The following is a 68,824-nucleotide window of genomic DNA, read 5'->3' as shown; positions in this document are numbered from 1 at the left end:
CCTCAACTCTTTTCCCTGTCTTTGTTGGAGAGGTGCACCAGTCCTCCGATCAACTTTGTGGATCTGCTCTGCACTTGCTCCAAGAGCTCTATGTCCTTTTTTGTTTTGTTTCTGTGTGGATTGATCTGCACAGAGCAGCATAGCTATTAAATGAGTCCCAGTTTTTCCATGTCCAGTACAAACCTGCTAATCCTTCATGTCCTACTTTATGGCAGGTAAAAGTACAAGAATTTGAAACTGCAGTGTGAGAGAATTTGCTGCATGCTATTCAAATGGATGCACTTTTTTTCAAGTGATTTTCCAAGAAAATTTGGGAAGCAATATGCAGAAGCCTCTGAAACATTATTTGATGGCAGTCTGTGATGCCCACAGCTTCTCTTCCTTTCTTCCTCTTCCCAGAGCAAGCTACAGAGCTGTGTGCACTGCAAGTGCACTGAAAACAGTCTCCCTTCATTGGGAAATGCCGAGTGTGATTTCAAGGCTGTTGCACAGAGCAGGGCAGTGTGGTGACATCTGCAAAGTATAGAGGAAATCAGCTTCCCTGAAAGCCTTCCACCTTGGATGTTACTGTAGGCCCACAGGACTGGGCTGGGGTCAGGTACAGGCAAAGCTGTGTCCTCGCTGGGGAAAGATGCTTGATCTCCCACTGCCCCAGCTGATGAGTCTCAGGTTTCTGGTGGCATGTTGGCTACAAAGCATTCATGGACTGAAGCTCATGCTGGCTTGCATAAAGAAAACTACATAGACTGCATGAACAGCCCTACTCCTTGCAGCCAGTTAAAACCAAAGTAAAAACAGATCAAAACCACCCAGACCTGTCCATTCCTCTTTTGCTGTATATTTTAAAACACAGGCAAATGAAAGAGGAACTGGACAGTAACTGTATTCCTCATTATCTGACTTTTCCTCCGGCACAGGGAATGGGTTTGGCTGTTGGCAGGCTGGCTGGTCTTACTGTGTCTGCACAGAGTCTCAAAGTAGCTCATGCATGCTCCCAGGGAGCTCAGTTACTTGGAGGCATAAATAAGTGCTTTCCAGATTAGGGGTTTGGTCAGAGCGGCAGAAACATAAAGTCTGTGGTTGCAGTCCTGGCACGCTGATAATGTAACTGAAAGCTGCTGGACTAGGGCAGGCCCCAGACACCAGCACTGGGGGGTGTCTGTGGGGTTTGGTTGAAGAGCCAGACAGCAGTGGGGAGGTAAAACTGGAAAAGAAGGGCTGCAGCTGAATGCTGGGGGTGGGGAAACCAATCCTACAGGAGGAATATCCCTCAATTGTCCATCACACCATCAGGCCTAGCTGATGGCAAACATGCCTGGGATGGTGCAGACATAGAACAATATATAATGTGTATCATACTGGCATAAAAAGATGAGGAATGCCTCTAAAATTCCTGGGTTTCCTTGAAGTCATTTTGGTCTTGTGTGGCCAGCCTGTGCTGCTGGTCTCTGTCCCCACAGCTGTGCTGGCCAGCTGGGGTCCTGGCCAGGCTGGATGACAACAGGGCTGATTCTAGGTGCCACCTGAGACTGCCTCATACTGAGGGTGGTACAGGGAGGGACAGGTGAGGAGAAACTCTGGGACTTGCTTTGGTTACAATCTGAACTATCCACTGGTGTTTAGTTTTCTGTGCAGGCATTGTGGATGCTCCAGAGACCGGGACAGGGACCTCAGTGGACACCGGAGGGTGTGGAGGGACCAGCAGGGGCACAGAGGCAGGGCCAGCTCCTTGGTCGGGTGCTGGAACTGAGAAAGCAAATCCTGTCTGCTCATGTGAGTGCAAGGGAACAGTAGAGCTGAGGCATGGCCATGAGTTCAAAAGCGAGGTGAGCCTTGCGGGGCAGCTTTTGGAATAAAACCTCCTGCAATGGCTGGAGCCCTGAGAACAAAACTCTGCTTCCCTGCACCTCACTCAGACTCCTCAGGGTAAGAGATGCACTCCTGGGCATGAGATGTGTCCCAAACCCTTCTGGCTGTTTGTGCCTTCACAGCCTCCTGCACGGCTCCTCAGCAGCCAGGGCAGCAGAGCCTGACCACTGTGAGATGGAGGTGGCCGGACTGGGGACAATCATTGTGACAGTCAGGTGTCCTTCCCTGTGCTGCCGGTGGCTGTGTCTGCAGGCCCTGTGTGCCCGGCCCCTGAGGGGTCACACAGGGCCTGCACTGGGCACAGGCCGAGGCACTCGCCCTCACCCCGCTCGTGAGCCTCGTGCAGGATGGGGAGAGCTGCTTTCACAACCTGGATGTGTTGTCACTCACATCCAGACATTTCCTGTTATCTAACCTCAGCCTTATCTTCCCCATTCGCGGCTTCCTCTTGAAGGAGGAGCAGCCCCTTCAAAACCGAGCTGTGTGCCCAGGCTGAGCCCCCACGGTGCTCCCACAAGACCCTCGCCATGCCACCGGCCCGGTGTGCCGCGGCTCCGGACGGCCCCACCATGGTAGGTGCCAGGTGCCCGTCCTGCCCGTGGAAGGGGGGCTGGGGATGGGGAGGATGTGTCCTTTGGGGTTCATCCCAAAGGCCTGTGGGTGTTGGGACACAGAAAGGTGTGGAGTGTCGCTGTTCCTGGCAGTGAAGAAAGCCGTCCTCCCACCCCGTGTTACACCTGGAACTTTGAGGGGTCTTAATCCTGCTTGGGTTTGGGCTGCTTCCCTTCGGTGCTGGGGCTGTGTCTGCCTAAGCCGGAGGGGCTTTTTGGTGGCTTCTTTCAGGGGTGAGGGAGCATTCGGCTGGGTGTGCTTGGGGAGGGCAGGCTCAGGGATGGAATGCCACTGCTCCCAGCCAGGGAGCACTGCACCCTGGCTCCTTGATGAAGATAAATTATGATTAGCAGTGATCTGTAGCCCTACTCAGCAGCAGCGTACACATATGTGTGCTCCCTCAGCTCACAGACACACACATGCTGCCTGTGAGCTGCTGGCAGTGGGAGATTTTGATCTAAATTAGTCATAGATGAGGCAGCTCACAATGAGCAGGGGAGGGTGTGGGATGGAGGAGGGTCTAACCAGGGAGAAGCCCTGTCCCAGCCATGTGCAAGTGTGCTCTTCAGCTCCATTTCTCACTGTCCCCATGGTTTCAGTAGAGCAGATGAAGGTTTACTGCACTTAGCTTCTTCCCCTCTTTGGCTGTCTGGGGATGGGGACAGAGTCCAATGTGCACAGACAGGGGCTGATGGGCTCAGGGCAGTGTGGGGGGCTGTGGGAGCATGTGAGGGTGACCTGAAGGTAATGGGGGCATTATCAAGCCCTTCCTGGGGGCTTTGAAGTGAACCAGCGTTTATCTGGCAAAGCTCCTTGCAGTTTCCACTGCAGGGCTGGGGGCATAGGAAGGTCATATATGGAGCAGGACAGCATCCAGTGGAAGACTGCTATGAGCAAAGCCTTATTTGTCTCTGTTAATGACAAAGGCTTCCAGCTCCTAGGAGAAGCACAAGCCAAGGTTTCAGCTGGCCAGGGATGCAGCAGACCCTCTTGCCGCAGATCTCTGGGGACTCTTGCTTTCAATTCAGGCTGTGATTTGTGTTTCACCAAGGGGAGAACAGAGGTGACCTTGATTCCAGTTCAAATCCTGCAAAATAAATGCATGCCTTGAAATGGCTGCAGCCTGCATCCCAGGGCTCTGCTACTCAGCATGTGAAAACCACACAGCCACACTTCCATGCATGCTGATATTAGGTTTAGGGTTGAATCTATCCAATAATCTTACTTTCCATTTATTTTCATGACAAGTTGCAGAACAGTCTGACAGCCCTGTAAAAATACCTGAGCGATGATGTGCAGCCCAGAGGGGACTTTTTGTGAATTTGGTAAGGGACTGACTTAAGAATGCAGGAAAAAAAATTCTTTCTGTTTGGCCTTCAGAGTATGCAGTAGATTACCCAGTTTTATAACACTGAGCTTTTACTTGGGAATACCCACTTCAGCTTGAAACCAGAAGCTCTGACAATGACAAATCCATTCACATCAGATATGATCTCTGCGGGTAGAGTTTCAAGTTCCATTCCCATCTGCTGATAGAATTATCTCCATTGTGTCCCCACCCCTTATCTGTCCCTCACAGCAACATTTTAAGTGGCTGTTTTTCCCCTCAGAAAGCCACAATGGGGGATTATTTTAAGCTTCAATTGCAGAAGCAGTGCTGCCTTGTTCTCTTCTTCCCCCTCCAGGGCCAGATCTGCCCCTGTTAGACATCAGCACTGAAGCTGAAGGCAATATGGTCACTGGTAACTGTGGAAGAGCCTGCTTAGTCTTTCTCTAGTGGCTTCCCCCATTTTGGTATAGCTTAGAGTCCTCTGGGGGATCACAGGTTCACATGTACTCCAGAAGGCTGATCTTAAATCAGCTCACTGACATAGTTTTCTTATCTTCATGAAGTGCATATGCTGATTTTATCCATTGCCACATAGTTTTATCTGCCATGGCTGAACTGCATTTGGAATGAGGAGGCAGAGCACAGAACTGGTCACTATCTACATTGCACCCAAGGCGAAGGTGGAGACAGGGGAATGCCAGAATTGCAAAGCCTGGTAGTGACTCAGTCTAGAAACAGATTTTACCTTTAAACTGTAGCTGTTTTCTTGCTCTTAATTCTTACTCCACTCTCTTCTCGTTTTAGAGAACATGTATTTGCTATGCTTTCACCTGAAAAAACCTTTTCCTTTCCAGGTGTTTCTGTATGTGATATTAGATGGAATCCTATGATCATCTGTGTAAAACAGTCACAGAAGTTAGAGGCAGAAATGGTTGATGAATTGCCCACTGTATGATATTGTTAATATACTTAATCTAATTCTACTTTAGTGTCTTTAATGGTCGACCTTAAAAATATAATTACAAACATTTCAGTCTTTATTTTGATACTAAAAATAGCATAACTACTTTCTCACAAACTGGTGATGCTGGTCATGTGAAATTAAAATCTGTGGACTGGTAAGGAAGCTAAAACACCATGCTAAAAACTCAGCTATATCTGGACATGTCCACAAAGAGAATGAATGACATAAACAGTGTTGTGCCAAATGGGTGTGTGGCTTAAGAGCCAGTATTATGGATTTTCCTGGCAGAGTTGTACAGTATCAGAATTTCAAATCTGTTTCTAGACTGATTTTCTAAACAGTCAACATCTGAGAAGGACACAGAACAGAGTAATACTGTGCAACATATTCTCTTGTGTATGTTTTGTTATTTAGTTTTCTTTAGGTGCATTTCTGCATTCCCTGCACACTCTTGTTAAAAGAACAAGGGAATAACAGTATATTTTGTATTTGTGCAAGAAGTGTGTGTGAATATGATGTTCACTCTTTAAGTCTGGATTATGCCAGCATTTGGAGGTGGAAAGCTCCACTTATTGCAGGAAAGGCTTTCTGTGTTTGATAGAAATTAAGCAGAAGGGGGTTAGTTTGTCAACGGAAGAGAAAGTTTCACTTCATTTCTGAAGAAATTAGTTGCTTCCCTATGTGGAGCTTGATTTTCTTTCAGCATCATAATCTTTACAGTAGTCTGCCCAAACAGAGGAGCCTCCAACAGAGTCAGTGATGAACCCCTATGTGTATGCCCAGAGTTGTACTTCTTTTTCTGACTTTTGAATTAATAGAGTGGATATTTTCCTCAGCAGAAGTCAGTGTCTGCTGGTGTGGTTCTCTCTCACCCAAAAAAGAATGCAGGAGGGGCAAATATTGGAGGATAGATGATTCTTTTTGCTAACTGGAAAAAGCCTGTGAAGTTAACAACAGCTGCTGTGCTTCTTTTCCCTCTGTGTGCCCAGGCTGGCATCCGGCGAGGCCGCTGTGACCCCGGGAGCTGCAGTGTGGCACTGCGTGTATTTGACAAGCTGAGTCCGACACTCAGTGTGCAGAGTGTCAGTTTGTCAAATACCCCAAGTGAGGCACTGCTGAGCAACGCGACGCTGAGGGTGCAGCCCTTTCCTCCTGCTCTGGCAGGAGCCTTCCTCCTCAGAAACCCACCGAGGTACTGAGCAGCCCATCCCATTGCTCCAGAACACCTGACGGATCCTGTGCTGCCAGGTTTCCCTTCCACCCCGGTTTTGGAAGTATCTGTTGGGGTACCCTCCCAGCAGTAAATCAGAGCAGAAGTGGTGCTGGTGCAACTTCTCTGCACTGTGAAGACAGGGAATTGTGCCCTAGGTCCTTGTTGTTTGCATCCAAATACAATGCTGTTCTCTTACACAGCATTAACTAGCCAGCTGTAAATGAAGCTCAGTTAACAAGGATCCCTGCAACTATAATCACAACATCATGGCTAAAGGCAGCATTATCCATAATAAAGAATCTTGCCTTTGCACATGTAATAATCTTTCTTATATGGAGTACAAACTAATGAGGCTGCTCATTAACTTCCCTCTGACCCATTGGCCTGTGAAAAATGCATGTTTGCTCAATCTGTTTTAAACCAGTCCATGGAGTCCACAGCCCCTCCTGGGAATCCTGCAGTTTGGAGAACACTTCTTGTCTTTGCGTGGTTATTCCCAGTCAGCACTTGAAGCAATGTTGCCTATTCTGCTATTTAATGAAAGTAATTCCCTCTAAATCATCCCACTTGAAGATGTAATGATTGCTAAGTGTTTTCAGTAACTGACTTGTAGCATCTCAGATATGTCAGGGTAGGGGAACAACAGGGGCACCGTCCAGCCCAATTTGACAAATCAAACTCTTTGAAAGCATTTGACATGGAAAACTCAAAAATAAAAAAAAATCCCAAGATTCTACTGACTAGTTTTAGGACAGTACCACCAGCAAATTTTGCAATATTTGAGAGTATTAATAAACTTGAATACTAAGTTTTTGGGCTTTTTGTTACAACTATTTCTTAGTAAATATTTCAAAGAAGCTGGAGTTTGTACTAAGCTGGAACCCATGAATATATGTAATTGCCTAAGCAAATTGTGTTCTGCTTTTTGACTAGCTTGTGCACTTCTGGACAAACATGGTCCACAAGTGGCCAGCAATGGCCCTACTCCTTATGGCTCACACTCCCATGGTTTCTCTCAAGCACCTCCTCATGACTCACAGACACGGCCCTGACCTTTATCACTGAGGTCAGCTTCAAAAGAGAGCAAGGTCTGTGATTTCAGGCTGTGCTTTGTCCCTGGTGGATCCTCCATGAAGCACACAGCCATGTCAGCCCCAAGCCCTGCTGTCACTCAAACCTCGAGGTTTCAACAGACCCAACCTCCTTTGCACCACAGATGGCCAAAGGTTTGTTTATGCCCTTCATTCTTGTTTTCTCATGCATTTCCAATTTTTGCTTCCAGTAGTTTGCTCTCTGCTTTTTAGATAACTCTCCCCTTCAGCTCCCATATCCTTCCAGATGACTGGGGTGAAGGGGAAGAAAGTAAACCCCTCCCTTTCTTACGAGAACATCAAATTACAGTGGTACAAATTTCTCTGGGACTTCATCTCCCACCTCCCTGCTCTGAAGTATGGTACAAACCCAGCAGCTGTAAAAGCCAACAGGTCCCCTCCATGGGACAGGCACTGCAAGGGGAACTGCGAGTCTCATGACACTGTGCTGGCCACTTGAGATAGTGTGTTTTTGGGAGGCAGTGTCCTTTCAGGGCAGAAGCTGAACTTTTCCTTCCGTTCTGGAGCAGAGCTCAGCAGAAGAGCACAGCGCAAGGAAAGGAGAAGTTTTCTGGTTTCAGAAGAAAAATGTTCTGTTGCCAACTGGTTTTACTAGAAACATGAAAAACATGCTAAAAGTAAAATAAAGAAATAATAACACACTTGTTACCCAGGGAAAAACAACTCAGCACTGGAGACAGGCTTCTAATGTTTGCACTCTTCTGCTACTTGTGACCAAAGTCCTGTTGCTGCCCTAACTAGAGGAGTGACAACATGGAGTACATGGGGGCTGGTCCATCTGCTCCCCCTTTCTTAACTCATGTTGCCTTCTTCCTCTTCAAGGCTTCATGTCTTCTGAGGAAGGTGTCCAGACCTTGTCAGAGCAGATCAGTGGTGGGAGGAATCACAAGATGGAAAAACCATGGTGTTACATAGTCAACGAGTGAACCTAGAGCTCAGAGCTTTTAACAGCAGGAAAATTTGCACAAAATACCAAGCTAATTGAAAATGAATGAGGATTATTTTGGGGTGGGGGGTGGGGAAGGAGAGTGCCATGTTACATGTTTTGGGCCTAGATTTGCTGGGGTAAGGATGGGGAAGCTGAGAAATTTTCAGTTCCCTTCCCACCCAGTACTGACCTTGCACCATATGCTACTGCCCTGTGTGAGCATGGCTGCAGCTCTCCATTCCCCTCAACTCCTTTGTTCTGCACCACCCCTGGAACTGCTGATGCCAGCAGCTTCTGCAGCATGGGGTCTCCAGGACTGGCTGCCATGGGTCCCACAGGGACAGACTGGATCCAGCCTTTGCCTCCCTGGAGCACAGCCTGACAGCCAGCACAGCCCTCCCTGCATGGCTGTCACTGTGCTTGTGAAGCCCTCACAATATAGGCAGGAGATTTTTTTTTTCTCTGATCTTTCCCACCTCACACCCTGCAATTCAGAGCTGTAAAGATAAAAATGTGGCTCTACACAGCACTTAGGCCACAAACAGCAAAGTGACCCTGCTGACTCAAAAAGAGGTGATTCATGGCAGCAGAGACGAGCCTTGTGGGCAAAGTCAGGGCCAAGCAGGAGGGTGTGTGTGACTTGAGGTCAGCTGCTTCCCCATGCTTTCGTTGCTGCACCCACTGATATAAAAAAGCCAGTAATTCTTACTAATTTGGTTTGCTAAAGCCAGGAGGCATTCCTCCTCCTTGCCAAGTCCCTGGGGGACGAAGGGATGCTGGCTGGAGGCACAGACAGAGAGGACAGAACTGACAGCAGCACTGCAGTACAGGCAAGATGCAAACAATTAACAGGGACAAGGCAAATCAGGCTGCTGAGTGACAGTGTACTGTAGGGAATGCACTGCAGCTGAAGGCAGGAATTGCATCCACATTGCACAACAGGTCAGCATTAGTGATCACACAGATTGGCTTACATCCCCCAGAGTAAATTGGTGTCAGCCTGTTGTATTCAGAGAGGTCCCTTAATCATTATCCAAATGCCTCATATTTCCCTCTATTTTATCATGCCTCTGGTCCCCAAACTGTAAAAAATGCCAGCATTTCCTTCAACATCTGTTCTTGTTTTCCATGAGAAAACCAGTGGGTGACAGTTCAGAGACTCATTCCCTCTATTTCTGAGCACTGAGCTCCAGTCTGATAGCAAAAATGGCATTCCTGGGACAGCAATCTCCCCTCTGTTGTCCCTTTACCATGCTGTAACAAAAAAAAAAAAAAAAAGAAGAAATACTCAAGCACAAGAAGGATGTACAACCAGTATTTGCTGAACTGCAAAAGCCATAGGATATCCATTGCCAGCACAATCCTGGTTCCTTGCAGCCTGGAATGTCTTAACAAGAACACACATTGGAGAGTATCCCTTGCTAGTGTTACTGACTGGCACATTGCACCAACTACTCCTGGATTTACAGGCTAAATAATTTCATGTTCTCACTCCTTCAGATCCTCTCTTCCTGCCCTGGGTCCTTCAGGTTGCTCAGAAACAACTTGCTCTATAGAATGGGTAGACAAACACTTGGCTGGGGTTTTTTGCTCCCGCAGGCAGGTCTGCCAAAGACCAAAAGGTTATGCAGCTCCTCTGGGTTAAAGCAAGCAGTGAGAGCAGAACAGAGGGACAACAGGAGGAAGAGTTTCCCTCTGCTGAGTTCACTATTCAGTACCTACAGCCCTGCATGGCTGCTGATGTGGAAAAGCTGGTACTAAATTCCTTCTGTTTCATACTGAGATTCCATTGCAGTCACAAGGTTCTCATACTCAGGGCTTTTCCTGTCTTTCACGGTGGTCTTTTCAGTGCTGGAGCACGTTTCCTCCTGCAGGCACTTAGCAGGGACTTCCACCTCAGGGTGCAGCAGGGCGACATCTGCAGTTCTGCGGCTGGGACAGAGAGACACGAGTGAGAGGGATGACTAAAGCAGATAGCACTTCATTTACATCTTAGAGACAAGATCTACCACATAATCTGTGACCAGCAAAATTCATACTATCCTAGTGAGGGCCTGGGGGGCTCTGAAAGACACTAGAACGTGATGTTAAAAGAATTACACAAAAAGAAGCACTGGTTAATACTGGTACTGTAAACTCTGATGGCATTATCATGTTATACTCTAAACTTACCAGCAGACAGTCCAGCCTTTGGAAAATAAATACCAGGAATAATTGGGAAAAATTGCTACAGATGGCTATGGTGTGTCTCTGAGTAGGAAAGCAATATGAAGGTGCTAAAGATTGAGATGAGGACAGGGCAGAAGATGAGTTTATATAATCATATGCTAATAGGAACTCTGCAAATTAATACTTGGCCAAGCACTAAGACATGTTTCTTATAGAGAAAGGCAAGTGTAGAGGGAACTTAAAGGAAGAGCTGAAAATTTCTGTCCTTTGCTTTGCTAAATAATGGCAAGAATTTCCCACAGAGAACAGGTTTCCCATGGCATATGACAGACACGGCATAGCACCCATAGTATCTTTCTGTTTTTCTACCATAGTAAAGAACAGTCTGGCTATCTCCTGTGACCACATGTTAAGTCCTCATGTTGCTAACTAAATTGCCAAGGTGTTCAGCTCCTGCCCATGTAAGGAAAATAAATCTTTGCTTTTCACTGAGCAAAGAGGCTTTTTAGCAGCAGATACCAGTACAGTGCCCTCAGTCTCAATGCCCCAAGGAGAAAATTGCACTCACAAAGCAACTTCATAGAGAGGTTCTGGGGAAAAAAAAAAAAAGAAAAAAAGAAAAATAAAAGAATGTAAGATAAGCGTCACAGAACAAAACCCAACTTCCAGGTGCTCCCACATTTAGGGAATAACCCTCCCACAGGCTTCTCTCTGGAAGGGATCAGCCGGGGATGGGAGCGATGGGGATGGGAGGGATGGGGATGGGAGCGTCCCTCCCGCCCGTCACCTCCGACCGGGCCCTTCACCGCCCACCCGTCCCCTCCTCCCGGGGCAGTCCCCGGCGCCCGGCCCGGCCGGGTTTGTCGCTGCTCACCGTCCTTCCTCCGCCGCCGCCAGCAGCCCAGCGCCGCCGCCAGCAGCGCGCCCAGCGCGGCGCCGCCCAGCGCGGCCGGCAGCCCGTAGAGCAGCGGGGAACCTGCGGGGGACAGCGCTGTCACCGCGGCCGGGGGACAGTCCGGAGCCACCAGTCCCCCGCTGCTTTGGACGGCCTTTAAATTCTAACCGAGAAGCGGCCGAGGCCACTTGGGGGTGCAGCCACTCGCCGGCAGTCACAGAGTGCCGGGATGGTTTAGTTGGGAAGGGATCTTAAAGGGATCATCTCGTTCCACGCCCTGCCGTGGGCAGGGACACCTTCCACCAACCAGCTTGCTCCAAGCGCCGTCTAACCTGGCCTTGGATACTTCCAGGGATGGGGCATCCCTGCGTGAAAACAAGCAGCAAACTTCAGGCTGCAAACACCCCCACTGCCAGCCGTGTGGGCAGGAGTCAGGAGAGCAGCTCCTGCCTGGATAACACCCCGTATTTGGCGTGCCAGGGTTTGTTCCCTGCAGCCCTATCTGCCACAAGCACAGCAGCCAGATGTGGAGCTGGTCTGGGATGATGTTTGCCACCCTCCCTTGCCAGTGCAAACCTGGTGTTTTCCAGCATGAGACTCCACTCACCTGTGCCTGTGAAAGGCCCCACTGGAGCAGTATCCATCCTGGAGACCCGTGTCGTTGGGACTGGATCTGTATCCATCCTGGACACTCGTGTCGTTGGGACTGGATCTGTCAGTGGAGAATGGTGGATGCACTGCAGCCCCACTGGGCATCAGGAAAATGGGGTCTGCTCTGCCAGCCTAGATCACCTAGATCTGCCACCTAGATCCACCTAGATCACCTGTTATCCTGTGTGTGTCTTGCCAGCAGGCCTGGGGCAGCATTTAGCACTCATGTCCCCCTCCCTGTCCTTTGCCCACAGGTTCCTGGCAGCCCTGGCTGTATAAGGCATCATGCCTGGCTACAGCATGGCCTGGGAATGCTTTGGCTTTGCCCTGCTGGCATTTCCCTAGATTTCCAGAGGACATCTTCACTCGGTCTCTCCCATGGTGACTCCCTGGCTTTGCCGTCACCTTCACCATAAACTTCCTGAGGTGTGCCAGGTCTCTTGCCCCAGGCGACCTCCTTCTGAAGCTCTGCAGCCTCTCAACAGTTCTGGTCCCAGAGGGAAACAGAAAACATTTTCTTGTCCCCTCCCATGATCAGGCACATTCCAAAGTAAGGGTGCCAGCCTTTGGTGTTGCCTCTCTGGGTAAGAATCAAGACACCATTCATACTCAGCCTAGGTGTCTGGTCTGGCTGTGGAAGAGCAAACTCCCTGTCTTGGTTTTCTCCTGCCACAAAGGTGAATGACCCTGGCCTGGGCACTCACCTGTCACTGTGTGCTCCATGTCACTACTGGCTTCCTGACCTGTGGTTGAGTGGTGTCCCCGAGCATCTCCTCCCTGCACAGGCTGAGCTCCGGTAACCTGTGTGTTAATCCAGGTTTCACCAGCTGTGCCACCATTGCCACTGCCCTTTCACAAACTCCTGCTCTCTGGGGTGCGTGGCCCCCTTGCAGAAAGAGTTTTTTCTAGCACACATTGAGGATGCTTAGGAAGGGGAGAAGGCAGACTTGGCTCACACTGCATCCACCTGCTACAAGAACCACAGAGATATTGGCTGCCTGCACAGAACCAGACCTGGATGTTATCTCAAACATCATGGGTTCAACTGGCCCACCAACAGATCCAGCTTGGGCTGTACTCTAACTGGCTCCCTTCCCCAGTTCATTCCTTCACCTCCATGTGTTGAGAAGGTTAACCAACACAGCAAGGGAAGAAGATGCTTCAACCCCCAACCTAGTGTGGTGTGAAAGACTATTCACACCAATGCTGGTCCCCTCTCCCTTCTTTTGGTTTAACCTGGCTGCACAAGAGCTGGACTTTACTGCTGGATTTACCTTTGACAACTTTAACTATAGTGGTCACTTCTCTTGTTGTCAAGCTGTTATCTCTAGACCTCCAGATGATTTGACAAGTGTAGTGTCCACTGTCAGGTATTTCAAGGTTCTGAATGTGGAGTGAGGCATCCCCTGGGCTGTGCTTTGGGACGCTGACTCGGCCTCGGAATTTGGACAGCAAGATGTGGTCACCAGAGTCGTCCCTCCGGAAGATGGTGGAGGTGCTGGAGTCCCGCTCCAGGCTCCAGCTGAGCGTTTGCTGTGTGAAATCTTCTGAAGGCACATAGGTACACGGTACAGTGGTGGATCCCATCCATGTGCCCGTGACCTGGTGGACACTGGACAGATCCAGGAAGGCTGCGGGGAACAGCAGTGGAAGGGAAGAAATCAGAATGCAGCAGAGGAGGAAAACATTCTCCGGAGAGACGGGACTCACACCTCAGGGCAGTAGGTGCCAGCATGTGGCCAGGTCTCAGATGTGCACCACAGCACTAAGGCAGCCCACGTCATCAAGCATGGGGAAGTGAACATCTGCCTTGACCTCATGGCTATTTTTATTGTTTCTCTCTGGGAACTTGCCAATTCTTAATTCTTTCTCGGCACAGACAGTCTCCTTGTGGGCAAGAACATTTAGGGGTATTCCCTGCAGTACTGAACCTGGAATAGGAATGGTGGACCAAAGCCTATCCTTTTACTTTGGCCTTGGAAAACCTCAGACCTGACACAGATCAGCACCCTGCCAAGCATTCAGGTAGGCACAGGAGAAGAGTGGACAGATTTTCTCCACACATTTTCCCAATTTCTCCAGCTGCCTGCCCATGGATCCCACATGCTCCTCTGGAACGTGCCTCTTGTAAGTAGCAAATCACCTGAATTTCATTTGACTTGGCTCATCTCCCCCCATACCATTTTATTCTTCTCCCTTTCCCCTCCCTGGAAAGACATTGGTTACATTCAGTAGCTTTAGCTCACAAGAAGTTGGTTGAGAGGCAGATCCCAGTAATCTGCAAAGCTGGGGGTTTTTATGAAGAAATGGGGAATGTATTTCAACCCAATTTTCTAAATGTCAGGAGCGATCCTGTGCTTTTATATACAATGTGTAAGAGCACTTTTCTCCTATTTCCAAAACTATCCTCTGCTGCTGCCAGTGTCATACATGCCCTGAGGAAAGGCTATATTCAGTCAGAGAAATAGGAACTGAAGCCAAGGTCCCAGTCCCAGCTTTCCTGATGCAACCAGAGAGTCACCAGGTAGGAGAGACCAAGGGGAATCAAATGTGCCAGCCCCTGGTCTCACAGCTCTTCTTCTTCCCAGGGCCATGCTAACAGAACAATGAGGATGAGTTATTAAATTTAGAATGTATGTTCCAGCTTCACCAAGATTGTTTTGAGAGCTGGACACTGCCAAGGGTCCCAAAAAACTGTATTCTGCTCTTGCCTTGGGGCAGGGAAGCTGACTTGCCCAATACTGCCCCATTTGCTGCACTTTTGAAAGCCCCTCGTTGTATCTGATGCCAAAGGAAACTTTCATGAATTCTCAGGCTCTGTGGTTAATGCAATAAGCTAAATACTTTCTAGATGACTTGTCAATTAAAAAAACCCCAAAAAGATGCTATAATTTGAAAGAATTTTGCTATCTTCTTAGTACTCTGATTTTTTTTCTTATGCATTGAAGCATTTACTCACCATTGCAGCTGATGAAAGTCATCACAAACAGCACTATCCGCCCAACTTCTCCCATTCTCCCAGAAGTGCAGGTCTGTCCTCCTTTCCCCAAGAGACTCCCACCCTCCTGGGACCAGACTGCAAGTGAAGAACACTTCCCTTTATTCTGTCCTTTGTCATCTAGGATCCTCTTTCTGAAACATCACGAGTCCATTTCACTGCTGAGTTAGGTGAAGGGTGAAGGAAGGGGAGAGGCTGTATGGATCTTTCCAGTCCCATTCCCTGTCCCCACCCACTTCTCTTGATGCATCCAGGACCCAGCTGCCTTTCTGAGCTGGAAGTGCCCTTTGCCAGGTCATGTTGAGCATCACAGACTCTCTCAGGTCACATTTCTGGTGCAATAGTCCAGTTCACGGGCAAAAGTCATGCTCTGAAAGCGCACGGAGCATGTCAAGGAGGTGTTCGTGTTTGTCAAGGAGGTGACTCTGACTGGCAGCCAAGGGACATTCTGAGTGTACTCTGTGGGGTATCTTTAAAAGTACTCCCAAGAATTATCTAGGTGTGATACACAGGATTGATCTGTGCTTACTAATTCTTACCAGAAGGAGAAGGACTTAGAGAAAGATAAGAAACATGTATAAAAGCAAATCTACTGACCTAGTGAATTCTGTTACAGGGGTTTAATAGTCACTAGAGGAGATTTTTGAGTATTATTCAATAGCCATGCTTTAGCACATGGTTCTAACAGCTGCACCAGGGAAACAGTATCTTTGAGCAGGAGGCAGATGTGTCTGAGGCACAGGGAGCTGTTTTCTGCTGGAGCTGGGAGAGAAAGGTAAATGGGATGGTTTTGCCACAGCCTCGTCCCATCACAACCAATACCTGTCTGCTGGGGCTGAAACATTCACTTGCAGCTGAACCCATCTCTGGAAGTGTTGCTCCATGTCAGTGACAGCTTATTCCCTCTCTGCTAGGGTAATGAGAGCTGGAGATTACCTTCATTTTCCCAGAGTCAGTAAGCTAATGAGAGCTGGGTGGATCTCATTTCAGTCCCAGGTAGAGGCATGCCCACCCGTGGGGCCCTTGCTGACTGTGATTCCCAGTTCCACCCTGCTGATCCCTGTGGTGGAATTTGTCTGGAGCAAAAAGCTAAACGTTGTGCTGCTAGATGTGGTGTAACAAATTCATCCAGGGCTCTGAGAGCCACCTCCAGCTGCCATCCTGCTGAGGAAGAGGATGGGGGAGCCACACCCCTTCTTGCAATGCATGTCTATGTCAGACATTGAAACTTCATTTTTGCCGACTTTTCATCTGGACATCTTTGCTGCAGCTGCCAGTGGGGTACCAGTGCATGTGGCCTGGATCCATCTGCCCATGCTGCCCCTGAGAAGATTTTAGCAATGTTTGAGTCCTCCCTAGAAGCAAACAAGCAAAAAACTACTTGTTAAAGTTGCTAGCTGTGTCACTCAAAGAGGGAAATGTGTGAACTTTCATAGAGATTATTAAAACCCAACCCTTTCCACACCCTGATCCATGACTGGCAGTAGAGCCTTGTCCCAAACAAACAATCTCCTACACAAAACAGTTTAAGAGAAGCTGAGTTTTGGGGAACACGCCCTGAAAGAAGTTGAGAACCCAAGCTAAAACTGCTGATAGGATTATTTTTTGGACCGGACATGCAAGACTTCCTGAGGCTCTAATTATGCAGGATTAAAAAAAAAAAAGGCTATTTAAGTAAAGCAGACATGAATAACTGTAGTTCCCCAAATGCGATGGACATGACATCTTTCTCTCCCTGGACACAGACATGGCTCCCTGACTCACACAGTCAGCCCATTTCTTCCTTACTGAAAGGACTCCTCACAGTTTTGTATCTGAACACGAGAAGAAAAAGCCTTCAGTGTCTCAGACATGTTGGCTAGATACCTGGCTTGTTAAAATGCAGTATTTTATTCCAGTGTCTCTGCTCTGGGTTGAAGTTGCTGCTCTCTCAGCAGTGCTGCAGGTGAGGCACTCTGCAGCCTGTGCCCCCAGGTACCCACCTTCCTCCCACACACAGGACAGGATGCTGTCTCAAGTGACATTTCTTCAAGTACCACAGCTCAGGCGCTCTTTGTTCTGCCATTTCTGCTACTCATCTTTTGGGCTAACTACAGGTGACACAGTAAAGTCCCCATGTCCCCAAACTTGAGCACAGATGGTCACTCAGACCCTGTTCATAGGGACCAGCTCTGCCAAGCCCACCTCTTATATTCATCTTCTGACAAAGTTTACCAGTGGCCAGAGAAGTTTGCTACCATTTTTTTTGGTGATAAATAAGATCCTTAGCATTCAAGGAGGTGAAATTCAGTACCCTACAATGAGCAAATGACCAAAAAGTAGATAACCTAAGAAGAAAGGTCTTAAAGTACTCCTTTTCAACCACGTGCATTCAAAAAACAAGCAATTTTTACTTGAGACTTTCTTGTTTGGTCCAGCCATAGCTAGCTCATGGATCTGACTCAGCAGGGTGTATTTTACTAAGTACTTTTTGGATGTCTCTCAGAAACTGGTAGTGTGGTCTATCCCAGCCATTCACACCACAGTTCTGTCACATCAGATAATCATACAGCCAGTCATCAAAACATAACCTTGTTCCACTTCAAGAAACAGAAATTAGTGTAAACTAGCATTTCCCCTTAAAGTTTGTGTGGCAGAAGAAACATGATGTACAAGTGCTCTCTCTGAAAAATTCACTTCCCTTCCCAGGAATTCCCAGGTCAATGACATTAGCTCTGGGTTGCTATTGGCTTGGCCAAATCCTTGTAAACAGCTCCTGATTCCAAGAAAGTGACCCATGTGTACGATGTCTTCCGAGTTCTGGTTTCTTTCCTGGTGCTGCAGGTGGGCTGCCACCCCCAGCCATCAGAGCAGTGCAGATGTCCCTTACCTGCAGCCACCACGCAGCACTGCTGCTGCTGCTCTCTGGAGTCTCAGCACCATCTGATGCTGGCTTTCTTCAGGCTGCCCAGCTCCTCCTCCCAGTGCTCTGCAGAGCCTGGCTGAGCTCTGGGTTTGGTCAACAAATCTGCTCTGGGCTGATCTGCTGTGATTTCAGCTCATCCTCTGCCACTGCACAGGGTGCACAGCAGCTGCTCCTCTGCCCAGGTACACCCCAGAGCAAGTCAGGACCTGGACCTTGTCCAGCTGTCCCCCAGTGCATGCAGACACAAAACACATGGAGGCCACAATTCATGGATTTATTTTCAGTTGAATGAGCTTGCCTTACAACAGCTGTATTTAATATCATCAGCTCCTGGTGCTGGCTGTCCAGCCAGGATAACACTGCTGTTTAACCACATTGGGAGGGCTGCATGGCCTGTGGCTTTGCAGTGCAGCTGGAATTGAGTGATCCTGGGGCAAGCTGTGGGATTCCTTGCAGCCATTTCCATGGGGTTTCAGCAGTGAGAGCTCAGACCCAGTGTGACTGACCACCCTGTCCCTCAGTGGGACACCCTTCATCTCTGCCTTCCCTCAGTGCTCCCTGCTCCTCTGGCTGGAGCTCTGGCCACATCAAACCCTTCAGATGAAGAGCCCTGCAGCTCATTCCAGGTGGCCACATCCCCCCCTTCAGTGGCCACAGCAGTCAGGCTGAGCTCAGATGGATGGGCTGTGCTCCAGCACCTGCAATATTTCCTTCCCACCCCCTCTGGCCTCACACATGCAGAACACACACTCACACCTATTTTCTCCACATCTGCAATAAGCTGCTTGTACATGTTGGCAGTTTTCTCCATGACAGCACCAGTAGCTGCCATGTATTCCCTTTTCATTCAGAAATCAAGATGTCCCAGCCCTTGGTTTTTAAGAACATTCTTAACAAAGAGAAATAAAACTTGTAGCACAGGAGAAAGTATAAGGTCACTGATAAGTGCCTGGAAAGTGTGCCTGGTAGTTTGTGCATTCTGATTAACTTTTCAATTATTAATTCCTCTAATTTCCCATTAGACCTCTGGCTCTCAGCCCTGGGTGAGCAGCACTGTGTTCTACATTTATTCCTGTGTTACATACAAAGAAGTACTTTTCCTTGCCCTTTGAAAGTGCTACCAGATAATGATCGCTAATTTCTGCATCCTTTTCAGAGAAGCTGTAAACAAGCTGTAACCCCTTCACCGTCTCAGCCCTGACCCCCTCAGGCACACTTTGCTCATTTGTTTCTTCTTCTCTTTTTTCTGAGACTGTTTGCACAGATGTGTTTTTGTACCAACAATTACTCTTTACAATCATTCTCAGTAACTTTCCTTGCTCTGCTAAACCCAAGATGAGGCCAACATGCACACATAAGGTAGTGACATTCTATGGGCTTCACAGTAGCACAGTCCTGGCTTTTGACTGGAATACCTTTCCATTAGCACCTCACACTCCCTTTGAATTCTGGTGAGTTTTGAACTGATGCTCAGAGGCCTGCAGATGCACAGCTGGTCCTGTTAATCCTGTGCCTGTGTAACCAATGTTTTGCTCATCCCTTGGGTCACTCCCTCTGTTTTACATCTGCCTGCATGGCCTTTAATGGGACACAGACGACTGCCCTGTTCATTATAAAAAGGTTCCTCCATAACTCTGCATAATAGATTTACTCAGAGCAGTAGAAATTATTCATAATTTACCCCTTCAGGGCTTCTACGCTGGGAGGAAAGTACGTCTTTAGTATCTAGTGAGGGGCTGCGAGTGGCTTGCTGGCATTCCAAAATGAGCCAGTTGTGCAGAAATGCACACAGTGAAATATGTGAGGCACGTGTAAGCAATCCTGCCCAAACTTATGGAAAAGTACCTAATTCCTTTCAAATATCCATCATGCATTTAAAGAGAGAGCAGAAAACACGAGCTCAGAAAGAAAGTGTCTGCTGGCAGTACCAGAAGCAGCCAGAGCTGTGGCCGTGTGCCCAGACCTCGCTGCAGGGCTGTGCAGGGGATCAAGGGCAGCACAAGGACAGCAGGGGACACTCCTGCTTCCTGCACTGCTGCTCCTGGTGCGGCAGTTCCTGAGCTCCTCTTGGCTTTAATCTGCCTTCCAGTGTTCCTATAAAATCTCTCTCCCATTAAATCTGTGCAGCATCAGGTGGGCAGGAGAAGAACCATCGATTCCCAAGCCAGCCACATCCTGCCCTGCTCACCCATGGGGAGGGGGATGCTGAGCAGCCCTCAGTGCTGGCTCTCCTCCCACCAAAGGCTGGAAACACTGGCTCTTTTGGCCAGATACAGCAGTAAGTTCAGTACAGTGCTCCTAGCCTGGGACCTGCCTGCTGCAGCATTCAAAGGGCTTTCTTGGATAGAGGTGATGAAAGGGAATCAAGAAAAACAAAATCAGAGATTCTATACAGCAGTCTGTAACTGAAGTTCTTGCATTTTCACTGCAGGGACTCTGAAGGGAGAGCAACCAGTGCTTGTGCAACCTATGTATCAGGGGAAAAAAGGGAGAATAAATATGTATTTTGTGTGGGTGAAGGTGCTCCTCAGGACTGGTATCTGCAGAGCATTGTTGGTTCTCAGGAAGTGTCCCCTACTTCATACTCAGATTCCTGGGGGTTTGCAACACAACCAGGCACATTCTTATTTACTTCTTCAGAGACTTTGTTTTCCCCAAGCTCCATCACATAGCTGTTTTCAGTGGCAGAGATGGGTTCCTCATAGTGACCTGTGCTTGAAGAAGCTGCTGCTTTCAAGTTGTGGCTGAAATCAAAAAGCAAAAAGAATAGCAACCAGAGTAAACAAAGCATCTCCAACCATCAGGATTTTGACATTATCATGGTCTGACTCAAGCCCATGTAAACTTGGGCCACTGGGCTATGGCAATATTCTGAAGGAGAGAATTTTGTCTTTTGCTTTCTCATGGCAGAAAAATCTTGGGTATTGTAGCAGCATTGCTTCCAACCCTGAGAAAGTTTCCAAGGAGAGGCAGCAAAGGGCGTGCAAGTAATAAAAGGATTACCACCATTTCTTGCACAATCTGATAATTGCTGAAGACAAATATTTATAAAACATATTGGAGGAAACAAATTGAGAACTGAAAACAGCCCACATCCACTGTCTGGCTTATGGTATCTAATATTTTTTACACGAAGAGAGATCCTCTGAAGAGAAATGTCATCACAGCATTTTTTCCATTGCTCAGGGTTCAAATGTTACTTAAACTGCTGCCTTACGCATTGCTGGGGAAGCCCAGCACTGGGATGCTGGCACATCCCACTAATCCTCAAGTCAGCAGCACTTTGTACCTAGAGAAGTGGTTCTTCTTGTATGTTTTGGCCAGATTGTTACTGAAAAGCCTGACACTTCCACAGGTTACAAGTAGATCAGGATGTGAAACCTGAGTGTAGAAATAGTTATAACTTCCTTCCTAGCTATGGTTAGAAGAAGCAAATTCAGCCAGGGATGTTTTCAGGATAAATAGAATATAACCAGTAGTTTTTAGAAGGGGAGTTCCTTTCCTTTACATTTGAAAAAGCACTGGGAATTCAGCCTTGGAAAAACAGAGAATTTAGCCTTGCCAATCATCTTCAGTAGCCCTCCCTGCGCTTAGGAGCCAATAAGCAGCTCTTGCTCACTTCTACAATTCTGATATTGCCACGAAAAAGATCTTTCTTCCCCCATTCTTTGTTGCTGTGGAAAGCCCACAAGCCATCCTACAATGTGCTGTTGAGCTAACTGTGAACCTCTTCACTCAGACTGCTTAAGGGGTTTTCATTATGACAGCTAACAACAGTGCTTTTTATTCTGCCCTGATACATCCCCCCAGGACTCATCAATGTGCCAGAAAAGGGTTATACTCACAGTTTTACATCATAGACTTGAGCTGGAAAAGAAAAATCAGAATTTGTGTCAATAATTTGCATTTACATTCCTTAAAAAAGAATTTCTTTTTCTTTATCTTCTTGGTTTAAGAAAATGACGTCTCAAGACAGAACAAAAATAACAGCCTTGGATATCATGTCAGGTAGGGGATGACTCAGTTTCCCAGGATTCAGTCCAAGAAAACAAAAACAACCCAGCTACTACACAACTGGGTTATTTTGACCCAATGTCAAAGATGAAGTTGAAGTTAGAAACTAGAAGTCCATAGTTTCCCCAGTTTCTCTAATCATTAGAAGTTCCATAAAGAACAGTTTTGAAAGTGGCTATTCTGGATTCCTTAAAAAAAAAAAAAGGGGGGAAGAAAAATGGCAAAAGAAATACCTGACAATTTTATTATTAATTGGTAGCATGGAGTCATAGGAAGATCATTAGCAAAACAAAGGAGAAAAAGTCTGTGGGATCTCAAACCCCAAAACACATCTGTGTGCTCCCTGCACGGCTGGTGGGGAGGGCCCCAAGGGTCAAGGGGATTTCTTGTGCAGTACAGGGGAGACAGAGCATTCAGTGAATGGATCCTGTGACTGAAGACCAGAGAGGAAACAAATTCACATGGAATAGGGAGAATTGACAGTGACCTCTTCCCTCTGGGTGCCAGCTACAGGAACTACTGAGCAGCAACTGCTGCCAAAGGCTCTTCCCAGCACCAGGACAGGATGAAACCTCTGCCAGAGGCTTTAAAGATTTGGAACAATGAGCCTGGCCAAGCAGGAGAGTCTGAGCCCTGGGATGTCTGTGAGCAGCAGTGAGAAACAACCGACCCAAGGCTCTGTGGCAGAGCAAGCCCCACACCTTGGGATGGGCTGGGCAGGGACTGAGCTGCCCCAGAGCCAGTGCAGGGATGGAGGGTGCAGCTCAGGAGCACCAGGGCCACTGCTGCTCCAACCCCACAGCTGGTGCCTGGAAGACCCTCCTGGCTGCAAGGACTTCTCTGCCTCTTGGGGTCTCCCACCACCTGTGGCATCTACTGCCTGCATGATGCCAGATGTGCCAGAGCTGCAGCTGGTGGCTGCAAGCTCTGCTCCAGACCCCAAACCCATCAAAGGTAAAGCCATGCTGTGCATGAGTAAAACATTCAGGTTTTCCAGAGCATTGTACTCACCATCTTTGGGCTTCCTCATGCACATGATAAGAGAGATGACAAGGAAAACCACAGCACCACACACCACAGCAATCAGGATGACCAGGTACAGGGACAAGCCAGTTCTCTGGGAATCTAAAGCAACACAACAGAGGAATTTCAGACAGCGGAGCCCTCCTGGGTGACAGCAGCAGGGACATGACATTTGCCATGTCCCCAAGGCCAGCAACAGCCAGCCCTGCCTGAGCACATGGGGCTGTGTCCTTAACCTTCTTCTGAGCTTGGTTTTGCTCTTACCACGAATTGTTTCATTCTTCCCTGGATATCCCACACCACTCTCAGAAGTTGTTGCTGTTATGGGCAGATCTGGAAAACAAACATGAGTTAAAGTCTGACAGTGCATTTCCACCCATCATTTTAGCACCAGGGGAGCTGGGATTCGAGCTGTAGGATCAGAAGAGAATGCCTGCAGCCCCTTTACAAGGCAGTGAAAACAGGCAAACTGCAGAAATGAGCACTATGTATACAGTGTACTGTAGAGAGAGTACCTGCAGCACCATATGGTCACTGGATGGATACTATATATAGTAAAAATACATTTTTATGTATAACCGAACTGCACAGACACATGCCAGGTACCTGTGTGCATTTGCATGTCTGTACACACACACCTGCAGTAGTGGTGGGGCCCCATGGAGTCCAGGAGGTTCCCGAGGTACCTCCAGGCACCAGCTCTGTCTGAGGTTTTTCTGCAAGAACAATCAACACCTATCAGCATCTTCCCTCAGCTTCCAGTGACTGACACCAGCTTCCACAATCCCCACGTGGTTGCTGGGGCACTATAAACCCAAATGAAACATAATCCAGCCATAGAAAGTTCCCACAAGCAAGTCTGCTCTAGTCCAGACAAAAATTCCTACATCCCACAAAATCAGACGTGAAACCACAAGCCCTCCCTCAAAACTGCTGTCCCTGGTCAAGTACATGTTTTCAGCTGGGTCTGAGGAAGCTTTTGCATCCCTTGTGTCTGCCACTGGAGACATCAGATCTGTCTCCCTTCAGCAGCTCTCATTCCAGATCAGAAAACATGCAACAAAATCCTTTAGAAAAGAACCAAACCCAGAACATCCTATCCCATATGATCTGCAGCTTAGGAAAAGCAGCGTCAGCCCCGGCCCCGCCGCTCTGATGATGGGCTTGGTGGCTGCCACTGCAACACAAAGCACAGGGACCCGGGTCACGGAGCCCTGGCTGTGGGACCGTCCCCCTGCCACAGCAGTTCTCACTCCTGCTGTCGGTGCTTTCCCGGAAAAAAGCAGCTCAGCTTTAGCATCTCCTCCCTGCACAGGATGAGCTCAGCTGTGCCACCCAGGTGTCCTGCAGTCTCTGTGCCTCTATAATCCCCCAACATGGGCAGAGGGAGGGCAAGCACATGCTGGTGAAATTTAGTCAAAGAACAGCAATACAGGATCCCTGGCATGCCAGTGGGAAACATTGAGCCACTGGCTACAGATAGAGCCAGGCCTGGACTGGTCCTGGAGGAGCCACAGTCCTCCCTGAGCTGCAGGGTGCTGTGTCCTGGGCAGAATTTCTCTCTGACCTATTTGCTGTTTCTTGCTGGATGCTGACACTGATCAGCAAAATGCTTCTGCATGCAAACACATGGTCACTGCCTACCTTCTCTAATTCCCAAAAGCCTTCCTGAGCCAAGCCTTTCCCTCCTCATCAGCCCCCTCCTTGGATTTACCTTTAACCACCTCCAAACTGGTGGTGATCTCCTTTGCTATCAGGCTGTTGTTGCTGTCTCTCCAGGTGACCTGGCAAGTGTAGGTTCCTCTGTCAGAGATCTCCAGGCTCAGGATGAGAAGAGACACATTTCCTGGGGCATTCTTTGGGATGCTGACTCTGTCCCTGTACTCAGCCAGGAGGATGTGGTCCCCGGAGTCATCCCTCCGGAAGATGGTGCCTGAGCCCTTGTCGTGTACCACGGTCCAGGTGAGGGTTTGCTGCACGAGCTCCTCCACAGGCACATAGGCACAAGGCAGAGTGACAGAATCCTTCCAGACCCCTTTGATCTCACTGGGGCCGCTCAGCTCCAGAAAAGCTGCAGGAAGAAAGGAAGATTAAAATTAAGCCACAGAGCAGCCAGGGTGAAGGCAGCTCCCAGGTGGCGAAGCCATGGCAAGAGCATTGGCAAAGAGAGCCCAGCAGATGAGAAACACAAGCAGGCAGTGGGGAGTGCGAGGGTTGGGCTGCTCAGGGGTGGGTTAATCAAAAATCAGTGTGGCTTGAGGATGGGAGGTGGCTGATGGCCGGGACACCAACTCCTGCCCTGGTGCAGCCTGGCTCTCCTGCCCTGCCTGGTGCTCTCCTGCCACCACCAGCACTGAGTAGAGCACAGGGTCAGAGTTATTGGATATCTTAGGCTTGAGGAAAGGAGTTGGTTTAAAGTCCAAGTTGCAGCTCCCTGGTCTCAGCCAATGTCTGCTCCAGACATCACCCCTGGGGCTTCTGAGGAACAGCAAAGACTTCCCTCCTCCACTGCCTATTTGTGTTTCTGAAACACACCATTCTCTCAGCCTAAGCCAAGCATGAGAAACTTAAACCACTGGCTCAAGGAACCTAAAACTCTTTCCTGTAAAAATTCAGACCATTGCCTTTGTCCCAGCACATTTCTCTCACTCTGAGGACTGAATGTAAGCTCTTCCCAAATCAGAGCTACCCTGCCAGGCACACCCAGGGCAGGCCCAGCCCAGACTCACCGCTGCAGTGGAGAAGGGAACTCAGGAGCACAGCTGCTCGCAGCATCATTCCCATCCTTCCTTCACAGCTGCTCCCTCTCCAGCCAGAGCAACCTGCTTGTCCCAGGCTGGGGTAAATCAGGAACACTTCCCTGCCCGGGCTCGCTCTGTCACCGAGCACCCGGGACAGCGGCCGGTGGCTCTTCCTTCCTCTTTATCAGAAAACAAGTGTGTCAGCGACCACCAGAGGCGTGGGCGCAGCGGAAACCCTAAGGAAGGGTGCAAAGAGGAAAGTGTAAAAGTTACTTCTACGTTATTTTGTTGTTTCTGCTGAGTATGTTTTTCCCCCTTCTGTTTTTTAATTTTTTTCCTTTATTTCTTTTGAGTCCTAGGCAACCATTTCTTCCTCTTTTCCTCCTTGTGTTGCTGGCTGACAAATAAGCTTTAACACAGAATTACACACAGGTCTGAGAGAGAACTCATCGGGAGCTGAACCATCTAGGTCCTCACAACTGACTTTCTCACCAGCTTCTGTGACACCCACTACTATGCTTTAAGTTAAGGTTCATGAAACCCCTTAAATCTTTACATTACCAGTGCAAGACAGATGATTATCATAGGCCTCTTCCAGATGGAATATTCTATATAAGAGAGGATGAATTCAGGTATACAAATCTAAACCCAAAAATTTCCCAAGAGCTGCAGATAGCCAGGTCACCAATCCCACTGCATCTCACAGATGGATCCTCCCTTCTCACAGAGCAATTTAGCTGCTTGGTTTAAATGGTTAATTGTTTTCAATTACAAGGCCTGATTGGGGCCATACATTCCTGCAGTGCCTTCAGACTACTTGGGAACAGGTGAACATGATGATGCCCAGAGAGAAAAAGAGGAACTTGTCACAGCAGAAAATCTTTGAGAACATGAAAGCATGGTTTCTTTACTGTAATGATATATTACTATTCATTAAATGTTATAGTTAATCTCTATAATTCAGTAATTGAGCACTAGCCCTAAGAGAAGTATCTGTTTTCTACTGAAATATCCCATTTGATGGATTTTACTGCCTTTTACTGTTTTCTACAGCTCTCAATTTTTCTTCTGCTCCAGTAAAAGAATATCTTCTGCTTCCTTGCATTCAGCTGAACCAAAATGAGCCTTTGCTGTTGTTACACCCAAATTCAACACCCTGTCCTCAAATACAAGTAATCAGACTAATTCAATGCAGCCATCCAAATCCCAGCCCCTGGTGTGCTAGTGAGACATGGTTTGGGTCTGCAGTGGCACCGTGGGATCCTCCCTTGTGGCCCTGTGCTCCTCCACCAGAATCTCCCCTGAGATGCCACTCCAGCCTGCAGCCCCTGGGACAGGGAGGAGCAGGAAAAGCTGCTGTGGGCTGCAGTGTTCACGTACTTCTTGGTTCAGGGAGGGAAAAGACCACGTTAAGGTCAAATCGTTGGAACTCCTTTGCAGGAGACAGAACTTGCTGGAGGAGGGTAGAAGCCTGCATTTTCTTGAGCTAAGTCAAAGACAGTGGTTTGGCTGGGGTAGAATCAATTGTCTTCACAGTGGCTGGCGTTATGTTTTGCATAGGCTGACAATACAGAGATGTTTTTGTTATTGCTGATCAGTGTTAGAGCCAAGGCCTTTTCTGCTTTTTGTACAGCTTCGCTGGTGAGGGGCTGGGGGTACAGGGGAGATGGGGAGGGGACACAGCCAGGACAGGTGACCCCAACTGACCCTGCCCATGACATCACACTCAGTACAAAAGCTGGGGGGAAGAGGAGGGGGGACATTTGGAGGGATGGTGTTTGTCTTCCCAAGTCACCACTACACGTGATGGGGCTCTGCTGTCCTGGAGGTGTCTGAACACCTGTCTGCCCTGGGAAGCAGTGAATAAATCCTTTGTTTTTCCTCACTTGTGTGCTAGCTTTCACTTTCACTATTAATCTGTCTTTATCTCAACCCAAATATTTTCCAGCTTTTACTTTTCCAATTCTCTCCACAGTCCTACTGGTGCAAGAGTGACTGAGTGGCTGTGTGGTGCTTGATTGCTGGCTGGGGTGAAAACACAACAGGAACGTATCACCAGCAGGATCTGGACCAACCAGGAAGTTGAAACTCAAACTGTGTGACTAAAAAAGATGTGTAGGTATTTTTTATTGTATTAACATTTACCCTGTAAACATGTAGGTGTTTTTTACTGTATTTACACTGTTGGGGGGAACAGTGGCAGGAAGAGTTTTATCATTTTTAAAATGCAGCACCAGGCTCCTGTGGCTAAGGTGACTGTGGCAGCAACCCCTTGCTTCTGCTTTGGGCATCTTTGATACCATGATGCTGCTTTTCAAACAAGAATCTTGTTTCAGGAGACAGCAAAACATTCTGAGCACGGATGGATGAGGTGGCATCACACAGCCCAGAAGAGACAGAGCAAAATCAGTTTTTCTTGTATTCTGGAAAGCTGTTAGCAAGCACACAGGAGATATGAACTGATGGCAAGGCTCCCACAGTCAGTGTGGGGAGGGCTGGGCTGGAACAGTGCAAAAGTAGATCTGAAAGGAGCATGCAAGAGGAACTTGGCACTTTCTCAGTCTGCACCCGCCACGCCTGGGAGTGTTCTGTGGATCCCCAGCACGTGAATGATAAGGGAGAGCAATCTTTCCTCCCCAGACACAGAGATAAAGGCCAGGAGCCAGGCAGCAGCCATGTGCACTGATGCTGGAGAAGGAAGGAAGCTGCTGCTACAGCGAGGCCCCTGCGGTCACGGTGACAAACGGGTGACCTCAGGCTGCAGTGGGCAGTGCCCCACCCAGGCTGGCACATGGGGCTGCTGACTCAGTGCCTGGCCACTGCCCTCGGGCACAGGCTGGGCAGCAGCTGCACTGGCAGAGGAGTCTGTCCATAGCTCCATATGCCCCGTCCTTGTCCTTATCCTGAAGAGCAGCATGTTCTGTATAAAGATCCCTTTTCTTGGCAGTGGAAATGATCAACAGTTCCTTACTTCAAGGAAAATCTCACAAAAACTGTAATGCCTGTGGTGCCAGTTACCCTGGGCAGTCTGCACAGGGGTGCCAGATCTGGGGTCTGCCTGATGCTACAGATGATCTGGGCTGTTCCATTTCTCCTGTTATCTCCAGTGATTATTTTAATCCATACCTTATGGAGCTGAGGGCCGTTCCTACTGGGGTCTGTGTAGAACACATGCAGGTGTGCCCTACATCTGGTGTATTTTTCAGCACACACGGTATTGTGAGCTTTCACATCAACCCTTTTGAAAAACCAGTCCCAGGTGCTGTTCTCCCACGCTCTGGAAACAGACACTAGGCTTTCCTCATCACCCTAGTCCTGAACCAGCAGCAGCTGCATCATGAGACCACGCCCCAGGAGCATGAAAGAAATCAGTAAACAGGTTTGGGAAACATTAGCACAGACAGGAACACACACAAAGAATGTACAAGAAACACAGTAATCTTTTTGCAATTCTTGAGTTTAATTACTTCAGCATGTGGGGTTGTTTTTGTTATTCAGTCTTCCCCTTTCCATTGCAATCTTTCTTAGGAAAGTTGCACAAATACTTTTCTCGGACCTGTACATAAACCAGACACACAAATTTACAAACGATTTTTTTCTTTTTGCAATTTTTGTAAGCCTTGGTTTCTTAGCTTCTTAAGAGAGAAAGTGTATTAAAAACCCATGATGCACTCAGACCCAATACCTGACAGTGAGCTGCGCTGAGGGGAGATGACTCTGAGACAGAGGAACGTGACACTAATCCATGACAGAAATTACAGTCCAACCAGTGCAGGGAGTCAGAGGCACAGATCAGCCTCCCAAAGAACTCTGTTGTCTGCATGGTGCTGTCAAACAGCACACCAGAAATGCCTGGATTTCACTGATTTCACTCTTGACAAAACTGTGGCCTTTGAGAAGGAATTAACAAACCAAACGTGACCTGGGACAGATGCAACATGCTCACCTTCCCCTCTCCCTTCAGCTCATGAAAACTTGAGACTACTCAGCCCTTGACCTCAACAAGTCAGCGAAAGAAAGACTCTGAAGGCTTGAGTAAGACTAACTTGACAAAAGGCAATTCAAAAGATGGAAATGAGAAGGGTCACAAGGTAAGAACAGGTACAGAACCACAGAAATAAAATGACACTGAAGGTGTTACACACTCAGGAGCAGGACCTTCCTCTGCAACTCAAGAGATTTGACAGTGAAGCACAAATCCAATGAAGACGGGCCAGCACAGGTAACATGCAGTATCTAGCAGGTCTCAGAATATCTGCCTTGGATTCTTGAATGTAAAAGAGCTCAGCACTTATAAGTTCAAGAATGTTAGAGAGAACAAAGCCTGCAGGTAGCCTGAATTCCTAAAACTGGAAAAAATTTCAAGTAACTGTGCTGGCAGGAAATATCAGGTGGTATTATCCAAGGGGGTTTCTACCTGCATCCAGGCCTCCTGCTGTCACTTCAGCACACAGCAGGTTTGTGTGGGCTGGTGAAGCTGTGACAGGCACGGTACTTGCACACAGCTTGCTGCTCCACTGACACTGGGGCTGGGCTCCACAGTGCAGCTGCTCAGAGAACTTGGGAAACAGTGCCAAAAGAAACTCTGGGGAAGGACTTTTTGGTGAAGCAGACACTAGTTTATGTAATTCATTGTCAAAAGACTCAGATGCATCTGGTTGATTTGATTTTAAGATTCCACAGACAGAGAGTGCAGCGTGAAACCTGATGTCCATACAGGGGCAGGGAACAAAAGCTGCAACCAGCACAGAGACACCTTAATGTGAGTCAGTGCAAGGCACCCCAGGGCTCCCCTTCTCATTTCAGGGACAGCTGCTGGCTTTGCTCAACATGAATCAGTCCTACTGACTACCTCCAAGGACACACAACCTGTGAACTGGGGGCAGGTCACCCCGGAGCTGCCATGCAATGTGCATGAGAAATCAGCACTACACAGGAGGGCAAGCACTTCCTACCACAACTCCTACAATCCAGGGCAATGGATGTGTGCTAGCATGTTACAAAATAATACTCCACAGTTAAATGTCATTTTCCATAGGAAAAATGTTCCCTAAACCTAGGAGCGAATCTAGGAGTATGAAAGTAATCTAAGCAGATGCAAACAACTGTAGCCAGTAACTATAAAAAAAAAAGAAATCTCAAATTAAAAACAAAATTTAAAAACAACTTAAATTCAAACAGTAGGCAAGCTACCTATTGAAGCAGGCTCTCCAAAGAGTAAAACCCAGGTTTAAAATATTACACACCACATTACTATCCAGCTAATAAAAACAAACACCACCCCCCAACAAAAAAACCCAGCCAAACTTTACAAACAGGATACAAACAGATTTCCTCTCGCAATAAGAATATTGGATAAAAAGTTATGGAATACACTGTGGTATGTTTACAGGGCTGTTGTTCTTCCCCTCTGTCTGGTGCCTTCACTCCACCAGCTCTTGTTGTTGTTGAGCTTGTGTTCAGTTGTCCCAGATGTGCTCCCTGCTTGCAGCAAGAGAACTTCCATTTGTCTGTGCAGAGCAGGGTCCCCAGGAAGCAGGTGAGGACCCAGCTCACACTTTTTGCTGCTCCACTCCTTTGGTGGTTATTCCATAGCACTAAGCTGGTTACAGATGTTCTATGAGTTCAAGAAATTTCTATCTCAGAGGCCTCATCTATGAAGTTAGCAACAGGACTGAGAAGCAGGAGTGGAAATAGTTTATACTCTCCATTCCCATCTTCTGGGAGGAGAGGTGGATCACCCATTCCCAGAGTGTCCAGAGGCTCGGCCTGGCTTGCTGGAGCTGCAAGTGGCACCACAGTCCCACTGGCTGATGGAGGCTGGAGAGCAGGTTTCTCCTCCAGGGGAGGCAGCAGAAAGTCTTTCGGATCATCTGCCTTCCCTGCAGCTTCACCTGAAGGCAGCTCTTCAAATAAGGAAAGCAGAGGGTTGGCCCTGTACTGGATCAGCTGCATATCTGAGGGAAAAACAAACAGTTCAAACTGTTTCACCAAATGAGGGCTCTTATTCAAGGCAAGAAAAGCTGGGGAGGTTGCTTCAAACTTGGTGCACTACAGGAAAGCCCCACAGCTGTCAGAGTGAAGCCAATGCCCCTGTGCCTGGAAACATCAGTGCCTGAAGCCCACTCCAAGCCCCTGACTCTCACAGCCTGTGTAGGAGATACTGCCACAAGGGGGTTTGCAGATCTGCTCCCCACTGTGGCACTCATGTCATGTTTCCATTGAAAAGGGACACAGGATGGGACCCATGCTTTCTGTGTGAAAAACCTCAGGGCACAGGATGGGCCTTTAAAGACTGAGGCACAGCTTCAAGACCAGTGAAACATCACAGTCTTCACAAAAAGCTTAAGCTCAGACCAAAGGAGATATTACAGGCTACAACAATTCAATTTCAATATACAGTTTTCAAAGAGAGTGGAGCTGCCACAGAGCTCAGTGCTCCTTCCTGCCCACCTTTGCTTCCTGCTGTTTCCCTCTCACTTGCTCCCAGACCTTCAGTGCTCTCTGCCAAGTTTGCCATCTGAAACAAAGCAGACAGAGAGTTAAGACAGAATGTTTAACAACAACAAAATGGAAAAATCTTTACTGACTGGTTAACAGAATTAGATGTGAAAGGAGGAGGAAAGAGAGATGGAGCAAGTGAGCCTGTCATTGCACATGAAGGCCTGCACACAGGAGCTCTCAGAAGGAGGCACAGTGAAATACAGACAAACTTAACTTACTAAACAATACAAGCTTCTAACTAGCAAATATTTGTTCTACCTTCCAAACCAACAGCTTCATTATAATTGGTCTTGTTGGGGTAACTGCTAAACATGATTTCATCATGTAACTGAATCCTGCAGGCACTGCTTAAACACAGCTGCATTTTATATCAGTTGTAGTCAAAGCTCTTCTTACTGCAAAATCCTAGTTTAAATATTATTTCAGGACTACAACAAAAATAACACTTCCAAGGGTATTTTTTTAATAGTATGAATCAATTTTAGGAACTGGACCAAGAGAAGTAAGTTTGTGCTGAACTTCTGTATATCTTCTGAGAAAATCCCACAGAGCCAAGTTCAGAACAACTACAGTATATTGCATTACAATTTTCATTTAGTACCTTTCCTTTAGTCTCCAGACAGGCATTCCAAGTTTGTGACTGCGCTAGGAATGCAGGACTGGAAATTATCTTGAGATCCCTCCTAAATTCCAACAAGCCAACCTTGGTAACTGAAACCCTGGAGTCAGCTGGATGAGATGAACCAGTAGTGTCACCCTGTGCCACTCACCCTGTGCCACCAACCCTGCTCCCACCCTTGAGCTGCATCAAGCAAGATTCAACTCCCAGCACCACATTCACCCTCCCCACCACAGAAGTCAATCTTACATTTTCAATACCAGGGGGAGTTTCCATCAGGTTCATATCCAGGGCTGGCAGCTCTGGATTAAATGTCTGAAAATAAAACCAGATCATATGTCAACCAATAAAGCTCTTGAAATAAAACTGCAGAGAGCTCCTGAAAGGACTGCAGGACCCAGTGAGCTGCTCCTTCCACTGAAGCATGGGGACAGTGGCACCTCCATGGGCCTTCAGCTGGGAGCCTCAACCTGTGGCAGTAAACTGAGGTCACAGGAGGAAAAAAGGTTACCCTATTTCCCAGTGATTCCAGGAACACAGCTAAGTTCCACTCCATATCATCCATATCATCCAAATGAATCCATTACAGGGATGTATGTCAGGATGTGAAGGTATGTGATTAGGCTTGAGAAGAAGTGAGGCAAATTTATTTCTTTTCCCTCCCCCCTTCAGTTCTGTAGAACAGGAATCCTGTATGACGTGGAAAGACTCCCTGTACACTGTGAATACCTACAAATCATTCTATTTGTAATTATTTGCCTTTCAAGATGTTCCTGACTCTTACCCATTACAACATGAAATAAACTAGCAGCATTTCATGACACCACCTGAGCAGCATTTCTCAGAAATCAGAAATCATGAGGAGACACTCACGTCGCTGAACGCTTCGGCACCGAAGTTGTACTGCTTCCCTGACAGCATTGCTTGCAGCTCTTCAAGGCTGGCATCGATGCAGTTCAGAAAATCCTGAATTTCCTCTCTAAAAAGACAGAATGACATAGCACTATAAGGCACAGCTGGCAGGCAGGGCCTTCTCTTGCCCCACAGGGCAGGTTGCCTACAATCCAGAGCAGCCAAATGGATGAAATCACATTCCCGTATCACCTTTCACTCCATTCTTTGAGGTACAGGCACAAGGGAAGACTAACTGAACAGCAAGCACAACTACAGTTACCAGGTCAAAAAGCAGTTCCTCCTTCCATACCTACTTCCTCCCTCATTTGAATACCTGGTGAATGTTCTCAGATCCCAGCCTGTATATCAGTATCTGTTTAAACAAAGGTTTCATGGCTTTGCCCCGGGACAATAAATGAGAAGCAAAGGGCTGGAAATAATCTGGGCCTGAAGGAACTTTACCTACTTTGAAAGACTGGCTTGTTGCCAAACTGGACATGGTTCCAGGGACAGTGGGAAGGACATGAGGGACAGTGAAGAACCTGAGAAGGCAGCTGCAGGCACAGTGCCCACACTGCATGTCTTGCTATGCCACAAGGTGCTCCTGTACTGAATTCCTTGCACTAAGGAACGGGCAGTTCCAAGGCAGTGCCTCACATCCTGCAGTGCAGGAGGGAAGATACAGCAGGGCCTTCAGACCATGAATGCTGGGACACCACCCCAGACCTCCTACCTGCTGCTGACCACAGCAGAAGAGCTGCAGGAACAAGGGTTAAAGCTTTGTCCTTGACAGAGCTCTCCTGCAGCCACAGTGGGGCAGGATCCCACAGCCTGCACCCCTGATCCAGGGCTGTGACCTGACAGGGCACAGGGGAAACAGCTTTGTACAAATGGGCCAGAGAAGGAAAGGAACAGTGAGAGGACCACCAGGACAATCCACATCCAGGTCCCAGGAGCAAAGGGCCCACAGTGCCAGCCTGAGATCAGTGCCCTGCACCAGCTGCTTGCAGCACCTGGCAGTGACAGCAGTGGGCTGAGGGGACACACTGATGAATGCACCAGCAGTCAGGCACACATGTTACCACAAAGGTGAAGGGACACTTGCCCTTTTTCAACGTGTGATACCAGCACTTTTTCAAGCCCTGGTAACAAAGGTGCAGAGAATTCACTTTGTCAATGACAATTCAAAAGCTAATTCCCCATGTTCTGCCAAACACACCCTCCAGAACTCTGACAGCATCCCACGAGATGACAACAGCATTACACTTTTCAGGAACAAGTTCGTACCTGTCCAGCAAAGGATCATTTTGGTTTCCAGAGCTGTTCTCATTCAAGATGGAGTCAATTACTGACACAGGGTCCTCTGGAGCATTTGGCTGTGCAGTGTGGAGCTCCACAGCAGCCGTGCCTATTTCACTGGATTTGCTGGCATCATTTACAGGAACTGATGGGACAGGTTCTGCACAACTTAACTCACTTGGCTGTGATACTTGACAAAGAGGTAAGCCAGGATCTAGAGCTGCCTGTGGCTCTCTAAAATGTGACCCAAAGAGAAACAACACACAGGAGAATTTATCAAATGCATTACTATTCATTTCAGGTTTAGTATCTCAGATCTTAATAAGATTAGGCCAGTCAAGGATTCAAGTAACAAACCCGTCATTAGAAAAAGCAGCAAAGTGGCAGATGAAGGATCTCTTACTACAGCTTATACAGAGACTATGTATCAGAGAAAAACACCTCTTTTTCCCCGGCAAAAAAGCAGCAATATAGTACATAGGAATTAGGCAGGAGGGAATCTCCTAACAGACAGACTCTGGAAAGAAAAATATTCCAAATCAGTCCATGTTTTACTTTAGGCATTAACAATTAAATGGGTTTTCAGTAAAATCTGTTGCCACACAGAGAATGCCTTCCCTAGGATATGATTAGTGAAAGCAGTATTGAAACTGGAAATACAACCATACATCCAGATTTGTTAGCAATCTATACACATTTTGGATTATTAGAAACCTATATATGCATTCAGGCCCCTGCTCAATTGAGAAGTCAAGTATGTGTTCATTTGTTGAACAGACAGAAAAGCCTCAGCAAATTAAACTTGCAATGCCCATCAGCCTGTCAGGCCTCCAGGGACTCCTGAAGAGACATGAGCTCTGACAATGAGCAATGCTACATGGTGTAGAAGGAAAGCCTACAACAGGCCTGTCATGCACAAATGGACATTCAGAGAGACATTCTCTTCCCCAGAATCCAGATGGATCACCAACATTAACAGAACTACCCAGCTATCAACCCAGGCATAAATACTTCATATACTTAGGACATACCTGGCTCTGCCACTTGTGTGTGCCACAGCAAGGAGGCCATTGGTGGCATTTTCCAGGGTGTCAGTGATATCTCGGATTATCAGACCTGTACCATTTCCATCCTCTTCAGCTGCACTATGTTCAGAAAAAGCCATCTGCATATATAGTACAGAATGAGTAAACCACAGGCTCTGACCTTCTCTTTTCTCATACTGAAGCCCCATTCTCCTTGCAGCTTCTCTTTCCTGTTCACATTATACCTGTGACCAGTTGCAATGATTTGCATGATTTTACAGCCAGCGTGTTGCTGTAAAGCTGCCCATTACAAAAGGGAGAGCATTTGATTACCAGGTTAGGGTACTTGTAGCTACAAGGAAGACTGATATCCCTGTGTATCATCCTGTCCAACCCCCTGCCTGTGTCCCTGGGGAGACTTACAGCTTGGCCACTCTCCACAGGGATGCGGACATACTGCCGACTGTACTTGGAGGGTGAAGCACCCGCAGCATCCGTGAGAGACCTGAGACAGAGCACAGCTTTAGTGAATCCTGCCTGCCTGAGGGAAGGGCTGCAGCAGTGCCAAAGACAGGCAGCAGTGGTCAGCACTCCTGCCCTCCCAAGAAGCCAGGCTTTTGGGGAAGAAGGTGTGTGTCAGGAAGGGTACCGCAGGCAGCCTGTCCTACACACACACACTGTGGTTTGGGAGAAGTCACTCACACATGCACATTTTGAGATTTACCATTTCTGATAACTGTGTCCTTTGCAACTGAAAATGTATAGAATATTCCCTTCCCACCCATTTTAGTGATAAGGAGGATACTTATTTTGTGCTTGACTGAAATTCCATCAGCTTTCTCAAGTTTGAATATACAAATGATAAAAATACCTGTCACACAACAGAAACTGATTTATCCCTACAATTCACATCTGACACTGGTCTGGGACCTATCAAGTAATTACCTTTTTCTTTTGACCCCAACAATATAATTTCCTCGCATCAAACTTAGTATAAATTGAAGAATCTAAAAAGGAAAAACAAAAGAAAACCAAAACCAGGTGGTCAGCATAGCAATCCTAACATAAATTCTTATTTCAGATTTTACCATAAAATGATATAGTTACATGACAGAAATTAACAGGTATTTTAAAAAAACATTTGCAATTGTATTTTAAGGAACAAAGCAAGAGTTGCAAACTGCATAGAAATATTAGCCCATTTGCACAGTTGGCTTTTTTTGAAATGCAATATAGCAGCACAAGTCACTAGAGAATTCCAGACCAGAAACAGCTGAGGAATAAACCAGAGAAAATTTTTTCCAGCGTGCAAAGTCCTACAGTTTCTGCATTCCAAGTTCACTTCTCAAGTGGTCTAAATGTATCCTGGTCCAAGATCTTTCACAGACTCCGTTCCATGTGCCTGCAATCTCTCAAGTTCTGGGCTCCTGTTACCATGCACTGTCTCCACACACTGATAGCCTACTATGACTTTTCCTTAGTGCTTTGCTCGTGGTTCTTTACTGTGCTACTTCTGGGACACTCAGGAACTGTGAACATTTTCTTTATGCTGTATTAATACAGCCTGTTCAGCTCTGTGTCATTTGTCATTCTACATAAGCAAAGAATGCCATGAAGTATCACAGAGGCAGGAATAAGGATGGTAGCACTGAAGATGCTGCAATGGTACCTTAGACAGCAGCTTCTGTTGTTGACTGTGCTTCTGCCTTAGAACTGCCACTTCTTTCCACAGGGCCTTATTTTCTCTGCAATGCAGAATAAATCAGAAGACAGAGGATGAACAGAGTTTACTTTATATGCTCTAGTTTTACAGCTTTCAAACTTTTAGAGTACCTTGCAGAACCAATGGCAACATTCCCTCTGTGGATAACTAACCCTCAGTTAATTTGATCCACTAACAAACTCTGGGTTAACTCAATTTTCCATCAGCAACATGAAACACTCATTTAAAAAGGACACCCTCATCCTCTGCTGCTCCACCAATAATCTTGGTCTGAGGTATTCCTTCAAAGCCTCAAAGCTGTTGAATAAGGACTTTGTGTTACACTCAGCCTGTTTCCAAACACTGATAGCCTTGGGACAGATCTAAAGATGGTGTTCAAAGGGCTTGGCTGTTTGTTTTTTTTTTAAGGAACAGAGAGAGAGAAAGGTATCTCCTGGACTCTGGTTGATATCTGCTGGCATACCAATGACCTGAACAAATTACCAGTGTCTGTATGAAGGGTATCTGAGAGAACAGAGATGAGGATGTGCAAAGTCCACTTCAAGTTAGAAAGAAAACAAAACACCAGTTGTCCCTCACTGCATCCAACCCTGTTTGTGTTCAAAAAATCAAATGCTTTTATTGACCTAAAAACTACTACAGGTGCTGGCAACCAGAGTGAAATCTCAAGGCAGCCAACAAACACCCAGTCTAAATCTCCAGTCTGTAACTGAATTACAAAACCAAACAAAATTCAGAATGTTGGGTGGGGTGAAATGGGCATTCTTAGGAAAAAATATAGCTTCACCTGTTTCCAGTTCAAATGAAACCCATATTTAGCCAGTCTCCATCAGGTATAAGCAACATTCAATGTGTAAGCACCCCGAAACAGCCGAGTCTACCTCTTCATGTTAGCCAGCCTGACATCCATGTTGTTCTGCTGCTCTCTCATCTCCTGCACCTCAGACAGGACTTTGTGCAAATCCTCTGTGCAGACCTTGAGATCCTCAGTCCTCACTGCAGACACCTGCAATAGGTACACACGCTTTACTGCAAACAGTGCATGCTCCTTGCTGCAGGAGAGTGCAGCCAGTCTGCAGGGCAGGACAAGCCCCATTACAAGAGCAGGTAAGACTGCAATTCTTACATGGCACAAAACATCACAACTGCTACAGGTGACAATCCTTAGGACAGGCTGCACTGTATGAACAAAACAAGATGCCAATAAAAAACATGAGATTAGCACTTTGTACCTGGACACAGTAGATTCATGACTGTAATTCACAATAAAAACCACTCTCTGCAAAGAGCATTCCCTGGGGGTTCCCTGCCAGGCCTGGTGACAGTTTGCCCCCTAGTGTCACAGAGCAAACACCAGCCAAAAAAACCCCACAGCTGACAGTGGAAGAACAAGATGACCATATTCCTTCTAGGTGTGGGTAAATCTGTCAGCAAAGGAGTAACAAATTTCCAGTAAGTTACCAGGAGATTAAGGTGTCTAGTTAGATGCATCCTACTCAATCTGAAAATTTATGCCACACCAGCTGAATTGCAGATTCCCCTATGGGTGTTTCCTCTGCTACCTCTCTGCTCAGTGACATTCCAAAGTTATGGAGACTTGTCTGCAGAAGGAAGAGACCAAACAGCTCTTCTGCTCACAGCACAATCTGTGAATGCTGCTGCTTTAAACAACGGTGGAAAAGCCATCAGAGAGCAAAAAGTTCACCATCACCTTCCTGCACTTCTATATTAAACATTTTCCAGTTTCTTCAGCAACTCTCTCTGCAGCAGAAGCATTGTTGACTGCAACACAATTCAGGACTTTGAAAAAGACAGGTCTATAATGCATCACAGGCACACATCTGAATGACACATCCAGGTTTTGTGGACATAATTTTGAACATTATTTTGCCAAATACTGACTATAATTGAGCCACATGGAGTCACACCCAAGCTGCAGGCTGCTGGGAGTTTTCTTGTTACTCTGCTAAATTCAAGGAGATCTGAAAGCATCTCATGTGGATTCCATGGGGAAGATGAAAGCACCAAAGTGGTATTGGCCTGCTGAGGTGTGAGGTAACTCCTGTGCAGGTGGGCTCACACATCTTGCCTTCCAAAGGGGAGTGGAATGGTCAGAAATGAACCAATGGTGTTATAAACCAACATCCCATCCCTTTGTGCTGGAACAGAACACAGCTGTTGTGCAATCACCTCTCAGACATGACTAACAACTTTCTTGACACGATCCCGTGGTGCAAAGGATGCACTGAAGGGTCTGACAGTTCTCCTCCCTGTCTGCAGTCTAGATGTTTTGCTGTTTGCTGCAGTTAATAAATTATGCTAATGTGCACAGGGTGCATCCCAGATGGAATTCAATGCTGTCTGATTCCCTTCAGCACATCACCCCTCTGTGGGAAGACAACCAAAACTTGTAGAAAGTGGGTGGAAATCCCAAATGCAGCCAGCTAGTTTCCAGAAACACAAGAGCCAATATAAATTTTGCCCAAGTACAAGGAACTGCTCTTCAGAGTCCCCAACTGGTTAATCAGGATATCCAGTCCTTGGGTGCTGAGGCACTGGCACAGGCTGCCCAGGGAAACTTGGCTGTCCCATTGCCATCCCTGGCTGGACGGGGCTTGGTCTCGTGAGAGGTGTCCCAGCCCATGGCAGTGGGTGGAAGGAGATGAGCTCTAAGGTGCCTTCCAACTCAAACCATTCTGGTGTTCTATGAAGACACACAGGGTATCTGCACACCAGCAGAGCTAAAAGTGAAAGGGAGGAAAGCAAGTCTCCTGCATTCAAACCTGTATTCCAGACACAGGCTTGAAATACAGTTTATAGCCAACACTGGAATATGGCTCCATTCCAGGCAGTAGAAGAGCAAGGAAATTAATGACTGCTTTTACAAAAAAAAATCACAAACATTTCCTGTGCAACAAAGAACATCTTTCACCAACCTATTCAACACTTCACACGAATATCCTTGGCACTGAGCAGAGCTTTTGTCTTTCCATCTAGAACACTCCACCCAGTGCACCACCCCTGGGACACATGGTGCCACACCTGACGTCAGCGTGCACCTGCCCTGCCAGGCGTGCAGGCTGGGACAGGCTGGTCACAGCAGAGGGGGGGACAGGCCCCAGCCAGCGCCACTCCATCGATCCTGGCTCCCAGCAGGGGCAGCTCAGGGAGGAATCAATCCAAACATCATTGTGGCTCTCCAGCCTACGCTGCGCTTTTATTGCCCCGGGCAATGCAGCCACACCTGACAACAGCCTGAAGAAAAGGTTCTGCTGTTCAAATGTCAACGTGATGTATCATGATACTCTCTTCCTCAGGATATTATGGGCTGTAACGTGCCAACAGAGGATAAGTATCTGTGCAGAAACAGGTCAGACAAGGCCTGAACGTACAAAAGAAAAGCAGAAAGTGCTCATAAGGATGTGGCTTAATGGCAGCACAGTTTTGGAGGAGCAATATACTTTAAGTAAACTCATTCAAATGAACTGGTTACTGATGTCCTTGCTAATTCTTAATGAGTGCCAAATGGGAATGTATTTTCTATTGCTTCTTCTACTTTGTGCCTTTCTTGGAGTTGGAGATGCTGACAGAGCTGCAGACCATGCTAAGCTGCAGTCAAGGATATGAACTCTGTGGAGAATGGCTGTGGTTTGATGATGATGAAGAACATGATCCTACCCCAGCTCACAACCAAGAGCAGAGCAGGTTCTGTCTAAGCACTGCACAAGGAGGCCCAGCCAAGCCAAGCCACCTTGGTTCCCGTCCCATGGCATTTGCTGGCTGTGTTTGGAACACCCACATGAACTCCTGATAAGCCACTTTTTGTAACTAAGTGAAGTAAACATGTGCTTGGACTATACCTTGCGCTTGATGTTTTCCAGTAAATGTGCCTTCCCTTGCTTGAAGAAAGGGTGCTGGAACTCAATGACTGAGCTTTTCTCTGCTGTAATGATACCATTCTCCAGAGCAATCACCTTCCTGAAACCATCTGTGGAGAGGAAATCAACAAAGCCATTTCTTGCAGTTGAAAGCTGACTCGGAATACATACAGCTTAAGAAAAGTCCAGTGCTACCAAAACACCCACTGCACTACAGTCACTGGGGGCAGAAACAATGAGAAACAGCCAAGGTAGCCTTTCTTGGTGCTCAATGATTTCACTGCTCTGATCTCCATAGCTAGAGGATATGTGCACAGTACCACTGCCTGCCCCTGGCAGGCTGCACATGCACACACAGCAGAGGCCAGCCAAACCATCACAGCCACCTACAAACCTTCACAAGTTAGTTAGAAATGAGATTTATTACGACATCCTGAGTAGATTCATGTCCCAGTGAATGCAGAGGAATGTACACCTTCCCTTTTATCCCTGACAACTACACATCAAAACAAATGCTGTCATGTACCACCATGGTCTACAGAATGAAGCAAGGCAAAGAAGTTGATTCCTTGCCTGCCTATGCAAACACCTGCAGTAGAGCACCTTCTACATACCAGACTGCCTGCACAAAGTAAGATATTGCCAGCTCTATTTCCATCACTGCTCCAACACCACCATGCATGATTCAGCTGACAGGCCACTCCATGTCTCTCCTCAGTCAAGGTTTTAACACAATTAATGCACTCAAACTATTATTAGAAAGCCAGGATAGATCCAGCAGGAAAAGGAGGCTGCCACTACATTATACAGCTACATAGGAATATTTGCTTTTTTTTCATTTATCCAGGCTACAAGGGAAGAGATGATTGTTTCTGTGGATTATCCTCTGTCACTCAAGTGATGGATCTCACAAACACAAGCACACAACACGAACAGAAGCATCTGCCCTCTGTCCAGAGACTAAACAGATGAGCTACAGGTTACAAACCCTACACAGGCATCAGCTAGAGAGATCAGGCAAACCCACAGTGCAAGGACAGAGAGCTCCTCCCTGTCAGTCTGAAATTCTAACTAAGGCAGCACCTCCTGTGCTGTTTGTCCCTCCACTGGTTCCAGAAGCTTCTGCATTACTCCAGTTGGTTGCTGCAGCCCTGCATGCTGCACTGTGCTCTTGAGCCACCCTCACTGCACCCCTCTGCCTGGCCACGCTGCACATGTGCAATGCAACACTGCCACACGATGCTCTCAAGTTGAGCAGAGAAAACACACTGAGAAATGCAGTGCAGCCCATCAGTGGCACTGCTCTGGTTCCAACACAGCAAAGCAGGCAAGAGCAGTGGTAGCCCCAAAATCCAGGCAATTTTTCTTCACATTCTAGGTGAAAGGGTGCACACACAGCCTCTGCTCCCCTGGGACACACATGTTTGCTGCAAGAGCAACGCTGGAGCTCAGGGAACCTCAGGCTAGCTCTAGGCACCAGCACACATTCTTCAGCTGTTACTCAAAAGGACTTGGAGCTAAAACACAAAAACCAAACACTGAACCATGCTCTACCATCAGTCTTTTCTTTTGTAAAGCAAACTTAAGGCCAGGGCTCAGGATTCTAGGGATGAAAAACTTGCCAAGTCCATTTGCTTGTTTAAAGAAATCCAAACCAAAGCCAGCAGCCATGAACTTGGCAGACAGAGTGCGTAGGAACCGCTGATGCTTACACATGTTGAGCTGCCGTATGAAGCTGGAGATGTTGTTGTGTTTGAAGTACTTGGGGAGCAGCTCCTTGGCAAACCTCTGCTCATCCAGAATGCAGAAATTCTCGCCATTCTAGGAAACAAGCAGAAGCAACAGTTAGTGAATAAGCACAGCTTTTCTAAGGTGTTGCTCTTAAGTGAAGATCATAAATCAGCCAAGACTGTTCTGACAGCAGGGAAGGGCAAAAGACTTCACCAAGTGAACGGTCTGTGGGAACACCTGGGACTGGAATAAAAAGTTTGAATTCAAAGACACAATTACATAGAACACTTCTACTGAACAGGTAATTTTCTTAAAGCCCTGACATGCTGATCTTAATGAAAAGCAAAATTTTTCTAAAAACCCGCTCCCTTTGTCCCCAGTAAACATAAGCATTGCACAAGCCCAATGGAATCCATGCCACTAAAGAGATTTCATCTCCTTTCATCAGCCTGCCCAGCTCCTGACAAGATTCTTCCATTGTACGTGCTATGTCATCACTAAAAATAACCACGTAACGTTGCTCAGCTACCGAAAGTTCAGACAACACAACCCAGCGGTGACCAGGGGTAAGTGTGACACCAGCAGTGCCAGATTTTTAACGTGCTCAAGACCAAACTTCCTGGAAACAGGAAGAGCTTTTTGCATCGCTTTTATATTGTCCATGAAGAGGACAAAAATACTGCGTTTCTTTTCATCTTTGTAAAGGGCAAACGGCTGGAAAGAAGTGGAGAAAAATCTTACGGATTAAAAAAATGACAGGGAACAAAAGTAAACACAGCGCGTGCGGTCAGCGTGCCCGCGGGGCACATCCCTCCCCGCTCCGGAAGGAAAACGGACACTTAATGGCTGCTGACAGCTCCCCTCGCCGCGGGGAGCGGCGGAGCGGCAATGCGGGCCGGTCCCCGGGGATGCCCCGCCGCCGCTGATTGGCGGGGAGCCGCCGGGCCCCGCCCCCGCGCCCCGGCGGCCGCGAGCGTGACTCTTGTTGTGCTCCCGGGGGAGCGCGCGGCCGCGTGACGTCACCGCGGGCATTTAAAGGGGCCGCGGCCGCCGGGCGGGGCGGCGCGGCCCGCCCTGCCCTGTGGGCGGGAGCGGGCGCGGTCGGCGCTGCGGGGCCGGGGCTCGGTCAGCCCGCGGAGCCAGAGCCCCTTTGTCCCTGCCGGGCTGGTCCCGCCGCCTCCCGCTCCGCACGTAAGGGGTGAGCCGCCCGGCTCCCGCCTGCCTGCCGTGCTGTCCCCTCGCTCTCGGCTGCGGGTCCCTGCAGGCAGGTGTCGGGGACTATCCCTGCAGCGTCCGCCGCGATCACATAGGAGTTGGATCCCACCAGCCCGCCTGAAACCTGATTTCCGATCATTCGCGATTCCTGTCGGGGACCCGGTAAAGGGCAGTCCTGCGGGAGGATTCTGCTGTAAAGTGTAAGACTCAGGGATGGATGTAGTATAAAACTTGGGTTGGTTTTGGTTTTCTTTTTTTTTTTTTTCCTTAATCAAGGCAAATATTAATATCAACGAAAAATTGAAACCAAAAACTTTTGAAACTAATCTAGCTACTTTGTCATTGCACTAGTCGAGTCAATAAATTGTGATTAGTTAGTGTGAAGGGTATGTGAGCGCCGACTTGGTGACATCTGCTGCCTCTCCATTCAGGGTGTTTTTGCTGTTCCCCGGAGTTACCCCGGAGGTGTGTGCCGTGTTGTGGTCCAGCTCTAAGCAGAGCCCAGGTGGGACCCCTGTGGAGCCTCGGGAAAGCCGTGCCCCAGACCTGCCCTTGGCCGATCCGGGCAGAGCCCAGCGGGACAGGCTGTGCTGTGCTGTGTGTGACAGCAGCTCGGGGCGCTGAGCGGGCTCTGGCTCTGTTGTCTCTGGGGCAGTGTCCATGGAGGAAGCAGCACCGCCGCTCTGTGCTGCGGTACCGCCCGCCCCGGGCAGCCTGCCCCGGCTGAGGGCCGTGAGGAGGCCGCGCTGTGTGCCCGGAGCTCCGCGAACTTTGCCCCGAGCGGACACGGAGGCCGCAGCCCGGGCTGAGTCAGGAGCATCCCGCTGCCCTTCCCTCGGGCGGGTGGTGGCAGCCTGAGGGCTGCTCCTGCTGTTTCTTTCCGTATTGCTGTCACCATTGCCTTTCTCCGGTCTGCGGTGTGAAACAGCGCAGGTATGGCTTGGCAGACTCCGTCCTCGGAGTCCTTGTTGGCACAGAGTGAGTCAAAAAAGGAGTTTTACCTCGCTGTGAACAGCAGCAGGGAATAAATCCGTGGCTGAGTGTGCAGGGTGGGCATGAGCCGGTGTGCTGCTGTTGGTCCCACACTGCTGGAGCTGTTCTGTATCTGAGTTTTATCACCAGGAGCCTCTGAAGGGCACTGGCTGGTGGAGCCACTGGAGCAGAGCTGTACTGTGTTGGATCCAAAGCATCTCAGATTTAGAGTTCCCTACAGCTTCCTTCTGAGAAAGGAGGGAAAGAAGGTGTCTCTGAACTTTGTCCAATTTATTGACTATTTGGAAACAGCAATACTTGATTATCATTAGTTCTGAGAATAGCACAGCGTGTTTGGAAATGAAGAAGTGAAGCTTTGGAAGGTGTTTAGTCCACTGCCATGTGCTGGGGTTGAATCATGTCCATTGGGTGTCAGATGTTAAGACATGTTTCAAAGCAGCTCTGTGTGGTGCTGTGCTGACTGAAAGCTCACAGAATATCCAGCTTTGCTGCAGACAAACTTTTTACGTTCATATTGCTGTTACAAAGACAGTAAGAATAATTAATGACAGTCTCTTTATGAAAAACCTTTGCCATGGTGGTGTGTCACCATCCATTTCTGTATGAAAAGGAAAACTGCTTCTTCTGAGTTTTCTTGCTAGGTCATGTTTCTCATTCTCCTGCTTTCTGTTTCTCTCTGCTATTCTGAGTTACTGTTGCATGTCTCAAGAGCTGTATCTCAACTGCTCGTTTAGGTGTGGTTTGTTTGCTGGCTATATCCAGCTTTGTTAAGGGTATCATTGTGTGAGAGCTTTTGTAGTCATTTTCATGTGATTTTTAAATGCAGTTTAATCCTTCCTTATCTTTTGGTGTAATTCTACTGCCCCATATTGCATCAGGTTCTCCTTCATACAGGCGGTTCTTTGAGCCTTTATTCACAAGGTTCTTTGAGCCTTTATTCAACTGTATTTTGGTGATTATAGCCATTTTCCCCAACTTTTTCCCTACTCTTTTTAGAGTATTTCTGATGCTTATTGCCAAGAAGCTTGGTGTCAATTGGAAGTTTTATGAGTAAGCTACTTACTGATCAAAATTATGGGGAAGAGAATGGAACAGAAAGGAAAAACTTTGTGCAGCCTATTTGAGATACACTCATGGATTACAGACAGCTGCTCCCTAAGAGCTATCTTTAAAGAAGTTAAAATTTAAAATTACTTCATAGTGACCGAACTACTTCCTCAGGTGACTTAGAATAGAGAGATCTTGGTGACAGTTTAAAATATACATATACTTGGTGAGGACTATTTCCTTGAGCTTTGTATGTGGACCTGTAAGATTATTTGGAATGTGAGCAGTAGTGAAAAGAGGGTTAATTAAACTATTATGAGAGCAGTACATTTGGTATTGGGGACTCATTACCAAGGCATGATCTCCATTCACCTTGTGTGTGGATTTTGTTATAGAGTGATTTCCTTCTTCAATATTTTATTAACGATCCCAATAATACTTACATCTGATTTCTTCATACCCTCTCAAAATGTCCAGCACCTTCAAACCAAATGGTCATATCCTGTTTCATTCTTTTTGTCTTTCCCAAACAGGTGTAGCTTCCCAAAACACCTTCCCTTCAGGCTGAGATGGGATCAGTGTGGTGGCTGCTGCTCTGCATCCCCATGCTGTCACCCACCTTTGCTGGGGGTGTGATCCGAGTTTATTACCTGGGGATCCATGAGGTGGACTGGAACTATGCTCCAACAGGGAGGAATGTGCTTGCTAACCAGAGCATTGCACGTAACAGGTACGTTCCCTTCGAGCAGAATTCAGTCTGGGGCTGGCTCTGAGCTGTCCTTTGATGTGTAATTTAATGCAAGTGTTGTGGGGGCATCTGAGCAAGCAAGAGACACACTCCCGTAGATTCTGATCTTTATGAGCTTAATGTTTAACTTGTTTTATGCTCCTGTGATAAAACCTGTGTCAGTGGGAAAAGGGATGGTTAGTTTGGAGAGTCCAGAGCCCATACTCTAGAGGGAAGTGTATGGAAAACAAACAGGGAACAGAAAATGGAGCAGATGCAGAACAGATTGTTCTAAAATCGCCCAGATTTTGCAATGCTCTGCCCTGAAGTTTCATTTTGCTTATTTCCAGCTGGTGATCAGCTTGTTTATCCTGAAGCATGATGACTTTTCATCTTTGTATAAATGGCTTCACAGAGCCAGCTTGTTTTTGTTGCAGTGGAATTTCGAGCCTTAGACTTAATGGGACTTCCTGCATGGGATTTTAGGAGCTGTTTGAAAAACATTTTTGTTTCTCTTGCGAAAGTAAGTCTGGAAACTGCAATAATTGGTTTGAGTTACTACACAAACAGTATTTTAGGTTTAGTTTTCAAAACATCAAGCCTCTTTCTTTGGCTGGTGTTTTTTTGTGTGTGTGGTTTGTTTTGTTTTTTAAAGGTTTCCATAGTATTTTAAAGGCATTTGTCCTTTTTTTCCTTGCTCTCATTTTCTGTGGCAAATAGCTGGTATTTTTTGACATTCTCTCAGTCCTTTGCCCTTCCAAAATAACTAACACTCAGGTTTAGACACCACCTTCAGAAACAGCACAGCAGGAACAGGAAAGGTGCACAGAAGCATCAAGGTCTGTCAGTTTAGCATGGACAAGTCTCTGTTCTCTGGAGATGCTGTGTAGATGTAAATAAGTTCACAGGAAACACCCCAAAATTCAGGGTTGATAAAGATGTTACCGCTGACTCCTAAAGTGGTAATGAATGCAGTGGATTTTGTTTGGTTTCTCTCATAATACATGAAGAGAAAGAAATTAAATTCAGGGCCATTGAACTTAAAAGCAATTTAAAAACTCTTGTCACTGCAAGCAATTTGCTAATGGGATCTATTTGTACAATGATTGCAGAAATGAAACTGGCAATTAGAAAGGGATGAGATGTTGATATGATTGATAGAAGTAGCAAATTATTTCAAGGAGATTTTTTTTTTTGTTGGGGAGAAATGGACTGTGTGGAGAAAGAGGCACATCTGTAAAACATCTTAAACCCTTTGCTGATAATGGCTGCAGGGATCACTTGGCAAAGGACTGAACTCTGGATTGTACAGCCAGAGCCAAGCCCTGCCTGTTTTTGAATGATGAGGCAAATGTTTAGTTTTTGGATCTGTACTGTGCATTCCCTGAGATGTGCATTAGGATTTACCTCCCTTCCAGGGCTGCTCATGCTGTGGGTGATCAGTCTGAAGGGGGAAGTGAGGGGAGTGACCTTGTCTCTCGTTTAGGCTGGTTCCAGTAATATCTGCACTGTGATTCATCTCTTATCTATTAAGAATTACCCATAATGAACAAATATGCTTGTGAGTTAAACTTTAGTACATGTATGAGGTTTTAACTCTGCAAGCTGGCTACGTGCTGGGTATGTACCTGCCTGACTTCTCTGCCACTCTGGAAGGAATTTGGAAACTGTTAAGTAGAAAATAATCTTGCAGACTTCAAATTTTGGCCAGAGAACTCAGGACTCCACTGTAGTTGCCTTGTGATTTAGCTGGAAATGCCACAGAGGAATCAAAGTGAGTTTTGAAGAGCCCAGTGAAGGCTGAAGGAGGCATGAGAAGGGTTCTCCCTGTGACACCCACATGGGATTGTGTGGAAAGCACTGTCCTTCCCGTTTCTTGTTTGCAGGGCACAGTTCAGGGAGCACTTTGTGTCTGTTGGTGAGGAGCTGGGGTTGAGGTTGTGGCCATGCATGGGTGGCTTAGAACATCCCAGGGTCCTCTAATGCCAAAGCTTTCAGATGTACCCCAGAAAGTGGAGTGTCACCATCACTGCTGCAGTCCTGACCAGCTGTTGTGTGTAATGATGACTCATGGTGCCTTTCCCTTTGAATTCAACAGCCTGGCCTCAGCATTCCTGCAGTCTGGGAAAGACAGGGTGGGAAGCACCTACAAGAAAGCTGTCTATAAGCAATACACGGACTCCACGTACAGCACTGAGATCCCCAAACCTGTCTGGCTGGGGTTCCTCGGGCCTGTCATCCGAGCAGAAGTGGGGGACACCATTCAAGTACACCTAAAAAATTTTGCTACTCGACCGTATACAATCCATCCTCATGGAGTTTTCTACGAAAAGGATTCTGAAGGTAAATGAGCTACTGCCATCATGGGGACAGATTTTTCTCACTGGGAACTTAGGAGTATGCATGGAGGAGATCTGTTCATAAAGCCCCAGCTGGAAGGCAACTGCATTTGGGTGTTTGGTGAAGACACCAGGTCTTGGGTTAGCAGGGTCATGGGGCTGGAGTCCTGACTTGGGCCCAGGTTTCCTGATTTTAGAACCTCCAAAACACTGATCAACTCTAGAGATTGTAGAGAGACTGACTGTGGGGGCACAGTGCAGAACTGAAGGCAAAGCAGCACTAGGCAGAACAAAAATAATACTGCTGACTGCATGCTGACCTGTTTACTGGGCAAGTTGCCTTACAGTGGCTCTGTGCCTCAGTGCCTCTTTGAGGAAGTGATGATTAAACACTATTTCAGCCTTGGGATGGTGAGTCTCAGCTCAGTGTTAGGTTACATGTGTGGGCATCTTGGCTCTTCTTGAATGGATGTTGTGATTGCTCAATTGTTCTAGGATCCCTGTATCCTGATATGTCCCCCCAGGATCAGAAGAAGGATGATGCTGTTTTCCCAGGAAGGAATTACACCTATACTTGGACTGTCCCTGAAGATCACAGTCCAACTGATGATGACCCAAACTGCTTGACCTGGATCTACCACTCTCATATTGATGCACCAAGGGACATTGCATCTGGATTAATTGGGCCTTTACTTACATGTAAAACAGGTAAAAACACCAAGAGAAAACAGCTGAGGCTTGCAGTTCCATAATGTAAAGGTTTTGTGGTCACATGAATAGGGATAGGATGTGAAGATACTCTGTGCAGCTCCCAGCTTCAGGGGGAAATGCAGCTTGGTTAGAGAGGACAGTACCTGGGCTCTGGCTGGATTCTGGTCATTGCATTGTCATTATCCCACAGTGGTTGGGGTGAGCTTGCAGGCCTCTTGATCCAAGAGAGCTGCTTGAATCCACATTAAAAGCAAAGCTCTTGTCCAAGATCTAGTTTGTGTATGAAAATTATGGTGACAGGGGTGAGAAGACTGAAGGTGGAGTTGAGTTGTGCAGTGGCAGAGCTGCTTGGGAGAGAGAGCTGTATTGGCAGGGATATACTGGAAAAGGGTGAGCTCGCTGCTGTGTGGTGAGCTGTGAGCATGGTGGGAAAGCATCTGTCTCCAGCTCATGTGACAAGACTTTCTCTGCTACTGCAGTTCTAATCTCTTGCCTGATGTGTGATTTTCTGCATGAGTGATTTTCTGCATTCATTCCTCTCTCCTTTCACCTCAGGGACGCTGACTGGCAGCTCTCAAAGACGCTGGGATGTGGATGTTGATTTTTTTCTGATGTTCAGTGTGGTGGATGAGAACCTAAGCTGGTACCTGGATGAGAACATTGCATCGTTCTGCACAGATCCTGGCTCTGTGGACAAAGAAGATGAGGAATTTCAGGAGAGCAACAAAATGCATGGTCAGTGTCACCTCTCTGAGGCCACCATGTCTGCCAAGACACTCAGGAGTGTCAGAGCTCCAGCATCTGCTCTGAGGTCATGTGCTTAGCAAATAATATTTCAGGGACAGGGCAACAACTCCAGAAAATTGAAGTATTGTTTTGGTTTTATCTTTGGCTTGAGTGAGCTTTGTTTTAAGAGTGAGCTGTGGAGCTGAGCTCTCCAAAGCAGAGGAGGAGTTCTGGTTAGGTCCATCCATTGTCTCTGTGCTGTCACTTGCTGGCAGGAGTTCTGAAGGCCCCTTTTCTGCTCTCTAATTTTGGCTTGCTTGTTTTTGCAGCTATTAATGGTTATGTGTTTGGCAACCTCCCTGAGCTGAAGATGTGTGCTGGGGATTCTGTTTCGTGGTACCTCTTTGGGATGGGCAATGAAATTGATGTTCACACAGCCTACTTCCATGGAGAGACACTCAAAATCCGGGGCCACAGAACAGACGTGGCCAGCCTCTTCCCAGCCACTTTTGTTACAGCAGATATGATCCCCAGGAACCCTGGGAGATGGCTGCTGAGCTGCCAGGTCAATGATCACATACAAGGTAAGGCAGAGGGTGGAATGTAATGGACTCTGTGTCCTCTGGTTTGATGTACATCATGTACAGTGTGGTAGGGAACAATGTCTTGGGCGTGGAAAAATGTCCCTAGATGAGTGGGTGATGCCTTGTCTTGTAAAATTGGAGTGGGTTGGTTACTAATGTGCAGGGCAGCTTTGGTGGGGGTGACTTGTACCGTGGTGTGATGTTTGATGTTTGGTACAGCTGAAAGCTGAGATGAGGCAGTGCCTTAAGAGCTCTGGTCCCTGTAAGAGGCACTTGCATGATAGATCTGAGGACAGCAGAAGACTCTAGTCACTCTCAGCCCATACTTCCATAGCATCCAATGTTGGAAGTTCTGCTCACAGAACTCCTTGCTGTGGAGTTGCTCACCTTCTCCCATCCATGAGCCTTTTGGAACAGCAGAGGGGAGGTGGGGCTGCCCACCAGGCAGGCTGGAGGAGCTAAATGAGTGTCACCTTTGTGTCTTGTGCAGCTGGGATGGCGGCACTCTATGAAGTCCGGCCCTGCTCTCGGCAAGCTGCAGCCCCCAGCCTGGCAGGGCGAGTTAGGAAATACTTCATTGCTGCCAAGGAGGTGCAGTGGGACTACGGCCCCTCAGCATTTGACCGGCTCAGTGGGAAGCAGCTCACTGACACAGGCAGGTGAGTGAGAGGCTGCTGGGCTTGGCCAGGGTTTGGGGAGTCTGGCCTGCATCAGGAAAATGTGGAATTCCTTTCTTTTTAAAATACGTGCCTGCTGCTCACATGGGGTGCATTTCCTGAGAAGGCAGATCAGCCTGTCTAGAAAAGGAGGCTGCTGTAGCTGGACTGCACTGAGAGCAGCACAGCTACCTTGGTTCTTTCCCATGAGAGTGCTGTGTGGCACAGCTGTACCCACAAGCAGCAGAAGTCCCAGCAGATGTACAATGTGAGCTGCCACATCATTTCTGCTTGCTGTGGCTAACCTAGGAACAGATTGATTTATTTGAGAAACTATTCAAAAAGCCCCTGGTGCAGCAGACACAGGGTGGCATTGCTGATCTGCAACTGGGCCTCAGGCTGGTGTTGCTGCAGGATGCAATTTCTTGGAAATCAGGTGCCAGCACTTGGGTGGCAGCCCTCCATCCCATGGTCAGGTGACTGGGGTAACAGTTGAGACACTTCCTGTTCAGTCTTTGGCTAACTGAAACGGATTCTTCTCCTTCCACAGAGATGACGTCCCTTCCCTTGTAATCTCTTGGAGAGGATGTACCTTATTCAGATGGAGAAGAGGAAATGTAGAGTAGTTAATTATTTACCCAGTGCCATGCAGCAAGCCTTGCAGACCTTAGACCTGTGAGCTGGCCTTGTAACTGCACTGCCTCTCCTGCAAGGCTTGTTACTTATATTTGGTGAGGGTGGTAGTGGAGGAAATAAATACCTTTACAGCTGTTTATTTTAGTTGGGGTTGTCCCCAGCTTCTGAAGAGGTTGGAGTTCTAGCACTGCCTTCTCACTGACTGCACTCCAGTTTTGTTCATTCCTTCACACATCTTGTGTAGTGATGCTGATCACACCTGGCACGTTCACCTGGGAGGGGCTGTGTGCTACAGGTGCTCCCTGAACACACACACAGTCTGTATGGATGAGTCTGTAAGGGCAAAAAAGCTTTTCAGAGCCAAAGCTGTGCTTGTTCCAAATTAGAGGTGCTGTTCTTGTCTGAAATACTGCTTGATTTGGGGATGCTGATGGTCTTGCCAGTGGGAGCAGGGGAGCAGGGCTCATTTTTCTGTGACATGACCTAACAGTTGCTTTTTGCATTCAGTCCTGCTGAGCAGTATTTCAAGCGTGGCCTCCACCGCATTGGGGGTGTCTACTGGAAGGCCAAGTATGTGGAATATACTGATGGGAGCTTCCGTGAGGAAAAGCAGCAATCAGAAGAAGAGAAACACCTTGGAATACTTGGTGAGAATCATCCAGGAACACAAATCCCCTGTCAGTGTCTGTGAGAAGGGTGCTGATGCTGGCAGTGCCAGGTGGCTGTACCTGCCTGCTCATTTTGAGGGGCAGGGAGGGGCACAAGAAATGCTTCACAGCAGTCACATCTGAACAGGCCAAGGTGCAGGGTGGTAGAATGGACAGAATCACTTCAGGGCTCATTCTGAAGCTGTTCTAGAGGTAAGAGTGAGGGATACAGTATAGTATATGTGACTGGAGCTAAACAGGTCACAGCAATAGCTCCTGGTTATGTGTTTTTGACTGAGCCCCCTTCAAGGCATGCTGCAAACCCCATGTTCTCACAGAGAGCTTTCTCTCCTGAGTGGGTGCTTGGGGACAGGCATGGTGAAGGCTCATAGCTCCTCTCTGGCTGGCTGGTCATGGGCTTACAGACTCTGGTGGGCTTGGAGCATCTCACAGCTCTGAGGCACATGTTTTGGGTGGCTTGAGGAGAATTTACTTAGGTGGGGGAGAGACATGGGCCTATCCTGAGGGCATTCCAGCACATTTGGCTGTTCTGTTGCTTCCCTGTATGAAGGTGTGATGCCTCTCTGAGTTCTCCTGTGCACCCAAACTGCTTTCAGACAATCCTTGCCAGCCCCTGCTCCCTTTGAGCTCCCGTCAGCAGCAACAAGGCCAGATGATCTGTTGCCTGTTATCTTTGGCCCTGCAGCTTGGAGGAAGGTGCCCTGTCTGCTTTGGTTTGTCTGATGGCCTGGGGAAATGCTCTGTTGTTGATGTGCTCTCCCTGCTATATTCTAGGTCCGGTGATCAAAGCTGAAGTTGGAGACACCATCCTGGTGACATTTTTTAACAAAGCCTCGTGGCCCTTCAGCATCCACCCACATGGAGTGTCCTATGGGAAGGCATCAGAAGGGATATGGTACCATGATGGTTGGTGGATCCCTTTTCTTGAGTACCTCCCCATCACCCTTCAGAGGTGCTGGGTGTTTGGTTGACACGAGCGAAGTAAAGCCTGCTCTGAAAGCAGCTGCTGAGAAGGTGTAACAGAATTTGTGCAGACTCAGGAATAACCCTGTAATCCCTGTTTTAAAGGCCTGTCCCAGAGTGGGGTTTCTGTGGCACCACTGCACAACTTCACCTACCGCTGGACTGTGCCAGGGCACGTGGGGCCCACGTCCAGTGATCCTCCCTGCCTCACCTGGCTGTACAGCTCAGCTGCAAACCCTGTCAGAGACTCCAACTCGGGCTTAGTGGGGCCTCTGCTCATCTGCAAGTCAGGCACTTTGGATGACAACAACAAGCAGGTAAAGGGGTTTTCCTGCCCCATTCCTACCAGGTTTTTGCTTTTATGTAGAGAAAGGAAGCATCAGAAAAACATTAGGGAGTATATTAAAAACAAATGTGCAGTAGTGTGAGTCCAGGAGAGTCAAATCAGAGCTTTGTTGTTGGCCAAGTTAATGCTGGTACAGCTGGTACCCAGGTCTTGCCTGGGAGAGGCCAGTAGTGTTCTGGGCTCTCAAGAACTGCCCTCAAAACAGTTCCTGAGCTCTGCTTTTAATTCACAGATAAACTTGGCTGAACAACTGTACCTTCAGACAGTTACCTTATCTCTTGTCCTGAGGCTTGTGTAGCAGGCTGCTTTCAGAGAGGCATGTGGAATAGTCCTTGTAGTCCCAGAAACACTGAAAAGACATTTTTGCTTACAGGTATTCTGCTTGGGTGATACAGTGCTTTGAGGTTTGGGTGAGCCTCATTTATTCTGCTAGAGAAGTTAATTTTCAAGCAGAACTGGCTACAACAAAGCAAGTGAAAATCCATGTCAGTCTTATGCTTTTGATGGAGAGGTGAAACCTGAAGGGCAGCCAAAACTTCCTATTGAAATTTCACTCAGAAGTTGTCTATTCCTGGCAGTAAATCTAGGGAAGACAGTAAATTGATATCCCTAGAGAGGTACCAGGCAGAGGAGTAGAGCCTTGTTGTGGTAGACAGCAGATGGCAAATCAAACCCCAACTGCTGTCCTGCAGTGTGGCTCAGGGAGTGGTGACAGGTCTGGGCACTGCTGTCCTCAGAGCCTTCCTGGGGGAGCTCACAGTCAGTGGGGGCACCAGGAGTGCAGGAGAAATCAATGTGCACCCAGGGTGGAAAGATTGATCTGCTGAGCCAAGAGGATTGGGAGTACATACAGCCCTTGAGCTGAAGGAGCTGTGATCAACATGGGCAGGTATTGGAAGCATGTGAGCAAAAGAGACAGACCTTTGTGAATGTAAGGGAGAAGTCACCTGGGGTGGCAATTCTGGCTCCACAATCTCAGGCAAACCTTTAATGAATGCTCAGTTGTGGAAGGTGCATGGCCACTCTGCTGTACCCATGTGCTGCAGCCTGGGAATTGCTCACCTTCTCAGCAGGCTGTGTGCTGCTAGTGGGAGAGTCTGGGCACCATCACAGTGTTCTTTTAGTGGGGAAACACCATGATTTGGAGTGCATTTCTTAGAAGAATTAGCACTCTGAAGGATTTGGGGTAATTAAAAATCCCCAATCCAGTGATAGTAGGCAGGAGGGGTGTGGTGTGGTCATCAGCCTGCCTTGTGTCAGGGCTCTGGTCTTGGGTCTGGCTTGGACAGACACCTTAGGTGTAGGGGAGGAAGGGGGCACTGGCTTCATGACCTTGGCTGAGTTTTGTTCATTTTATTAATGTGAAATATCATGGAAAATGCACAAGTGGTGCCTTTATGAAATAAAAGAGGAATGTTCAACATTCCTCTGTAAAGGGACAGAGTCCTGTCTGAGGTTTAAGCCATGTTTTAAAATAAAGGGGAATACAAGACCCAAGCAAAAGAGATTTAACTCTAAGGATACTTAATTTTTGCATTTTAAAACTTAACAACCATCATTGTAATTATAGAAAGGGATCGACAAAGAATTTTTTCTTCTCTTCAACGTGTTTGATGAGAACCTCAGCTGGTATTTAAATGCCAACATAAAGTACTACCTGAGGATGGAAGAGACATCTGTGGAAAAGGATGATGACTTTGAGGAATCCAACAGGATGCATGGTATGGTTGGATGCTGCTGCCTGACAGCAGGGATGAACCTGCAAAGCACGGGCTGATGTTCACCTAAAGGCTGAGCTGGGGGCAGGAAGGGCTGTGTGGTGTTGGCCTGGAATCCAGCCAGGCTGGAGGCACCAGGAGAGACATGGACAAGCAGCACAGCTGTCTGGAGAAGTGTGCTCTCAGTGTATCCAGGGGTGAATTACAAACAAGTTACTCTTCTTGTAACTGGCAGGCCTGTCCTACAAGGTGTATGCTCAAAATCTCCTGGCTGACACCTGCCTGCAGAGATTTAATTGATTTCTCCTTTCCAGCCATCAATGGACTTATGTTTGGTAACTTGCCTGGGCTGGACGTGTGTGAAGGAGACAAAGTGTCCTGGCACCTGCTGGGCTTGGGCAGCGAAGCTGATGTCCACAGAGCTGTGTTTCAGGGAAACACCCTGCAGATCAACGGGATGCGGAGAGATTCAGCCAGCCTGTTCCCCCACACATTTGCCACTGCTTTCATGCAGCCTGATAACAGTGGTGAGTGCCTGCACACCTGACTGGGCAGAAGGAAGAGTTTCCCATTGTGGTATTTGCTCCTGTGGCAGATTCTTTAGTGTGGTGTGAACTCTTACAGGATGAGTTGTGTTACAGGTGCTTAATGTGTAAAAAAGCTCCCTGAGATGATGTATATATAGGACTTTGTGCCATTCCTGCTTGATTTCTCCAGTGACTCCTTTTAACCTTGGCCTGTGGCAGCCAAGCTCCCTAAGCACCACAGAGATACACCAAGCACATACTCACACCGGTCTCCTGGAATCTTCAAAAGCAACTGATTTCCTTGTTCATCCTGCCTCCCTCAGGGACTTTTGAGATCTACTGCCAGACGAGCAATCACTACCAGTCTGGGATGAGGCAGCAGTACAGCGTTTCCAGGTGCGGAGGGCCGGGCTCTGCCCATCGCTACGGGCGCGTGCGCACGTTCTACCTGGCGGCGGAGGAGCTGCTCTGGGACTACGCCCCCGACCGCGCCTGGGAGCGGGAGCGGCACAACCACTCTGCACACAGGTAGAGCCCACCTGCTGGGGAAGGCCGTGCCAGTGTCCCAGCAGAGCCTGCTGGAGCCTTGGCCACCCTGTGAGCTGGCGCACGTGCTGGCGGTGCTGCCGATGGGAGCGCAGCCCTCCGTGTCATTATGTTCTCCTTTGCAGCCCAAGCTGGCACTGGGAAGCCCCTTCAGCTTGTGAACCCCCTGCCACAAGTTAGTTGTTTGTTCTCTGTGATGTTTTGGTTTATCTCAGCACTTGTTCTGCATTTCTCAGCTATGCTGATGTGTTTCTGAGCAACGAGAATGGACTGCTGGGCTCCAGGTACAAGAAAGCAGTTTACAGGGAGTACACGGATGGCACTTTCCAAACCCCCAAGGCCAGGATAAGTGGTGACGAGCACCTAGGGATACTGGGTAAGGATGTGTGCAGAGGGTTCACCTTCCTCTCACACAGCAATGGGACTGGGGCTCTAGAGCTGCAGTGGCTCACAGCTGTAATCTGAAGGCTCACTGGATATTTAGGCATCTGCTGTGTCAGTGCAGAGAAATTGGGACTGTCTCCTACTCACATCTGCCACCTTGGATACAGCAGTTAGAAAAGTCCTTGTAGGACAGCCTGGGCTTTTCCACTTGCCTTTGCACCAGCCTTTTGTCATAGCTTGGGCAAAGCATGTTTCACAGCTGCATTTCTCTGACTATGGGACAGGAACAACCACTGACTTCTGGAGAGGAGTCTGAGAAATAGAGGGGAAAATCTGTAGCAGTGAGAAATGCTTCTGGGGCAAGAGCAGGCAGCCTTGGGAAGCGGAGGAGCATTTTGCACTGACTAGTGGAGGTCTGTGGAGACAGGACTCTGTTATGAGCCCAAGGCTGTAAGTGGTGTCAGAGCAGCCAGGCTGAGGCAGCATCTGCCACTTGAAATAGGCTGCAGCTCTGATTTGTGACACTGTCAGGCTCAGTTGAACATTACCGCATTTTTTGAAACTGTTTGCAAAAGGTTATCAACATGTGACATTTAGCATAGCAGTACTCAGAAATCAAGCCTTAGCTGTGCTGGGCTCACAGTTGAGATGTGTAACCACCTTCATTGTCCTCATTGTGAAAATCAGTCTGGTTTCCTAAGACTTGGATTGGGACTGACGTCCAGTTTTCTTTTTGGGAGGTAGAGCAGAGGAAGGGGAACATCATAAATATTATAAGGTACTACTTCTGGGGAGAAGATGTTGAGAGAGGGGTGGGAATATCCCAGGAGATGTGCTGATGGGTTTTGCTGGTCTCACAGTACACTCTTCCTGTCTCAAGGCCCTTTTCTGTGGGCGGAGGTGGGCGATATTCTCAACGTCGTGTTCAAGAACAACGCCTCGCGACCCTACTCCATCCATGCTCACGGGGTGCTGGAGCAGCAGGCTGGGCATCCCCAGGTGGCAAACCCTGGTAGGTCCCTAGCTGCATTCCTGGGCTCACACAGCTGATTTTATCCCAGAGCCAGACTGGTTTCCTTAGCAGCCTCGGATGTCCTGGTTTTGCTACAGTGCTGGAACTGGACAGTAACTGGTATTTCAGGTCCAGCACAGTTTCAGTGATACCATTTGTGTGGGGATGGCAGCCCTCTGGGACATGTGTAGGACATTCTTCTGTGTGCAGCCTTATCCCACCACACTGAATGTGGCTCTGTGTGGGAAGGGGAGGGTGATGGCAGGTGACAGCTCAGCCAGTTCTGGGATGGGGGAGACTCTTCTTTGGGATGCATGAGCACAAAAGTATGAAAATAGTATGAAATGAGAGAAATGCACAATTGCTTGCTGGGATCTGACTGAAATGGCCTTTTTGTCTCATGATCCAGATACCAGTGTATTTAATTTTTGGTCCCCTCCAGCTCACCCAGACTGTCCAAGCCATAGTCAGGCTGTCAGCCAGATCCTGTCTTTGTGAAATGGACAGCTAATATGAAAAAGGGTGATTTTACCTCCAGTTTGAATCAGCATCATAAAATCACTTCAAAGAGAAGTAAGATTATCTTAAGCTCCATCTGAATGAGCTTCCATGGTGAGGTCCAATCTCAAAAGCAGCAGATAAACCTGCATTGTGCTGGTACCAGACTCTTTACACCCTGTGACCCCTCTGTCTTGCTCTGCAAGGGGAGCTTCCACCCTGCTTTGTGTTTGAGTAAGACAGATACAATATCTGGCAAATAGAGAATTGATTTTTGGGGTTTGGAGACAGGATTTTCTTTTTCCATTTGGTTTTGCTGCTGCTTAGAGAGTGAGTGTGTGACCTGGTGTGTGGTGCTGTTCTGTCCCTCAGGTGACATTGTGACATACCGGTGGGAAATTCCTGAGAGGTCTGGTCCAGGGCCAAATGATTCAGCCTGTGTTCCTTGGATCTACTACTCTGCAGTGGATCCAGTAAAGGTAAAATAAAAGTTATAACCAGAAAAGCCTAATTAGACCAATTTTTTACCCCGGTTAGAAAAAAATGTGAGTTGGGTGCAATTTAGAGATTGGCCTGGGTAAGAGGGGAAGAATCACCTGGTAACATGTCTAGCCTTCTCCATGGAGAGGAAATCATCTGAATTTTCCTGATGTCTGTCCTTATTTTTTCCTAACAAACCTTCATAAAACAATTCCACTGTCTCTCCTTGCTACTAACCTCCCTCCAGTTATTTGTAGGCTTTTAGAACATCTCCCAGTTGGTCGTGGTTTCTACTGGTGAGAGCCATAGGGCTAATCTACAAAAGGCAGAAATTGTCCAAAATAAACCTCATGAATAAAGCAGGCAGATTTGACCATTGTTAGAAGTGTCATATCACTAATTTCACAGGGCAACAGCCTGGAGGATCCTGCAATAAACCATCTCATTCACGCGGAAATAATGGCCTTTTTATCTCAAGTTGCAGATGTTTTTGCAGTTACCAAGTAGAAAATACTTTGATACCATCCATATTTATGACTTTTGGATTTGCATTTATAAGAGCACGTACAGTTCCTGTTCCTGTGCTTCAGTGGCTGATACTCTCCAACAAGAATACTTATACAGGAGCACTGGTTGTTTTAAGTGGGGTGATGGGGGAATAGAAAACAATTGCTGAAGGGCAAAGAACTGCATAGAAGAGGGTGAGAAGGTCCCTGCCTCAGAGCTCTCCTTCCTTCTGATCAGGATCTGTACAGTGGGCTGGTCGGGCCCCTGAAGGTCTGCCGGAGAGGGGCCCTGCGCTCCAGTGGCACCAGGAAGGATGTCAAGAGGGAGTTTGCTCTGCTCTTCCTGGTTTTTGATGAAAATCAGTCCTGGTACTTGGAGGAGAATGTGGAACGTTTCAGCAAGGGAAATCACAAGGAGATCAACCTGCTGGATGAGAAATTTGTGGAAAGCAACAAAATGCACGGTAATGTTGGTGTTGATTCTGCAACCTCTCTAAGTAGGGAGCCTGACTTGTGGTGAATGTCCTCATCCTTTCCCATTATCAGTGGCACAGACAGAACTAGACTGTCTGTTCTCAATATTGCAGCACACCTACAGCCCTAATCCTTGATCTGCAGTGGAGGCTGATCATTGTGGCTCTCCCTGTAAGGAGGAATAACAGCATCCAAGCCAGAGAGGTTAATCTCTGATGTGTCTGAGTGACTCAGAAAAGGAAATAGAATCAAACATGAAATTAACTTGTCAGACAAATTTAATTTTGTTTGTCTCAGGGACCATCAGAGTATGTTAGGCTTCAAATTAATTTTCTGAGCTGTGTGGCTGCAAGATGTTTTAGCTGTTTTAGGTTATTTCTACCATAGAAGGATGAACACATTTGTTTAAATTAGCATGTTGTTTGTTAGTTTATCTCCGTATTATATCTAAGATAACCTCAGCAAAACAGGTCCCTTGACAGTTGTGGAGATAATACTGAGGAGTTGCATTTTGTGTACTGTCATTACTACTGGTTTTGTATGTGAGATAAATACACATCCAAATTCACATCCATGAAGGGGTAGTTGTTAACCCTGTGTTACAGCTAGCAGAACCACCATGCTGAAGTTGGATACTTGTTTTAGGCTACACAAAGTTCCCAGGGCAGACCTGGCAGTAAAAACCTGGTGCTCTGCCCTCAGATCCTGCCTCTTCCCATCTTATTCCCTCTGTTGTCATCTGAGCATGGAAGTGTCCATGTGTGTGCCATAGCAGTCAGCTCACTCACTGTTTTGATCCCTTTCCTGTATGTGCAGTCACAGCAGGATTCCTTCCAGCTGTGCTACTTGAGAAAGTAGGTAAATCCTACCCACTGGCAGGATTTATCCCTTTTCAATGTTCATCAAGGAAATTGCTCATTTATGTGTATGTAGGTATATACGTGTTTGTCCACCACTGGGCTGGAAATGCTATTTTTGTGCATTTTGACTTCTAGAAGCAACCACATCTGCTGGCTGACTGCAGTTTTCAGCAAAGGTAGTTCTTGAGATTTATTTGAGCTGAGCTACAGCATGGCCTTGAGTGCAAGTGACTTGTCTGTGAGCAGGGTGGATAAGTAGCTGAGCTGGGGGACTGTCCTGTGGGGGACACTAACTGCTGCTACACTGGGTGCTGGATGAGCTTTGTAGCCTCTAATTTGCTGCTTTCCTCAGCAGAGGTGCAGCACCCATACAATGTCACTGACAGCTAACAGCCTTTTCCCCTCTGGTATTCCCTGCACAGCAATCAATGGCAGGCTCTATGCCACCTTGCCTGGGCTGACCATGTACGAGGGAGAGAGGGTGAACTGGTACCTGCTGGGAATGGGTCACGAGGTTGATGTCCACACAGTCCATTTTCATGCTGAGACCTTCATATACAAGGTAAGAATATCCGCTGATGGTGAAGCAGATGCTGACCACTGATACCAGCACTTCTACCTGACTTTGTGTTTGAATGTTTTTTAATGCCTCTGCAGAAGCTTCACCCAGCTGGGAAAAGGATGTGGTTTTACACATCCCAGTCTGACTCCCTGAGCCTGTGTTGTGCTGAGATGTCCAGCTTAATCCTTGTTAGGATTAGGCATTACCAGACCATTTTCTTTCCAAGCTGCAGGCCTGGAGCTGCTTTTTGAAAACTTTGGGGTTTTTTGAGCATTAAAAAGCTGAAGTGGTCCCTAGCAACACTGGCAGAATTTTCTTCCTGAGAAGATGCATTGAGCACTGCAGCTAATGGTCTCCCTTTTCTGACAGAATGGCAAAAGCTACAGAGCAGATGTTGTGGATCTGTTCCCTGGGACCTTTGAAATGGTGGAGATGCTGGTTGGGAACCCTGGGACATGGCTGCTTCACTGTCATGTGTCTGACCATATCCATGCTGGGATGGAGATCCTCTTCACTGTCCTGCCTAGAGGAGGTATGGAGCTGTCACTGTAAAACATCCAGCAGCACTTCCTGCTACTGCTGTCAAGTTCTGAGTGTTTATATCTCAACTCTCTCACATACTATGAAAATCCAGTTAATGGAGCAGATAATTACCTAAGTGTTATTAAACTATGATGTTCCCTTTAAATATGGTAATGCCTGGAGCTGGAGTTAAAAACAAATTGTTTTCTGGAGTTTACGTTACCTGTGTTGTTGTTCTGAGTTTGATTTTTAGCTTGTGTCTGAATTGCTCTGTTCAGCTCCCAGCCAGTAATTGCTCTTACTGAGAGCTGGAAGGTGCTCAGAGGTGAGTGACTCTCAGTACTGGGTTTGGCTGCAATGGAGCCCATGGTGATGTGTTTTTAGATGTATTGCCAAAACAGTGAATGCCCCAGTGTCAGGGCCATCTTTGTTTCTCCCTCAGCACTTTTCCTTCTGAAGGATGGAAAGGGTTGTGCACTGGAACTGGGGCTGCCTCTGAAGCAGGTGATACAAAAATTCTCATGTCATGTAGAGAGGGAAAACATGGACAGGACAAAGGACAGCCTGCTAGTCCTGGAAAACCATGCTGCCTCTGGATCTGACCCTTGCCAGATGTGCCTTGTTCTGGGCTTTGCCTGCTCAGCCCTTCTCACCCTCCTTTTGTTTCCTTTCAGAGTCAGAGCTGGAAGACTTGACTGCCGCCCCAGGTATGGTGTGTACAGCACTGCCAGACCCTGTCTGTGGGAAGGGGAGAGGGCAAATCCCTGAGCAATACAGAGGTTTGGATCTGTGTAAGGGGAGGGAGGAGCACACAGCACCCACAGCCTCTGCTCTGCCAGCCTGGCAGTTCCTTGGTGTGAGGCCTTGCTTCAGCAGATAACAGGGAGGGCACCAGTCTGTCCTCTGGTGATAGAAATAAGGAAGTTGGGCTGGTTGGGTTTGTTTGCCTGTGTTAGGTGGAAAAGATTAGTGACCTCACAGCCTGTAGTGCCTGCTATGTATGGATTCAGATTCAGAGTGTAAGCTTAGGTGCTGGCAGAGATTTGGAGGAGGGTGCCTGGGATGGGTTGTCTTCCCTCTTTGGACTGCCAGTGACCCTGTGGTTTAGGGGAGTTTCACAATCATCTGTATAAGCTGAAGGGATGGAGTCAGCATGCAAAAAGCACATCTGCCTTCTGCTCTGATGTTCCCCTGAGAAAAGAGCCCAAGCACATGCCTGGAGTTTTTTGGGCGTTGTAAAGAACAGATGTGAGAAGGCATTTGGTTGAGCAGCACAGGGAGAAGGAGTAGTAGATATGATCCCTTTGAAATCTTCTATGGTAGAAGTTGGAGTAATGTTCACTGGTGGTTTATTTTCCTGATTTTTCATCTTCACAACTCCATTTTTCAGCTGCTGTGAGGAATTTCAGCTGAGCTGATTTGAGAGCCAGTTCAGGCCAGCTACAAATGCAGCCACTTACCTACAACTCAGCAGACTCTCTCCACTGTTAGTTCAGTAATTTTCTCCCCAACATTTTCCACACTCAAAATGGACAAACCAGAAGAGGAGTAGGAAATATTTGAGAGCAGTAGTGGCAATATTAAATAGTTTGGTTTAATACCATATGCAGATATCAGCTTGTGTGTGCTCACCAGGCAGAAATCTTGGCCAGCAGTTGCTGCCTGAGCAGACAGCCCCTTTTCTCAAGAGCTGGCTGCTGCCTCTGTGTGGGGGCACAAGCAAGCTCAGGATCTTGGTGGCTCACCATGGGCATGGCTGAGTGAGTGCACTCATGGTGTATAGGACAGCAGTCATGGCACAGGGGCCATGCACTGGGGCAACTTGCAGCAGCCCCAGCCTGCACACGTGTTCTCATCTCTGGGCTGGGCACAGCAGTGGCTCACTGGGCTTGGACACCTGTGGGACACTGTCAGGTTCTGGGGTGGAGCAGGGTAGGGAAGGAACCATCCATCTGAAATCTTTGTGTGGGCTCAAGGATGAGGGTCTGACAGATGGATGGCACTAGGGCCTCCTTTGAATCATTGAGATTGGAAAAGACCTCTAAGATCATGGAGTACCACCATGAACTCAGCACTGGCATGTCTACTGCTGAAACACGTCTCTAAGCTCCATACCTACACATCTTTTGAACATTTCCAGGGTTGGTGATTCCACTACTTTGCATCATCTTTTTCTTAATGCTCCTGTGTTGCATTTCTTGCAACCTTTCAGCTCTGGTATTGCTGGCTGTTGTTGAAAATACCTTTCTGTTTGTGTCTCAGGGTTGCCGCTTGAGGATAAGGATGAGTCCCAGAAGGTGATGCTTTTTGGGTCTAAGGTGGCCCAAGAGCAGATAGAGGCCACAGTCATCTCTCTGGCTGTTGTGGGAGTCCTGCTGCTCCTGGCTGCTGCTGTCCTCCTGGGAGCAGTCATCCGTCTCGAGAAGCAGAGGAGGTTACGACGCAACCGGAGATCCATCCTGGATGATGGATTCAAGCTCATGTCTCAAAAGAATTCTGGTCTCTGAAAGCCATGGACAAACACTGGGCTGTGTGCTTGGAGCAGGGGCTGGATCCTTGTCCACAGCAAAGATTTTGGGGCATCATTTCAATTGTGCACTGTACTTGTAGAAGCTGAGGAGGGAAAGCTGGAGCCCTGACCTCTTCATATATTCTCCTCAGCCCTCTGTAAAGAAAGTCCAGGAGAGATCCAAGGACCCTTTGAACTGACTGAAGACAAATAATGATTCAAAAAGGTCCTTCTGGAATACTCTCCTTCCCCAAGGAAGAGGGGGGACATTTTCTTCTCTCCAGAACAGCTCCAGTTGGTCTTTCCTAGCAGAATAACTTAGGCCAGATTCCTGTCTTACTCCATTGCCAGAACTGAGTTGGGAATTGTCTCCCAAGAAACTGTGAACCATTAATGTAATTAATTTGAAGGAGAGAAAGATAATATTTTCAGTTTTGTGAATCAATGAACAATACAGAAAAAATATTGTTAATTTAGAGTTGGATTGCTGTTTTTGATGAGTGAGTGGGCAGACACAAATTCAGGGCACTGCATACCACTGTGAGAACCCATCAAGGACCACGATGAGCTGTGCCTCACTGTCAGCCTTGCTGTGACACATCCTTTTCCTCTTTGCTGGGGGTGGGTGTTCAGTGTTCTGTAGCTCATCCGTGGGCTGTGGTAGACATCTCCCAGCATCAGGTGCTCACACATATCACCATAACATCCTCCTGTGTGTGCCCACACATCCCACAGTCCCATCTCCCTGTGGGTCCAGTACTGAGCCCTTCCCTAGGAAATACCTGCCCAGCTCCCTCCCCTGAATCCCATTACCCAAATGGATGCAGGTTAGTGCTTCCATATTTCTGTGCCTGGTTTTAAGATGGAAAGAGCATAAAAGCAATCTGTTCTGGGTGGCTTTCAGAGGCAATTAAAGCAGCTAAGTGGCTCTAATTATAATGGCCTGCTGAGGGCTCCTTAGGTATAACAGCACCATTTTCTTCAGAACAGTGGTTATCACATACATAATCATGTTCAATTCATATCAAGCCCCTGCATATTTCCAGCTGCCTTTTCCTTTGGCAGTGAGGACAAAGCTCATTCTTTTTCTTTCATTACACTTCATTAAGCCTGGTGAGGGGCTGGAGGGCTGTTGAATACTCTGAATATGGATGAACTTTGCTCAGATTCAAGGCTGGTTCTGTTGCTACTGCAAACCAGAGGTTTCCAAACCCATCAGTTGCAGGGAATTTTAGAAGCCATGGCATGAGAAATAGGAATGAAGAAAGAAGTCTTTATTTTTCTCCCTTGGCTTGTTAAAAAACAGATCAAAAATGTTTGGGGCCTGCCCTGAGACAAAGGAGTGAGTTTAGATGTATTCCCCTGCTTCAGGGCAGCAGAACAGGGAATTGCCTGGTCTCAGACTGGGCTTTGGGTGCTGGCCCCAAGCAGGGCAGCAGAGGGTTTGGAGCTGGATTTTGCACATTCCATAAACAGCAGGCTGCCAAAATTCCTCCAATGTAATGTTTTTTGGGCCAAGTGGAGCATCAGTGGCAGAGGTCTCCTCTCCAGCAGGGCTTGTGAGGAGCAGTGGGGGCAGGCTCTGGAGGAGCCTGTGATGTGAGGGCTGTGTCCTGTGAGCACCAATTCCTCCTCAAACTGAGAAAACTCAAGAGAAAGCTTTGGACAAAACAGAAACAGATCCTTTTTCTAGAATCTTCTGTTGCAGCAAACTGACAAAGCACAGTTTATCAGCAAGTACAAGGATCACAGAGTCTGGTCCTTAGGTGAATGCCCATACAGGGGTTGAGCCCTCAATCCTGGCATTATTAGCACCATGCTTTAACCATCTGAGCTACTCCAATAAACCTCCACCATAAACCCACCCTGCCAGTATGACTTCAGAACAGGTTTACTGCCATGGAAGAGTGGCTGTTGCAGGTTTTTGTATGGGACAAATGTAAGGAGCAATTAATACTGCCTGATGTAGTTGCTTTAGGAAGTGCTTTGTCTGCAGTTTTAACCCTGTCCTTCCTAGACCCCCATTAGCTGCAATGACATTTTGCAAAGTTGACCCAGATGAACACCCACCTCCTTGAAGCCTTCCAGGCTATCTCAGGTGCCTGCAAAGCAGAGTTATTTGTTGCACTGCAGCAGCTGGCTGTGTGCAGCAGGGCTGGGTGGGATCCCCGTGCTGTCACCTGGGTTTGCAGCAGCGCTGGGACAGGATCCCTGTGCCGTCACCTGGGTTTGCAGCAGCGCTGGGACAGGATCCCTGTGCCGTCACCTGGGTTTGCAGCAGCGCTGGGACAGGATCCCTGTGCCGTCACCTGGGTTTGCAGCAGCGCTGGGACAGGATCCCTGTGCCGTCACCTGGGTTTGCAGCAGCGCTGGGACAGGATCCCTGTGCCGTCACCTGGGTTTGCAGCAGCGCTGGGACAGGATCCCTGGGCTGTCACCTGGGTTTGCAGCAGGGCTGGGACAGGATCCCTGTGCTGTCACCTGGGTTTGCAGCAGGGCTGGGGTGGATCCCTGTGCTGTCACCCCACTCAGTGATGGGCAGGCAGCCATGCCCTCAGCCATGGCCTCAGTTTGGCTCATCCTCCTGCTGACTCCCCCTCTGGCTGTGCATGGCAGACGTGTGAGTCAAAAGCCTTTTTGGTTGTGCACACGGAAATATAAAGTTCTGGTTTTGTACTTTTTTTTTGAAACACAAAAGTGGAATTAACCCGTGGCACTCTATGAAACAACTGAGACTGGTAATTGTCAGCAAAAGAGTTTGCTGGGCTCTCAGCTGTTGTGCAGCTTCTAATTCTGAACTAAATTGCTTGGTGATCCAGGCTGTCCATGCAGCCTGTTTGCAATTTTGTTGGCATAGCAAATTATAGGAGTGATGGCAAGTCTGGAGTGATGTGCTCACAGACTGCCCGGGGAGAGGAGTTTTGGCACAACAGCTGCCAAAACAAGGGGATCTGAGCAGAAGAGGAAGCTGCATCTGGTGTTTTCATGTATGGAGGCTGGGATTTGGGATGTAGGAATAAGGCAATGTGCACACACGAGGTACCAGACCTGCTGCAGCACTCGTCTTGGAAACAATCAATACATTCAGTCACAGCCTGTTCAGGGACGTGAGAAGAGCAGGACTGGGCATGTGATTGATCAAACAGCTGTTGCTGAAATTAGCATTTATGGTGTTAAAAATCAAAGACAGCCTGTCTTGGAAATCTGTTTGTTAATTTGCTCTTGTTTTGGGGAAGTAAATATGTTGCTCACCAGGTGCTTTATAAACCTGATATCCTTTGGTGTTTTTGACAGACAGGTTTCATTCTGCATTCTTTAACTGTGGGAAGGGATGGGTGAGATGAAACAGTCACCTATCCTTGAAGAGACATAAGCAAACAGTAAAGGAGGTGTTCAGGCTGTTGGGAGAAGATGTGGGCAGGGAACTCGCTGTGTGAGAGACAGTTCAGTGCATGCTGTGCATGTCTGGTAGGCACAGGAGAGAGAAATACTCTCTTATTCAGTGCCATCAAGTATAA

General features: G+C 47.7%; 4 protein-coding genes and 1 long non-coding RNA gene across 10 annotated transcripts; 2 read left to right on the top strand and 3 right to left on the bottom strand.

The window, feature by feature from the left end:
* Positions 1–2,327: 2,327 nt before the first annotated feature.
* Positions 2,328–6,796, top strand: LOC120508762. Its single transcript, XR_005629063.1, has 2 exons — positions 2,328–2,441; positions 5,765–6,796. It is a non-coding gene; the product is annotated as an uncharacterized LOC120508762 (long non-coding RNA).
* A 5,783-nt stretch (positions 6,797–12,579) lies between these two features.
* On the bottom strand, positions 12,580–14,833 carry LOC120508738 (V-set and immunoglobulin domain-containing protein 4-like). Its single transcript, XM_039722621.1, has 2 exons — positions 14,703–14,833; positions 12,580–13,374 (listed from the first exon to the last, which is right to left on the bottom strand). Exons 1-2 carry the CDS (start codon positions 14,755–14,757, stop codon positions 12,935–12,937), a joined length of 495 nt encoding a protein of 164 aa, XP_039578555.1. The 5' UTR covers positions 14,758–14,833; the 3' UTR covers positions 12,580–12,934.
* Positions 14,834–18,906: 4,073 nt separating this feature from the next.
* LOC120508767 (T-lymphocyte activation antigen CD80-like) lies at positions 18,907–26,122 on the bottom strand. Of its 2 annotated transcripts, XM_039722676.1 has the most exons (8): positions 25,986–26,122; positions 25,413–25,660; positions 24,398–24,754; positions 23,322–23,399; positions 22,948–23,016; positions 22,672–22,785; positions 21,492–21,513; positions 18,907–20,390 (listed from the first exon to the last, which is right to left on the bottom strand). In XM_039722676.1, exons 2-8 carry the CDS (start codon positions 25,465–25,467, stop codon positions 20,207–20,209), a joined length of 879 nt encoding a protein of 292 aa, XP_039578610.1. In that variant the 5' UTR covers positions 25,468–25,660; positions 25,986–26,122; the 3' UTR covers positions 18,907–20,206. The 2 variants fall into 2 exon arrangements, with proteins under 2 accessions (XP_039578610.1, XP_039578611.1); XM_039722677.1 differs by lacking the exon at positions 23,322–23,399.
* A 2,741-nt stretch (positions 26,123–28,863) lies between these two features.
* LOC120508700 (heat shock factor protein 3-like) lies at positions 28,864–44,451 on the bottom strand. Its single transcript, XM_039722564.1, has 13 exons — positions 44,320–44,451; positions 43,079–43,187; positions 41,349–41,476; positions 38,370–38,494; positions 37,435–37,510; positions 36,711–36,772; positions 36,189–36,270; positions 35,772–35,905; positions 34,729–34,974; positions 33,421–33,526; positions 32,797–32,862; positions 31,878–31,944; positions 28,864–31,381 (listed from the first exon to the last, which is right to left on the bottom strand). Exons 1-13 carry the CDS (start codon positions 44,449–44,451, stop codon positions 31,050–31,052), a joined length of 1,665 nt encoding a protein of 554 aa, XP_039578498.1. The 3' UTR covers positions 28,864–31,049.
* Positions 44,120–65,778, top strand: HEPH (hephaestin). Of its 5 annotated transcripts, XM_039722575.1 has the most exons (21): positions 44,121–44,512; positions 46,886–47,082; positions 49,178–49,422; positions 49,914–50,126; positions 50,685–50,864; positions 51,185–51,439; positions 51,930–52,098; positions 53,239–53,378; positions 54,174–54,305; positions 54,468–54,679; positions 56,279–56,429; positions 56,741–56,953; positions 57,277–57,481; positions 57,736–57,875; positions 58,764–58,895; positions 59,766–59,872; positions 60,618–60,843; positions 62,136–62,275; positions 62,645–62,807; positions 63,472–63,504; positions 65,060–65,304. In XM_039722575.1, the coding sequence occupies exons 2-21, from the start codon at positions 46,922–46,924 to the stop codon at positions 65,302–65,304; spliced, it is 3,462 nt and encodes a 1,153-aa protein (XP_039578509.1). In that variant the 5' UTR covers positions 44,121–44,512; positions 46,886–46,921. The 5 variants fall into 5 exon arrangements, with proteins under 5 accessions (XP_039578513.1, XP_039578512.1, XP_039578509.1 ...); XM_039722576.1 differs by lacking the exon at positions 44,121–44,512 and having other exon boundaries at positions 46,922–47,082; positions 65,060–65,778; XM_039722579.1 differs by lacking the exons at positions 62,645–62,807; positions 63,472–63,504; positions 65,060–65,304 and adding an exon at positions 61,849–61,889 and having other exon boundaries at positions 44,120–44,512; positions 62,136–62,273.
* Positions 65,779–68,824: the final 3,046 nt, after the last annotated feature.

The sequence above is a fragment of the Passer montanus genome, unplaced genomic scaffold, assembly GCF_014805655.1.
Source record: "Passer montanus isolate IOZ18808 unplaced genomic scaffold, ASM1480565v1 scaffold49, whole genome shotgun sequence".
Lineage (NCBI taxonomy): Eukaryota > Metazoa > Chordata > Aves > Passeriformes > Passeridae > Passer > Passer montanus.
This window is presented reverse-complemented; position numbering and strand designations above follow the sequence as displayed.

What these genes read in the sequence shown, in the direction of transcription:
- LOC120508738 (XM_039722621.1), bottom strand. Translation starts at nt 14,757, where the DNA reads ATGGGAGAAGTTGGGCGGATAGTGCTGTTTGTGATGACTTTCATCAGC. An exon ending in GACTTTCATCAGCTGCAATG is followed by an intron (nt 13,375 to 14,702) that starts GTGAGTAAATGC and finishes TGTTCCCCGCAG; the next exon opens with CCTTCCTGGATCTGTCCAGT.
- LOC120508767 (XM_039722676.1), bottom strand. Translation starts at nt 25,467, where the DNA reads ATGGGAATGATGCTGCGAGCAGCTGTGCTCCTGAGTTCCCTTCTCCAC. An exon ending in CATGAGGAAGCCCAAAGATG is followed by an intron (nt 21,514 to 22,671) that starts GTGAGTACAATG and finishes TTTCTTTTCCAG; the next exon opens with CTCAAGTCTATGATGTAAAA. An exon ending in CAAGTCTATGATGTAAAACT is followed by an intron (nt 20,391 to 21,491) that starts GTGAGTATAACC and finishes TTTTGATTTCAG; the next exon opens with CCACAACTTGAAAGCAGCAG.
- LOC120508700 (XM_039722564.1), bottom strand. Translation starts at nt 44,451, where the DNA reads ATGATCGGAAATCAGGTTTCAGGCGGGCTGGTGGGATCCAACTCCTAT. An exon ending in TGGAAAACATCAAGCGCAAG is followed by an intron (nt 38,495 to 41,348) that starts GTATAGTCCAAG and finishes TACCTATTGCAG; the next exon opens with GTGTCTGCAGTGAGGACTGA. An exon ending in CTCCCCCTGGTATTGAAAAT is followed by an intron (nt 31,945 to 32,796) that starts GTAAGATTGACT and finishes GCTTTGTTTCAG; the next exon opens with ATGGCAAACTTGGCAGAGAG.
- HEPH (XM_039722576.1), top strand. Translation starts at nt 46,922, where the DNA reads ATGGGATCAGTGTGGTGGCTGCTGCTCTGCATCCCCATGCTGTCACCC. An exon ending in GGAATCCAACAGGATGCATG is followed by an intron (nt 56,430 to 56,740) that starts GTATGGTTGGAT and finishes TCTCCTTTCCAG; the next exon opens with CCATCAATGGACTTATGTTT. An exon ending in GGAAAGCAACAAAATGCACG is followed by an intron (nt 60,844 to 62,135) that starts GTAATGTTGGTG and finishes TTCCCTGCACAG; the next exon opens with CAATCAATGGCAGGCTCTAT.